Consider the following 71390-nt stretch of genomic DNA (forward strand, 5'->3'; position numbering starts at 1 on the left):
AAAATATGTGATAATTACTCCTAGTGCAGTGCACCATATTGGTTATGGTAAAGGTGCTCGTATGATAATGTTACTGGTGCAGCAGTTTTATGACAGGCTGGTAAGTAACCTTCTGGGAAGTGTTTCTTTCTAATGCTGTTGAGTGTCACCTGAATTGGAGGAAAAATGTATGATGTAAATGAGAAACAAAATCTTTTTCTAGTGTTTCTGTTGTTCCTTGCCCAACCAAATGAAGGGCACATACAGTCAAGTGAGTGTAATTAACTTTTTCCAAACTCATTTGGATAATCTCTCCCTCAGTTACTTTAGCTTGTGTGAAATTCCCAATTAACTATATCCCAACAAAATCACAAAACAGCGCCACGTAAGAAATTTCTTAATGAATTCCTTTGTCTCTCACTGGCACAGATGAGGCATGGGAAAGGCTCATGTATGGCGAGTGTATTAGTTAGGCGAGCCCATGTGATGGTGCCCGTTCACGGCTGACGGAACGTTGGTGTCCTCGGGCATAGTTGCCAAGCTGCCAGTCTGTGCCGTCACACCTTACTGCCTTTAAAGATTGCCCTGCAGAGACGGGGAGGGGATACGGAGGGCCTCACGTTTTTAACAACACACAGTCTGGCAACCCAGGAGGGTTTACGACTCAGGATCTGTGCCAAGAACTGCCCACCAGAGAGAAGGGGGATGAGGGGAGAGAGAGGGGGAGGATAATGCAAGGAAATATGGGTGTAAAGCACACACTCGCAAGGTATGTGTCCATGAACATGTGCATATATGAATGCTTCCTCTATATCCGTGTGTGCCTGTAAGAAGAGGAAGTTGGGTCCAATAACGGGGTGTATATTCAGCAAAACAGTATCTCAAATCAATTTATCAAGCTTTCTCTGTGACATGTTAGGGGACAGAGAAAAGTGAGTTAAGATACAATGTAGCCCTAGCCTCTGTCACACACACACACACACACACACACACACACACACACACACACACACACACACACACACACACAGACTCTTTGCCTTTTCTCAGTAATCCACACAAATGGCAGTGGATGGCAGAATGTAAATGAGCTGGTTATTACACAGCAACGTTCATCAAGCTGAGCTGGAAAGACTTCAATGGCCCTGATGAATATGCATGCAAATTTGTTAATTAAGTTAATTATTCTGCTGAAAATTCATTTGTCTTCCCAAGGACATTTCTACGATGATTTTAACATGTTTCCACCATTAGTCATGCACGGTGCTATTGAAAATCACTTCTGTTCACCTTTTGGAAAGTTGATGCCAAAAAGGTGGATAGAACACCTACAAATGAGGAGGAGGAGGGACGAAGCAGGTAGAGGACAACATATCAGTGGCGTGGAGTATGTGTGGAGGTAGACAGCAGCTGGTGCAGCCTGAGGATAAGGATGGGTAAGCCAAAACGCATGGTCTGTTAGGATATTAGCTCAGTGGGTAGAGCATTGAAGAGTGAGTGCCAGGTCTGGAGGTCCAGTTCTCATCGGGACCATCCAACCTTAAAAATGTTTTCATTCATAGTATTTGGACTAAATCATTCTGTTATGTGATGATATATGATGTGAAGTTAGGTTGTGGACAGAAATGTAACATCCGATGGGAAGGTTTCACTCTTTGCCACACAGTTTATGAGCTAAATGAATGAAGGATAAAATGTCCTGGGAATACATATTTTTCTCTACATTAATGGCTTAATCTGTAATTGTGGACCACATACATTTAAGATATACAGCTATATCACAACATCATGTTATGTCATGTTATTTTTATGTTTTTAACTTTTTATGTTTAAAAAAAAACTAAATCACTATGCTATGTTATCAAGTTAACCACGTACAGCAATTTTTCATTACCTAATTTGGATCCTAAACTGCATAGAGGCGTAACATGTTAATCTTAATCCTTAATTTGAAAACAATGGTGATCATATGAAAACAGTTACATGTGCTGGTCATGAAGCCTGCAATAATGCCTTGGGGCAACATATTCAGGTAGGTCTATTTTTGTTATCAGTGTTTCAAGATTGTTACTGGTGTTATTTTCCACATTTCCACACTTGCTGTTTAAGTTCTTACAAGTTATTGTGGTTGAACCATGAGTGATGTTGTGTCTTGTAGTCAAACTGAATTATATTGCTCATGAATGGTATTTCTTAAATTTTTTGTCTTTTACTGTGAGGTTCAGATTGAGTCTTTTTCAACATAATGTCTCAAACTAAATCAAGATTGGTTCTTTTTGTAAGTGTACCTATTTTATTTTTTTGTATATTTTATCATTTACAGGTAGGTAACTCTTTATTTTGAAAATGAAATGGTTGTAATCACGCAATTTCCAGTACATAGTTTGACACTTCGTAATGTTTTCTCTGTAGCTTTCACATTTGCATATCATGGGAATCCAGCTAATTCCTCTCATTGAATGACATGCATAATTTCTGGCCAAAAAAATTCAGACATATTCCTATTTGATGTTTCTCAAGTAATGTAATGTAACGTTGTGTTATGTTGTTTCAAAGGCCTTGCCCTCATCAACAAACCTTTTCCAATCATTGTCCTTAAAGTAGCAAAAACAGTTACTTGAAAATGAGCAATATTAAAAGACATTTCAAAGTGAAAGATGCTGTAAAAACAAGACAGATGGAAAACATTTAGCAAGAAACATCAGGACACACTGTTTGATAGATCAAATGGCCAGTCTTACAAGAGGCGGCTAAATCTTTGCAGTAGGCCTAGTCTGAATATCCAGATGTTTGATTTGTTAATTAAGTCTCTATGGTAGTTAATCACTGTTTTTCTATCAGACAACAGCAGGTAAGAAGAGGAAGGTGACCCTAAAATATAAAGATATTGTGTGTTACAGATACAGGCTGCATTGATTTGTTCTTTGTGGTGAACATTTGTGTTAGAAACACAGCCAAAAAAGTTGCTGACTCAAAAAGAGAAACATCCGAACACACATGGGAATGTATTCAAAGCAGTGCAGCACTTCAGCTCTTTTGTGGCGACTAATAAATGTTTTGTCAATCTGAGTACATCTCTGTCTTAAATTGTTGAGGCAGTAGATTGTAATCAATAATGTGTCCCAGTAAAAAAAAAAAAATACAATCAACATCATGCCAACACCCATGTCCCCTCTAGTGGAGAAATGTAACACTGCAGTGACAGGTCAAGATGCAGCATGAGAGGTTTTTGTGAGAATGCACTCCAAAACATGAGACCCTGCTCAGTTCATGATTGAACAAAGCAAAGTTGTGTTTGTCCAGGTTCGTGTTAAACAGTGAATTTAATCCTTTTTCAAAACATGTTGTAATTAATCAGGATGAAGTGCATTAGCGTTAATGCCATATGTGCCAGTGTATGTAGTACGAGGATTAAGTCATCTATATTTGTTCACTAAAACAGTTGTTTGTGATGATAATGCTGACGCACTTAATCGATTTGTACGCATTTCCCTGACAGTCAAGATTAACAGGCACTAAGAGTTTATTAGCAACATCCGCAAAATACACACACATTTAGACGTTCACAAGGCATTCATTAAATTCACATATGGTTGGAGTAATTATCGTTATAGATAACTGGAATTGAAAAGGGAAGATATCAATGTGAAAAAGGAGGGTGAGTTGTCCTGGAGTGAAGAGAGGAGCAGGGAGTGAATGTTAGGGCCAGGGAGGGCTAGTAGCAGAGACAAGAAAACAACAACAGCTGTTAAGCTTGTGGCTAAAAACAGGATGGCACAACAACATCATTTGCTAAGAAAATGATCCGGGAAAAGAGATTGTACTGACTCGAAGAAACGAAATGGGATGCTTTTGATTGTCTTTCTATTGAAGCTCCGTGGGGTGTTTTCTTCTGTATTTTTCTATTTTTTTTCCTCTGTGGTTTTGATGTTGTCAATTATTAATAAACTTCCTACATATTGTTTTATTTGCACATTGAAAAACAAAAATCTTAAAAACTGTGTCAGTCCTTCTCCAACAACGCACTCCAAAACAACGCAAGATGGAATCCCAACGAGGCTTCCTTCTAAGAAATTCTGACAACTACAAAAGGTGTTTGCAAACAATAATAAATTGTTGTAAAATGAGGCACCAGCTTGTGTAATAGCTGTTTCCTATAATACATCAAGGTGCATAGGTTTGAATCTTCTCTATTCAGATGCTACGGCTATAGTGTCCAATTTATTGCTGCGAGACACAAACACATAATATCCGGTAGAAAACCCTCTCCCAGTTCCTGCCAAAGAATGTGGGAGCACACTCATGACTGCTCTGCCCTTGACTTGTATCCATTCATCCAAGCGTGCTGGATGGTTTAGTTAATTAAGCTTAATCTACCCCCGGAGACAGATATGAGTGCTGTTACAGTGGCCCACTGAGCTGTCCCTATACACTCTTCTCTGGACCCCCTGGTGGAGCCATCAGGGCCATTCTACTCAACCATGTTAAGGGTACACGGACAGGGCTCTAGAGAAACACATTAGAGTTAAAAGATATGGACAACAGAAGAGGAAAAAAAACGGTTTGTGAAATATTTTAATTACAGAAATAATGATAATAATAATACAGCCACCAAAAGCATGGAAAATGGACTGTTGGGTTAAACACACTTGACGGGCTATGGTTTTTATCACAAATATGCATCAGTCCGTTATATTTTATTGATCCTGCTGCTAAGAGCTAATTTGGTTATTGTGTGTCACATAGACAAGGTCACTCCAGAGGGAAATTCTTCCCGAACGCATTGTCCAAACTGATGTGTTAAAAAAAAGGGTGAATACATTTACTAGGATTGGATTGGTTGTATTAGCAGTTGTTATAGTTGCAATAGGTACATTAGCTGGTTAATTGTTAAATGTGAAGACATAGACTTAATAGATTTCAACAGAAATATAACAAATGATGTGCATTAACACTGTTTGACACTTTTAAGAAAAAACTATGTGCTGAAAATATTTATTTCCCCTTTTAAGATCTACTCTTTATTTCTTTGCCAAAAAAAGCACACACATTTAGGGTAAACTTTGTTAATGCAATGCGGCCAGACGGTTTCACTCTCACTGGGACTTGGAGAAAAGTACTTTCACACCCAAACTAGATTTCAGCTTAATTTTACATTCAAGTGTATTACAGTAATAGCAAAGCAAAGTTCATTCATAAAGGCTGAAAAAGCGGAGCATTTAAACCATTCCCAAACATTATTATTATAATTATTATTTTACTAACTGACACAGTAATTGTCAAAACATCATAAAAAAATACATCACATAAAAGCATTAACACATTTACACATTTCAAAAGACTACCTGGAATGTAGTTCTAACATAACAGCAGAGTTTTGTGCTGTTAAAGCTACATTCTGAAAAACAGAAGTGTTTTGACCAGTTTCTCTTTCCCTGTTCTTCCTCAATGCTTTCCTGCAGCATAAAAGATTCAAAAGATGCCTTCGCAACTTTTGCGAGAGCATATAGAGCAGAGGGTTCATACAGCAGTGACAATAAGCAAGTATACGACAAATTTCATACGCAATGGTAAAGCGTTCCTCCTCGTCAGGGCTTTCAGGTTCGTACAAAGACCAGATGAAAAGCAAAATATTGTAAGGTCCCCAGCAGATGAAGAAGGCTGCAACAATACGTAACACCACCACTAAAGTCATATGCCTTTTTCTGTTTGTTGCCTGCAAAACTGTCTTGAGGATGGCAGAATAGCAGAAAACAATAATGGCAAATGGGAGGAAAAAGAGCAGTGACACTTGGAGATAATATCCCAGCTTTACATCAGAGATATCTGAAGATTCCTCACATGTTGAAAAATGCAAGTGGCTTTTCACCTGTACTTTGTAGGCATCACTCACAGATGCAGCAATGCTGATGGCCCAGGCAGCTGCACAGGCAACCATTGCACACCTCTGCCTCTTGACAGGCTTGATTGGCCAGTTGTACAGCACCACTATTATGAAACGATCCACAGTCAAGGCAGTCAGTAGAATGATGCTACTGTAAAAACCTACAAAGTATAACAGAGTCAGACATTTGCAGGCAAAGTCACCAAAGATCCAGTGGTGCAGGTGATAGACAGCCCAGAATGGAAGTGTGACAGTGAAGATCAAATCAGAGCAGGCCATGTTCAGGACAAATACATTTGTGATATTTTTCAGGTTTTCACAGACAACGAGAACATATAACAGGGAACAGTTTCCCATAACACTGAAGATGAAGATCAAAATAAAGAAGGCACCAGTAATGGTGTTAAAGGTGAATGTCTCATCAATAAGATATCCCACATCACCGCTGTTGTTTACACCTGCGTCGCTCCCTGTGGAGTTGTTTGCCATTGTAGGTTTTCTAGAAAACAAAACTAAAATTACCAAAATGTAACTAAGACTGAGCAGATGTGTAGGTATTTGTGTTTTAACAAAAGTGATTATTTGCAAAATATTTAAATATAGAGAACAACAAAATACTGAGCAGGGTACCCTTAAATATGAAGAGCAATTACAGTAAATATAAAGCAACTTACCGGGAACAACAGCTGCCACGTCTTGTGGTGCATTGCACTGTAGACATTAAGTTGTTTCACACTCACAATTCCTCATTCACATTAGTCAAAGATGCTGTAATAGTAGCCTACTGCACTTACAGTTTGAGCACTTCCTTTTCATGAAATGGGGAAATGGGTGACATAGGTACAGCAGTGAGGGTCATTCAAAACAAAGACACTCCAGAACTTAATATTTTAATGTCATTTAATTGTAAATCAAGAAAAAAATAATAATGATAATAATATAATGTCAAAATAAACACTTTAACAAATTCAAGAGTTGTGGCGGTAGGTCTGGTAATAGAAGACTACCACAGGATTGACTGATTCATTCTTTATTTGCATTATTTGAACAGGTGTAATTAATAAAGTGGCCGCTGGATTTATGTCAGCTATTAAGAACTAATTGTAGCTTGAAAATTATGCAGGGTATTATAGGAATATTCCAAGCAGCCATGCAGCTCTGCACTTAAAAGCACAGCAGAGTTTTCAACTGATGCTAAATACAGTATGCTAATATGCTCACGTTGACAATGCTAACATGCTAATGTTTTGCAATGCTTACCAACTTAGATTAGCGTGTTCAGATTTAGCCTACCTTGTGTTTAGCGCCAATTAGCAAGTTACAACACAGCCCAGTAAAAGTAGCTTATGCATATTTAGATTGTGTTACTACAAGACTACCAGTAGGGTTAACCCAAATTAGAATAATGTGTGAACACTATTTGGAATATTTTGGAGATTATTTTTGTCCCTCCTGTGAATTTAGCATAAACTCTGGTACAACCCATTTGTTTCTCACTCAGTTGGATGGTAGGGTTTGTTGGGAATTTTGTTCATTTAAAGCAGCTTAAAGCAGAAATATTTAATATACAATTACAATTTTTTATTTATTTACATCCATATCTAGGGATATGGAATGGAACACACACAGCATAGTCTGCTGTTCCCGTCGTTATTTGCTTGAAATGGCAATAGGATTTTGAATTAGGTTTTCTTTATTCTGGTACAAAACATGGAGGTTCTGATTTCACTTCTGCTCAGTATATCAACTACACTGAGAACTCTTCACCACTTGTTAGCGATGTGATTGTGAGTCGGCTTTGCCTATTGCGGATGCTGCTATTGCTGTGGTCCCAGCCCTTTAGCATTTTCTTCAAGTGGTTTTTGAATTTAACCCCCACAAACACATAAAATACAGGGTTGAGGCCGCAGTGGGAAAAGGCAAAAAGTTGACTAACGTATAAGGCATAAAGTTGTCGTTTTAACGTTTCACACATTTCAGACATAGTCGTTGAGTCAGCACGTGATTGATTCCAGAAGTACAATGACTTTTGAAAAATCATTACATTGTAAGGTGTCCAGCCCACAAAGAAAACAACCATGAGAGTAAAAATGAGTTTTAAAGTTTTGTTCTTTCTTCTTTGGGCAGTTGGACGCAGCAACCTGCGTATGATCTGAGAATAGCAAAATATGAAAACCACGGAACTCAATAGGAAGAGAATATTTTGCTGGTAGATAATCCATAAGCTCCAGTAAGAATTTGCATTTACACACTGATTCTGCTCAACTTTGGTGAAGATGAAGGCTGGACTGGCGACCAATATACTCACTGCCCAAATGATCACACATGCTACGACACTGTAGGTGCCTGTGGTGGACACAATGTTAGATAGAGGATTCATGACAGCCACATAACGGTGAGCAGTCATCAGGATAAGGAGGATACCGCTGCTGTAGAACCCAATGTAGAAGACAAAGTTGACTATTTTGCATGCATGTTCCCCTAAAGTCCATCCATACATGTAATAATAGGCCCAGAAGGGCAGACCTGTGGTGAAGAAGAGGTCCGATACAGCCAGGTTTAGGATGAAAGCATTGGTGAGGGATTTGAGATTCTCATACTTGGCCAGAATCACAATGACCAGGATGTTGCCCAATAGACTGAAGATGATCACAATGGAGAAGAAACCTGGAATGAAGATCGCTGCAAACTGGTTGACGGCTGTTGGGTCGCAGAATTCATCCTCATAATTATCACTGTGGTTTCCTGTGATTGTGTCGAACATTGAGCCAGTTGTTGCCATGTTCCTTCAGCGACAAAAGAAAGTCTACATTTAAAAAAAAAATTGTTAGAGGGGTAAATCCAGTTACACTGAATTATTGATACATAGTGAATGTGATAAATAAATTGTAAATATAATTTTTCACATGGTATATTTCTGTCAAAACTTCATTAGGAAACATACATACACAATTTTTATATAATTCTCTTGATACAAAACTATATTTTGTCATGTGGTTATCTTAAGTCATAAATCTTAGAGGGTCACTTAACCCAAATTACAAAAGCATATTTTCTCTCTTACTTCCTGGTATTTAGCCATGTAGATAGTTTGGGTTTTATTTGCTTAGACTTCAAGATATCCATCTCAAAGATATTTTCCTCCAAAACAGTGCAATAGAAGTACCACTTTCAAAACAAAAACTGTACATATTTACAGGCACTGGAAACTTGTTTTGCATGGCTGTATACCATATTAACATTCATGATTAAATAAACAGTTCAAGTTACAGTTTATAAAATAAAATTTGTATTTCATTAAGATTGTTAAGAATGGTGTGTGGAAGCATTGTCCATGTTGGAAAAACCTGTTGCAAGTAATCCCCAGAGTTCACTGGGACAAGTTTAGGATCTATTTTCTTTGCAATGAGTAACAAGGTTGTAAGGTGCCTCTAAAGCTAGTCCAAAAAACTGTCTGCATGGATCCCACTAAAGAAAGTAATCATGTTAATTCCATCTGCTTTAAAGTAAAATAAGAAGATACATTATTGCTTCAATTTCTAATTAAACTGAATGAATAAATTAGACAAAATACAAATATTTCAGTAGAAAAAGGTTGTTTTTCTCTTAACAACACCCAAAACATTGTAACACTTTGACTACAGTATTACTTAGCCTAACAAATAATAAATGGGAAGTGTGGAAACATACTGTACCTACACAAAGGATGTGCACACACCAGAGTCCTTCATGTGAATATCACTGGAACTGGGAATTGTTCTTTAAGTATTGACCACAAAGGTGAACGGATGTCAAACATAATTTTCAGAGCACATGACATAGTGGGCAACTGGGTTTCAATCACACATGACAAGACATGTTCCCTTTACTCATTAACACTTGTTTTTGGTGGCCATTACACTTCAGAAGTGCAGAGTAGTATACCGTACGTGTTTTGATTTATTTTTTGTCTAAAATCTCAGATTGTTGCATGCAACTGCTGCACTAATGACAGTTTTTTTAGAGCACTGATTTAGGCTTCCTGGATAATCTTAAATATTTAGTATATTTAGTAAATATTTTTTTTGGTTGTTGTTTTTGATGTTGTTTGGTTTGTTTTTTTCTAATTTTTTATGAATAATATGTTTTTGTTTTTATTTCAACATTCAACTGGTTCTGTTTTAAGGGTTTATTTAATTGAAGTATCATAAAATATATATTGTTGATAAATACATACACAATTAAATGACAATTAAGATATAATACTCATATATTTAGACAATACTAAGACTAAGACAAACGCTGAATAAAACGTTAGTTCAACGCTCCTTAAATTGATTTGCATTATGACATTTCACAACATAACATAACATTTTGATGCCATTTGTCAATTTGTCAAAAAAGTCCTGTAGGCCTACTCATCTTAGTTTGGGATTTAAAAAAAATGATCGCATATTCTTCACAACATAATTTTTCTATTCTTATGTTATATTTAATATAATATTAGGTTTAGCACGACAGACAGCTTTCTGTTTATTTACCATTTGTCTCTCAACCAAACTAGGACAGATTTCGGAAGCAAGAGGCTCTTTAAATGTCTTTATCTGTTTATCTGTCAGGCCTGTCAATCATCCATAGTGCCCGCCTCCAACGGGTAGCATGTTTCTGCTGTGTCGCCTACAAACTAGACATTGGGCCATTTTCGCATCAAGTACGTTCATTATTTTACCAGTTATTTGATATTGAAGTGCTTGGCTTCATTTACAACCAAACTGCGGCGGTTTGTAACAGAAACTTACAATTAAATACAACCAGGAAATGAAGAGCTAAGTGCAGGTCCATGTAGCTAGTATCGCTTGCCAGCTTAGAGAAATGTATGTTAATGTCTGTCATGGTTTGTTGTATTTTAAAGCCGATTCAAAGTGATTAAAGTCAACTTTGCTGGTTTTTATGGTCGACGGTGGATAACAGTATATAAATCTTGTGTCAGTGGGGTCTGATAAGGACACGCTACAAACAGTGATGAGCTGTCGTCGTCATGTAAATGTTGTACCTCCTCTGAATGTGGGAACATTTGTTGCTAACTTTACCAAGCTAACGTTAGTGTTTTGCATCTTAACATATTCATGGACCCCTCTGGAATATGTAAATGGTGAAATTTGTTAAAGACTTTTTGAGTTGGGAAGAATTCACCACTGTATTTATGAACAAGACTTCACAGCGTGGTTAGCTTTGGCATATTTTCATGCTTTGTTTTTATTTTTAATTTATTTTTTAATTTTAATCCTACATGCAGAATTTCTTGACTACACTGCCCTTTCCCCACAATGGCCTCCTCATCAGTTGGAGATAATCAACTGCAGAGGATAATCAGAGATCTGCATGGTAATTGTACAGTTTACACTTACAGTGAATAGTGTTCTGTCATTTAGCAGGTGTTTTGTACTATTTAAGGTAGGGCATGTGTCTCCAAACAAAAGATATCAGGCAAAAATTATAAGATTTTGCACACAATTTATTGCTCCCAGAGAAGTTGCGTGATTAGATCAGTTAGGAAATGTTTTGTGCATGAATATCCTATAACTGATAGATATTTTGCAAACGTTGTGTAAGCAACAAACAGTGTGCATATTCTTAAAATGTTTTTGCCCTTTTGTGTGAACACAAGAACATCACTTGGTATTTGTGTATGTGCTAACAAAGCTGTTACTGTCTTTTAGATGCTGTGTCAGAGTTGAGTAAAGAACACAATGAGTGTGGTGAACCCGTAACTGATGACAGCTCCTACCTTCACAAGTTCTTCTATAAACTAGAATACCTGCTGCAGGTAGGGTCTCATTTACCAGAAAAGTGTTGGAGTTTATCAGGATGATATAGTTTGTTTGAAAGTTTACCAACGCTGCCCATCTGACTTGCTAGACCAGTGGCTTCCAGCTTGGGGATTGGTACATCCAGAGGGCTAACAAGATACATCTATAAAGGGGTTATGAGATGAGTCAAAAGTTAGAAAATAATAGAAGAAACATTTTTTAGTTTTATGTATTTTCTGTCTTCTCTTAAATGTTTTTCTTCTTCTTGTGAAACACTTGTGAGTCTAACTTGTCTGGCCTCAACAAGAAATAAAACAACTTGAGAAGGAACATCACGTTTTGGTTGAATTGTCTACATCTCAAACATGTGCAATCTGCAGATACCAGGGATTGTGAAAACATTGCCTTGCTGCAACGGGTCACATGTATAAAAGATTAAGAAGCATTGATTTAGACCAGTAATTCCCAACCTTTTTTTGGTTGTAACCCTTAAAACGAAGCTCTAAAGAGTTGTGAGCAATTCCAGCAGAGTGATTTTTTTTATCTAAAGTGGTTGTATATTTGTTAGAGACCATGGAAGCGTAAGCTATGAGTACACAATAAACACTTTTCACAAGAAAAAGTAAAAAAAAAAAAAAAACTACATACAGTAAATGTTTGTAGCAGAACTACTGTTCCCCTGCTTGTCTTATAAATTATCTAGTGACCCATTAAATTCATCTGTTTGGAAGGGTCTTGACCCCCAGGTTGGTGACCACAACTTTAGAGAGTCTAAGGTGGAAGAGAGAGGAAGTTCATAGAAATGATATTGATTACTATTTACATGCACATAATATTCCGGTGTTTGGCCTTATTCTGAAAAAGACAATATTCAGACTAAGCTGTTTACATGGCTAAAGAAAGTGAATAGTCCACTAATATTCCCATTTACATGTAGCTGTGAAAAACACAATAGTTCTTTCATTCCTTCAACTACCTTCTTGAAAAGGTCGAAGTAGTGGTGTGTGCGCAGATCGAAAATCCTGTTGATATCCATGTCCTTGATAATTTTTGAAACTAGCTGTGTTTTTCCTTATCGGGTCTGTAGCCTTGCAAACTGTTGGCTGGTTGGTTTGCGTATAGCAACCATAGCAACGCACAGAGCTGACCATAAGCCTACTGTAAAAACCCGGATTGAAACGCGAACGGTATTTCCAAAGAATTCTTAATCAGAAAATGCCATATATCAGAAATTCCATCCGGAATATGCTGTTTACATGAATTTGGAAAAATGTCTCTTTCAGAATAATAGTGGAATATTGCTGTGCACATAAACATACTCAATGTAGTCTGGCTTTGCGGATGAACAGTGCTTGGATAAAGCCTGACATGTCAAGAATTCTGCTCCCATTCCGCTAATTATATTGCAAGGGCGCTATCGCTGCATCTGGAGTTTTGCAACAGATTATTGTTATTGGTTTAAAGAAATGCAAGAGCTTTTTTTCCACCCCTAAGCCAGAATGATAAGCGATGTAGCCAGATAATACTCCAGCATTGACACAGCGCTGTGGAGATAGGTCTTGCTATGCAAAACTATATACAGTGTGAATCCCACAGCAGTTTAAAACAGACCAGTTGCACAATCCAACACAGCTGAGGCCATATAAGGTAATTATGCAATAATAAGGGGATGCATGTTTCTTAGTTTGACCAGAAAGAGAAGACAACCTTTCTTGGTCAGAGGAAGGACTACTGGGATTTCTTCTGCGACTGCCTGATTAAAATCAAGGGAGCTAACGATGGCATCCGTTTTGTTAAGTCCATCCCTGAGGTAATCCTACTCTGAAACACACACACATGCTGTTACCCTCTGTGTCTCTGCCCTGCCATGTCGCACAACGCATGCAGACACACACATACAAAGTGACTGTATAACCATGTAACTAATCTTCTAGTGAGTCAGATACAGTGCTGCTAATTTACTTGCTGTCTTGAACCTTGTTCCTCACCTTTTTATCCAAGGAATTCAGTGGTGAGCTTTATACTGAAACTCAACTGGAGTTGAATTAGTCCTAGTTTGTACTATGTTTAATTTGTTGTTTGTACCTTCTGTGTGTCTGATACTGTATGAAAGCTATTGTTACTTAAAAGGTTTTGTCTTTTTTTGTTGAAAATATTTATTGACTATGAATTAATTATTTAAATAGTTCCAATTCTGCCAATTTCATATTTGTTTAATTGACTACCGGTATCAGCTGTACTCTCTAAAAAGTAAGTAACTGACAATCTGATGTAAAACATCAAAATGTGATGTGTCAAGACTGTAATAACCAGGCTTCACTGTCCTTTTTGTTATCACGGATTTTCTGGATAAGATTGGTCCATTACCTTTTTGAAAGTGTCATACTGACACACCTTATTATTGTATGCTAAATTTGCATGAGAACATACTTCCAAAATACTATTTTGGAATGCAATTCAATTAATTGAATAATTGTTTTCCTCAAGTGCAGTGCAATTGTTCCATTCCAAAAAAAAAAGTATAAGTAATTTGTATTCTACCATGAGAGAAGTAATTACTGACGGATTACTGAGTTCTGATTTATGAGTGTAGTTAAACCGCACATCTAATTGTATGCTAATTGACGTTCATGTCTTACTAAAACATATCTGTGGTTTGAAGTTTCCTCAGGGATTTACAGCAGTCAGTATTTAGTTTCTTTTAAAGTCACATCCAAGCTTCCTTGTAAAAAACTTTGGCTACTCTTAAAATATTACTTTGACTAGAAGAGAAAATAATGGGCAGACTAATAAATAATGAAAATAATCATTAGTTGCAACCTTTTTTCAAATGAGTATTTTTAATGTCACATTCAAGTAGAGATTATTCAGAAGGTAGGGGCGCCATTATTTGTTTAAATATTTGACCTGGGTGACACTAACTAGACTACAAACTTACTGACTACTGAGGTCAATCCACATTTCAGCAAAATGTGTGTGAACGTACACTAAAGTGTGTATTTTTGTGTCTTCAGTTGAAGACATCACTGGGGAAAGGAAGGGCCTTCATCCGCTACTCGCTCGTTCACCAGCGTCTTGCTGACACACTGCAGCAATGTCTTACAAACCAGAAGGTCACAAGGTCAGTGGACAAACACTGGAACACACACATTGGAACACACACACTGGCACACACACACACACACATAAACACATTAACAAAGTATAAAATGTTGTCCCTTTTGTTCCCTTTAAGTTGCCAAACAGTTCAGGTTTTACACCATTAAGGTGTGATGATGTCCAGTCTTAGGAAGTGTGATTCTCGCTTCCTGATTTATTGTCTTATTTCTGTTTTCACAGAAATACATAACAGCAACGCAGTTTAACCAGACACCACAGGTCACGTCTCAATTCCTCAGCAGTTTATCAAATGACATTTAAATTTAGTTTTTGCTTCATTTAAACTTTATTTAGCCAGGACTGTGTTTCATGATTTACATTTCTAGATCAAGATCTAATAATGTTTGTGATTGGCTGTCTAACGTTACATGTAGTAGAGGTATGCAGGAAAACTATATCTTATGCTCATTTAGTAGGAGCTGAAAAATAAATAAAAAGATTTGTGCCTTAATGTTGTAATTTTATTTTAGATGGATGTTATAAAATTGGTATTGAAAAAAAGTATCATTCAGGAACCAGTATTGGTATCGGTACCGGTATCGAAAGTTTGTGAACGAGACCCAGCCCTACTCGCCAATATCTCATTTAAAGTTATCTGCAGGGAGTGATGAGGTCGGAGTCTGCCCGGCAAACACTATATTCTGCAATAAACATGTCAAATGTGAGTTGTCTGACTGGACTATTTTGACATTACTTGACATTTGTTTACATATTATATGTTATATGTATCCGTGTAATAATTTGCCCACAATTAAGCTTACTGATTATACACGGTCTAGCCATATACTATCTTATCTTATATGAACTTTTATGAACAGCACAGTATAAACACATCACTAAACCACCAACAGGACAAACACTGTTTTGTGTCAAATAAAAATGTTTTAATCCTCCAGGATTGTGTTTTATGTTTGTTTTTTTTTGTTTTTTTTTATTATTCTCATGCAGTGACTGGTATTATGCTCGTAGTCCTTTTCTCAAGTCTCATCTCACTGCTGACATAATCAACCATCTTTATGAGCTCAACCAGATCCAATTTGATGTGGCTGCCAGAGGTTACGACCTTGATGCAGACTGGCCAAAATTTGCAAGGTAAATTCCCACAATTAATGTTTATACTTTTAGTGCTTTAACTTTTGAATTGACAGTTTTGTTTTGTTATAAAAAAAAACAACTTGTTTCTAAATGTCATAAGTAAACAATAAAATCTTCTAATTTTTGGCTTCTTGGTTGGAAATTATTTTTTTATTGATCAGAGACAGACTTCAAGTAATTTAAAAAACAAAAACAAAAAAAACAACACCAAGTTGAGTGCAGCTAATGTAGAATTGTGGTGAAGTGACTTTGGGTATTTCACAACTTGAAGTAACACTTAATTATTTGATCACTGCACATTCACAGCTCTTTTTTTTCTATTAGTGTGTAAATGTGTGTGTGTGAGAGTCAGTGGGTGCCGACAATGTGTGAGCGTTGATCGCTGTTCCTCATGTCAGCACCTTTGCCAAAACTTTTCACATCCTTGTCATCAATTTGCAGTTACTCTAAAGGCAGCGGACACAATTTTTTAGAAGAAGAACTTGTGCATCATATTATTGTGATTATTGGTTAAATCTTAATATAAAATGCAGTACAGCAACATCTGAAAACAACACAAGCGGGGCTCACTAGCTCGGTTGCCCTGGGTAAAGGCTCCTCTAACCTTTTAAATAATATGGGACCCATTAAATAAAGTGTTACTATAGAGCCACCTAAATAGTTGTCCGTCAACTTAAATTTATCTTTTGTGTCAAGTTGTTGTTGCTTTTTTTTATCAGTTTGATGTGAATTGTCATACTATTAAACAAGCATAAATTACCTTAATATTTGGCATCTTATTATGTCAAAGGAGAACATTAGGCACTGCCACACCAGCATCTCTGTGGAGGCCTCCCAGTCGCTGCTCCAGCATCAACAGCCTAATTAGCAGCTACTCACACTCACAGGTACTCAAATACGTCTATATATTATCTAGATGGACAATCCTGCACAAATATTTTAGTAAATGTGACTGTTTTAAAAAAATTTGAATTTTAAAGTTCTGTTGTTCCATTCATTAACCAGGCACAGGAGTTTCTTCCAATCCCAGACTTAAGTCAAAGTCTCCTTGGTGAACTGGGAGAACCCTCTTCTTGCAGCATAGCAGAGAACCTCCGCATTGAGCTTGACCAGTCGGAGCTCAGGCAGCAAGAGCTTCTGATCCAGGTTCAGAAGTTTGGGAAAGAAGCTACGGAGCTGAAAGGTGTGGTTAAAGACCTTCAAGGCCAGCTGTTAGCAGTTCAGAAGTCCTCTAGCCAATCTGTATCTACTGCAGTCCAAAGTATCCAAGAAACAGAAAATCAGGAGAGAGCAAATGACCTTCAAACCTGTAGGGAAGCAATACACCGTGAACTTCACAACAGACTCACAGCCGCTGAGAACAAAAATATGGAGCTTCTTTCTAAGTTGGATGAGACTCTCAAAGAACAGGGACAACAAACTGCTAGCTATTGCAACTCGGCCTGGAAAATCCAGGAGCTCCTGGATAAACAAAAGACCACTGAGGAGAAACATTTGGAGTTGAAAAGAGAGGCTGAAGACAGGGCCAGGCACTCTGAGCATTTGTCCCATGAACTCAAACTCAGGGAAGAAGAGTTGAGAAACGGTGAGGAAAAGCTGGCTGAAGTAACTGCCCGAGCTCATGACGAACGTGAGGAGGCACTCAAACGGTTGGAGGAGCTCCAAAGTGCAGTCAGGCAAATTCAGGGGGCGCTGAGTTTGAAAGAGAAGGAGACAGGGAACTTGAGAGCCCATCTTCAGGATTTACAATCATCACTGGAGTGTAGAGAGCGGCAGGCGGAGGACCTGAGGAAAAGACTGCATGAGGAAAGGGAGGAGGTAGAACAGAGATGGAGCATGAGTAGTAGCCAGAATGAGGAGCTAGAGACCCAGCTCTTGGATCAAAAAAGAGCTCTAAAAATCAGAGAGAAAGAGCTTGCAGTTAGTTCAGAGAGAATCAAGCATTTAGAGGAGCAGTTGGAGAAACTAAATGTTGAAAAAGAAAATCTGAGCTCGAGACTTGCTGAAAATGAAGTTGTTTTTTCTGAGAACATTGATGACTACAAAACCAGATGCAGCAATCTCATAGAAACAAACGCTAAACTACTCCAATCAGTTACAAAGAGTGAGGGGAGCATTACAGAGTTGACTGAGAGCAGGGCAGCTGTGTTAGAGCAGCTAGCTTCTTTGAGGGCTTCTGAAAAACACTTAAAAGGCCAAGTTGAGGTTGCAAAGATGTGTGTGGAAGATCGAGAGAAGATGCTCTTAGATGAAAACCTTCATTTGGAGGAGACAGTCCAAAAGACGCTTATTCAGATGGAAATTTCTAATGCTCAATTAAAGAAGCTCGAACATGAGAACTGGGAGCTTTTTGAGGTTCAGTCCTCGTTAAAGAAACATTTAGCCACAACTCAACAAGAACTGGACTTATTCGCTGCCAAAGCTGAAACATTGGACCAGAACCTCATTGTGTCCCAAAGAAGCCACGCAGAGGTACTTGAAAAACTCCAAGAAACTGAGGCTAAACTGAAAGAGCAGACTGTTGAACGTGGGCATCTGCAAGCTAGAGCTAAGGAGCTGGAGAGCGGGAGAGGGGAGCTGCACAATGAAAAAGGAGCTTCAGAGAGCAATGAAAAAATGCAGAAGCTTTATGATGAGCCACAGGCATTCTCAGTGGAAACCAAAGAGGCCCCGTTAAGACAAGTTATTGCTGATGCTCAACTGGAGCCCAATCTAAGGGAAGTGCAGCGGCTCCAGGAAGAGGTGGTGGAGCTCAGGGCTCAGCTTCTAGCAGGAACTGAGGAGAGGATGAAGGTTCAGGCAATGCAGGAGGTGACAGAGTCCTCTAAGGAGGACCTCCGTGTCTTAGCAGAACAACTGAAAGCCCAGGTAGAGGAGCTAAACCGCCGGCATGTGGATGAGATTCTTCGATCGCGGGAGCGAGAGGAGGCTCTTATTCGAGAGCGTGACGGAGAGGCTCAGGCTCGGGCAGGTTTGGCTGCGGAGGTTATTGCCTCCAGAGAGGAACTCAACAAACTGAAGCTGGGTTATGAAGCCTTGTGTCTGGACAACAGTGAATCCAGGGAGGCTCTTCATAGAGCCAATACAGAAACAGCTGAACTCGGTGTGCATGTGTGTATGCTAACTGCTGAGAATGAAGAGGCTCGTCTGCGCTGGGAGGGCTTGTCAACAAGGCTGCAAGAGTTGGACAAGGAAGCAGCTCAGGAGGCAGAGAGGCTGAATACTTGCATGGAGCAACTGAGTCGGGAGAATCATCGGCTCCTTGGTCAGCTTCATGATGACGACGGTTTATTGGCCACCAAAGAGGAGCTGCAGGTTAAGCTGTTCAAGGTCCAACAGGAGGCTGAAGCTGTGCAGGAGACATGCCAGGAGGAGATCCAGGCACTCCGCTCACAGCTTAGCAGCCAAGCCCTAAGCTACGACAGCCAGCTCCAGGTCAGCCACAAACAGCTCAGTTAAAGAAATGTAGCGTGCTCCAATGTATTTACATGCACTAAAGTAACCTGATAACGTTTGGATGTCTTCTGTAAATTCTTAACTGTGTACTCGAGAAACCAGTTTTTTCATAACCAAGCTAAGGGATCAAAGAAACCAGGTTTCTCCAGGAGAATGTTGATTTTTCTGCCATGGAAACGGGTAACCTGGTTTCTAATTGGCCTTTTAGATGCACATGGCGTCTCGATTAAAGAAGAGATCATTACGTGTAGCAGTGCATTTTCATGTTTAAAATAATTCAAAGTCAGACTGAAACTGAAAGTAACGAAGCTGCCTCTTAGAAGTTTGAATAAGCACTTTACAATGTTGAACATTTGTCTATAAAACTCAGGCACATTTCTGCTGTGAGGAAAAGCTTCTGTGTTTACATGGATTTACAATTACGCAATTACAATTGGTTATTACAGTGTAACTAGCCTTTCTTCTCTGCATAAAATGATTTCACAGAGTGCTGTGGTTACTAATGTGCACGTAAACATACTGCTTGATTGTTTTATGTTGGGTAACGTCAGCGGAGCTACTGTAATTCCTACATTTTAACCATATTTGCAAAGTCATTAATTGATGAATTTTTGGTTTGTATTATCATTCAGACTGTGAATCAAGAGTTAAAGGAAGTGAAATTACAGCTGATGGCTGAGCAGGAGAAAGTCGTCAACCTGGAGAACAAATTAAAAAAGCTAGAGGTGAGAGGATATTCTTATTCCAGATCTTCTTTAAAGTTTGTTTTTTCATCATAAGCATGTTAATCTGCCCCTCCATGTAATCACTAAAGCAGTCCAGCAATGTTTTAAATTTTGGCAGTGGAGGTGGTTTTACGCAAGGAAATAAAGATGTTAAACTAACTGTTACACACTGCAATAGGATAACAAAAAGCATATTTGTGCAGCTCTGTATATTTGTGTGTCTAGGATTGATTAATAAAAAATTAAAAAGATTCCAGTTTTACATTTCTGCAATTGAAGTAATCATGAAGCTATGGTCACAAGCATAATTTCAGAAATAATGTCTTGCTTTTGCTTTACTGATTCAGGCTGAGAATCAAAGATATTGCCAACAGATTGAGGAGAAAAAAATCCAGATGGCGGATTTTGAAAATCTCATCCAGCAGAAAGAAGATGAGATAATCCATCTGAAAGGGAATCTATCAAGGTGAGATACTGTATTCATAATCACACATTCTGGATTGAATTAGGTCTCTGTGGAAAATGTTTTTTAATCCTGTGTGTTTAGATCAGAATGTTTATTTTTTATTTAGCACACCATATCTAGGAATTTGATTAGAATTTGACTTGTTCTAGCCTCAAAAGCCTAAAAAGTACAACTGCATGAGTCCCAATGGTTTGGTTTGTTTGGGATATATCCTGAATCAGCCTGTCTATGTATGTATCGGTGTATGTATGTATGCAGGTCTAAGGATGCTCTAGCAGTGGCTCAGCAGACCTGTCAGGAAATGAGTGAAAATCTACGGAGAGTCACTCAGGACAAACAAAGCTTTGATCTTCGGACGGCTGCTGAACTCGATGATCTTTACCGCACAAAAATCAATTTGGAAGAAAGGCTTGTAGAACTCATCAGGTATTAACATACAGATTTACTCTGATCCACCATTACTAACATGCTTGCAATGTACCCTAGTGCATAGACAAATGTGCTTGTTGGTGCTCTCTGCAGGGAGAAAGATGCAATGTGGCAGAAGACAGATGCCCTAGAGTTTGAGCAGAAACTGCGGGATGAGGAGATGGAGAGGGACGTCAACTACTGTCTGGGCTGTCACAGTCAGTTCAGCTGGTGGCTCCGCAAGTACAGCTGCAGGTCAGATGGTCCTCTGTATATTAAACAAATATACTATATCTAATATATTACCAGGTCGACCAATAAAGCTAATGTCAATTGAACTACTTTTAAACTAGTAGTATGACAGTTTTTCTCGATTACTGCAGTAATGTAGTTCTAAAAACATTAGCAATGACCACATCAATTTATACCACTTGTACAGTATATGTAACATTTATACACAAAACCTGCTTAAAACTTTTCACTCATATGCCAAAAGTAAATAAATTCATCATCTGCGAACCAAAATGAAAATTCACTTTGTGATTGTTTTGGACAAAATAGTCAAATGTCACAGGAACTCATGCCCAATGACATTTCATTTCCATATTTCACTTCACATAGACTTACTAGCTGTAACCAAAGAGTGAAGTCAAATAACAGCCATATCAGTGGTATTCATTAAACTACAATACTAATACAAATGTCCATATCCAGAAAATGTGGTGCATTTGTAAATGTCAGTCTCACTCCATGTAGTGTCAATGTATTTGAGTAAAGAAGGTTCTGGAATAGCATACATTATGCTCTCCAGAGTTTGATTGAAAGCATACTAAGACCACCTCTACAAGGAGGATTTGCTACGCTTGTTTGGTCCGCTTTTGGTGCGCATCTGAGTGTGATTGCTGCGTTCACACCTGCCCAAACCAACCTCACTAAGGGGGAAGACAAACTCTTCTTCACTTTGATGCAATTCAACCAAACTAAATGAGACAGGTGTGAAAGCCCACTTAGATATGATGACTGTTCAAAGATCGAAGCCGAAAACTAAAGGTGAATTGTGTTGGAGTCAAAACTTAACAAGGGGATCAGTGTTCAGTTTCTATGCTCCTCATATCTGGAAAAAACTCCCAGAAAATTGCAGGTCCGCTGCAACCCTCAGTTCTTTTAAATCAGGGCTGAAGACTTTTGTTTTGATGTTGCCTATCTTTAAATAGTTGTAAATTTCTTTAATGTTTAATTTCTTATACTTCACTGTAACTTTTATTCTTGTGTTTTATCTTTTTTTTAATTGTTTTTATGTAAAGCACTTTGAATTGCCCTTTTTGTTGAAATGTGCTATAAAAAATAAAGCTGCCTTGCCTTTGCTTTTTCTGTGACTTCTCAACTTTGGAGTAAGTTTCTGCATCTCAGAAATCTCACAAATGTAAAAAAAAAAATGCAATGCAGTCTATGTTGTATATATTGTTTTATCTCTTTACAAAAATCTTTGTAGGAATTGATTTAAAACTTGCTCTCATAGCTAAAACAAATCTTTGCTCACTTACCTATTAATTCCTCTCTACAGTAAACTTCTACTTTACTAAAAGACAAGCAATTTTAACCCTATCTTACTTATAATATGTCTATTCTCAGACTGTGTGGGCGTCCCTTCTGCTACTACTGCTGCAGTAACACAGTGAGCACCCAGCAGGGTGGCCCCAGAGAGCGCTGCTGCAGGGACTGTTACAACCAGCACAGTGCAGTAGTTGAGCGCCACCCAGAGGAGGAAGTGACTAACAGCACACCGGGGACACCTTTCAGTCGTTTGCTGCAGGCAGGAAGATCTGTGACAAGTGTTGCAGGTAACAAAACACTAGAGCTGGGCAATATATTAATATCATTTGGATTTCTTGATTTGAGTCTTAGGTTTTGGATATCGTAATATGGCATAAATATTGTCTTTTCCTGGTTTTAAAGGCTGCATTACAGTAAAGTTATGTCCTTTTCTGAACTTATCAGACTGTTCTATTATTTGCCTTTACATTTTAGTTATTATATATATATATTTAATAAAATATTTTGTCACAGCATCAACAGTCAACACTACAATATCGTTACGGTATTGATATCAAGGTATTTGGTCAAAAATATTGTGATATTTGATTTTCTCCTTATCGCCAAGTCCCCTACAAAACACACACACACACACACACACACACACACACACACACACACACACACACACACACACACACACACACACTTAAGTAGTGTGACAAATGCTGAGGGAAATGCACACTTGTTTTGGGGGGGTAGCAACATCATACACCGTGCAGTAAGACTAGAGTATGAAATGCAATTATTAACATAGAGATGATGTTTATTTTCTAGGAGCAGTTGAAGGTGACAAGTTGGAGGACGGTGTTTTCGACATCATTACAGAGGAAGAAGTGAGTGGGGTCTATGACAGTGACTCCCTCTCTTTTGCAACCGCTTGCTCTCCTGGACACGTACAGCAGGGGGCAGCACAACTGTAAGTATCTCACATACGTTCACTCACAGGGAATTGAGACTGGCACAGAGTTATGGAAGAAATTTTTCTAAAAAATGATTACAGTCGATGATGTGATGAATCCAATCTCTTAACTTCATGGAGCATGGAGAGAAGACCTGGAACTGATGTTCTCTACTTATTTTCAGAGTGTCTTAAATGTCATCATATGAACAAAAGAACAACAATTGCTGACATCATGACACAATTGATTCAGTCACTTATTTACCATTTCCAATACTGAGTCCTTCCTGAGAACAATGGTCTTTTTCACCTGTCCTCAAAACAGTGGCCCTTTAATTTTTAATCTAAGTTGACTCTCATTGGACAACCTAACAATTTACACATCATCATAGGCTTTACCAAAATCAATACATATTTTCTTTTTACAACATGTCCCTTCTACATGCCATAACATTCAGAAAGCTGGAAATGTGAATAGAAATTCAAAAGCATGATCTTAAAAAATGTACGAACATTAAATGAACACTCTATATCCATCACATGCCACTTCTGGGATTGCTCTGTTGCCGTCGGGAATTCTGCTGGATTTCACTCTTTTCGGCCGGATGTCCGGTACTTTCCGCTTTCTTTACGTTGGAACTCTTATCAATTTATGAGGACTATGGTTAACTGCTCTTCAGATCTCTGCAGGGTAAATCTGTCTGTGATTATTTTAAAGAAATGGCAATAAACCAGAGCATATTTTCCTCCCATCTTGTAATGCTGTGTGGACTAGCCAGACCCTCCTCCGCAGCCCTGTGGAGGGTCTTGCAAGCGAGATTAATTTAACTCATAATTCAGTTACATTCTCTTTTCAGCTTTAACAGTTTTTTACATACATAACCTAAAAAATTAATCATTGACATAACACATGCCCATATTTGCACTTTGGCATTTCCTGTATAGCCGTACTATGTGTATACCTTTTTCAATGCCGTCTGTATGTCTATTGTTGAATGTGTATTGTGTGAGCTCCATCAAAGACTACTGTATTGTATTCTCGATTAACCTTTTGTTATTCTGTACAACATTGAGTTACCAGTGGATGTAATTAGATATTTTGGCACTTATTGGAAGTGAAAATAATTCTCCACAAATTATGTATAAATATAAAATATCTGTCACTCTATCCAGAAACAGCAGTGCCAGTGCAGGAGACCTAACACCAGAAGATACTGAGGACCTCAGTGCTGCAGTACAGGATGCAGAGATCTGCCTACTAAAGTCTGGGGACCTCACGTGAGTTTCACATGGAGTGAAAGTTAAACTGGAAAAATCGTCAGTGCAGCAGAGTTTTGTTTATGCGTGGATGTGGTCACAAGGTTAGACTTTATACTTTCAGAGGAACTTGATGATGTTTTTTCAAGTAAAAAAAAATCCCAGAATGGGAAATGAAACATGAAACTAATTCATGTGTGGCATGGACAGCTTTTTAAAACCTTACTTGGTATGTGTTGTGGGACTTTTGGTTCTCTTTTATTTTAATTTGGAGCAGGTTCGTTTACGTAGTGAGTGTGGAGAAAGCTTGGAGAAGCTTTAAGGCTTTTTTTGTTGCCTATCTCTTTAAAGTGCCGTTGAGCAAAGTGTTAAATCCTATCACCAAAACTAAAAGACATTGTGAACTTTTAGTCTACAAGTCTTGTCTTTGGGAGTACTATTGCAAAGACTGTCTACTGCATCAATTTCGATCAATTTTTTCTACAAGCACATCATAATAATATAAAAGAATTATATGACAATATTGTGAACTTCCTTGTATACTGTTTTTATTCCCCGTGCTGTAGACTCTCCGTCCACTTCACAGTGAATGACATGTCAGGGTTTGGGGACAGCTCCCGAGAGCTTTTCATCAAGTCCAGCTGTTACAGCACCATCCCCATCACCATGAGTGTTCCTGGTCCTACTGTCTCCTGGACGTTCACCTCGGAACCCAAGAGCATCTACTTCAGTGTGGTCTACAGGGAGAGTACAGAGACTCCACTAGAGCAGGCCAAGGTGAGACACCAGTATAAAGAGAACATGCACTCACAATATGTCTTCTTTTGCAAAGTGTGGATACACTTCACCAAAGTCAATAGGTTTGCACAATAAATCATTTTTTATCGTCGTTGCTATATCAACTGTCACAATAAACACATCGTGAATGCTGTGGCATATCGCGAAAGACACTCAGGGCCAGATGCAAGTACATTTGGGAATGTAGCGTTATCAGCGCCATGACCAACCCGCAGAAAGCGTACGCTGTGATACGTTGTATTTATGTTACTGTCTTTTTTTTTGTTGTTCCTTTTTATTTACAATTATTATACCCATATTTTCCTTTTTATCGTGTAGCCCGAAGAGTTAACCAAACAACTGCAAAATGCAGTATTTCCATGAGGATTTAAGCGCCTTGTTTAAATATTTATCTACCATCCATCATGTGGAAACTTGTATCATGTTTGATAATTTGAGGATAATGAGTGCTTTGCTCTCAGCCTGCCCCCTGTGGTATACTTTTTTGTGACCCATCAGATTCTGTGACCTGTAGCAGTGCAACAACAAGGCCCTGTTCAGATGTATTTAGTTGATATTTACTGAATGATATTTGCTGTTGGTTGCATTTCTGCAACTGTAACACAGCCCCCCCCCCCCCCCCCCCCCCCCCCCCCCCCCCACCAGTGAGGAGCAAATGCCATTCTCCCTCACAGCAAAAGGAAAAAATGAGTCAGGACAGGGTTCATAATGTCACGGAGCAATGACTAAATATGTGGTGAAAGCCCAGTAGACTCTTTGGGGTTAAAGTATGATACTGAGTACAATTAAAACAGTACAGTCCACACCAAACAAACTACCTAAAAAAGATTTGATAAGCGGATTCTCAACTGGATTCAGATTCTATAAAATGCTATTGATTCCCATCCCTGCATTCTCTTATCATTTTGTCACCCTTTTAAGGGTGTTTGTACCTACTATATGCAAAAAATAAATTTCCCTGCTGTAGTTATAAATGTCAAACATGATTTCAATCCTTTGCTCTCCACAGGTCTTGATCCCACTGACTCGCTGTAACTCTCACAAAGAGACAATCCAGGGGGAACTGAAAGTCAGAAACGCTGGAGAATACACACTAATCTTTGACAATTCTTTCTCCAGGTCAGTCACTATGTGCTATAATTCAATAGTTCTTTGTTTCATGTGAGGGCTTTGTGTGTTTGCCAAAATTGTTAAAATGTTTGCATAGACTGCAAAACTAGACAGGAAGAAGCAAACATTGAGTGCACATGTTTCTGTTTTTCCTGTTAATTAGGTTCATCTCAAAGAAAGTGTTGTATCATCTGAGTCTAGACAAGCCTGTGGTCTACGATGGAACTGATCTCCTCTGACCTTGGCGGCAAGAATGAGAAATAGGTGTGAAGCAGACTTTTGAAGCATTAAGGGTATTTAAGGTTATGATTTAAAGGCAACTGGTTTTGACACTACTGGTTTAACAACCTCAATGAAAGGTTACAGAATTTAAAAAAAATTCTCTCAATTTCAGCTCTTAATTTCATGAGGTGTTACAGCTGGAACACACCCCACGTTTAACCCTGGATTTCTACCAACTGTGGAACGGCTGCGCGTCGGCTCCGTGCTCTTCCATCCTTTAATACCAGCCAGGTCCGGATTTGTTGCGGAAAGTCTGCGGCCATGACTGACAGCTTTGTTTCTGTGCTCGACCTCCTGTGATTGTTTGTGTCCGATAAATTGGGTGCCGAAATAAAAATAGCTGCGCTACGCTGCTTAATGCGATGCTTGCATATACGCATGCTCCTGTTGATGATGTGTTCCTGCTGAAACACATCATTTAAGTATGGATCATGAGAGGCTGAAAACAATGAAGTAAAACAATGTTACACTATTGAATGTGAGCGTGCACTACGTTTATTAAAATACTGACGTGGTTTAAATGTAGCATTAAGGGTATCAAACTTCACTCCGAAATGACTAGAGGATTGTTCCATGTTTGATTGTGAAGAACTGTGCACATACCGGTTTCTCAGCACCTACAGATGTAGCTCATGTAGGCAACTTTTTTTACTGCAGCCTATTGTATTCATTTTCTTTAGCATGAGGTCCGATTGATTGATCAATCACGGTTTGTTATTTGCCTTGTCTCAAAGCAAGTACTACTGTTATCTTTTGAACATGGGATTAATGTGTTGTCTGCACAGAGACAAAATTCACAATATTCATCATGATTTAATAGATTTACTAGAGATTAAGTGATAAATGTTTAAGAGGACCAGACAGAAATGTCGGTTTTTGATCTAGGAAATAAAATATATGACATAAAACAACAACCATATTTCCAAGAATCATATCCTGAGTGTTGATTAGTAACATTACCCAGAATGGCCTAATACACCCAGAGATATTAAAGAGAGGGCTACCACTCTATAAATGGTTTAGCTAGAGCTCTGAAAAAATACCACATTTGCACAGGAACAATGGAAATATTACACAAATGGGATATGACGAGACATACGTTGAAAAAGACTACTGTTAAAAAAATATAATTAATGTAACTCTAACCTTTGGTTTTACTTGCTTAAATGTACAATTAGCACATTAGCTATAATTTTAATGTTACTAACTCTTTAAATGGGCAAGTTGATCTCATGCTGTTTTTGGTGGAGAAATAATTTGTGTCAAATGCACATACTGTAATCTGTTTCAAAGTTTATGCTCATTTCACAGTCAGTATGGTATCTTCAAAATCATTGCCTTTTCAACTGTCATAAATTACAAGAAATGGATTAGTTGTGTTTCAATCATGATGAAGCAGAACAGAAAGAAGTATGATTTCTGGGGAAACATGCTTTAAATCAGAGTTTCTGATGATTGCAGTTAAAATGCATGCACACATTAAGAATGTACTAAGGGGGGTAATAAGAAGGAGCACCTTTCGGAATGTAAGTTTTTGAATATTTAGTTTTTACTTAAACTTGAATCGTCACTCATGTTTTGTCAAATAGTGATGATTTGCATGACATTTTGTGAAGATAGGGGTTTTGACATTTTCACGCTACATACATAAAGCCTTTAGATGATTTTGATGTTCTTCAATACAGTTGCTTACTGTTGCTGTGTGATGTTCTCAATAAGTTGTGCAGTGTGTCAAAAAATATATAAATCTCAGTACAGCCTTCAAATAACACAAGTCCAAAAATCCCTTTTATACTTGTCTTATATGGACTTTAATTTACAGGCTGTAATGTTGAAATTGACTTTTTGTGTCTTCACTCCATGCACACCATTTCAGTATACTGACTTGAATATACTGAAACATTGCTTTGCTATTCAACAAAGACTATTTTAAAACCTTTTGTAAATTATAACATGACACAAGGAAGAAGATGAAAAAATGAAACGTTTTATACATGTTCAAGTAAGAAGAGTGGTATATTCAAAATATGTTGGAAACATATTTGTCTATTTAATTGTTCTTGAATGGGAGTTTCTATTTAAAAGCATTGCAGAAGGACTGCTGTAAAATGCACTTTTGAAAGGGCTTTTTGTTGGTCTGTATCCCTTGACCCTTTGTGCCAGTTGATGTTTTTTTTCATTTTTCATTTGTATCTAGAGAGTGTGTGATTGTAGACGTTTACTGCTGGATTGGTCAAAGGGAAGCTTTCACTCTTTGTCTTAAATGATTGTTGACAAATCTTCAATTGAAATAGCATTTACATATATTACAGCAGATTACAGCATTTTAAGATTTATAATAGAATGGATTTAAGGTTGTTAAGAAATAAATGGAAGGATTGTGTGATTACTCAGAGTAAGTGCTGATTCATTTACTGTATCTGCTATATATGAAAGTGTGATCCTTTGTGTCCTCACAAATTTTAAGTTGTCTATGGTCAAATATCAGCCTCTGCTGTACATTTTGTTTGGGGCTTAATAATCCATTGTGTTGCATTTTTAACAGCATAAAAATCATTGTGATCATGTTACAGTAGCATGCTCATGGTAGTTAGCAGTCAACTGAAGGCAATGTTGTGACAATTGGCTAAGTTTATGTCATATCAGATCAGGTTCAGTCTGGTTTTAGAACGAGCTGCGATATATATTTAGTTTTTTTTCCCCTGTGTGCCATTTTCTTAGCTTCCTCTTGGATGTGTGCCTGCAATCTGGAACCTTGTCACTACGTTGTTGTAGAAGTTGTTGCCCAGAAACTTCCCAAACACGGCATCATTAGGAAATGCAGGGAGAGGGCAGGGTCTCTGTAGATATGACACCAGCACACACTTTTAGTGAGTCATAAATTGTTTTGTTTTTTAGAAAAATCCTACTCTTTGTGCCTTTTATTAAGCTGTTGACATGGGGATCTTTCCCATCTACATGCGCACAAAAACATCTATATAACGTGTATGAGAACAGCTTTACAGAGCTGCTAGCCTACTTATTCTATGAAGCTAAAACTAATGGGGCCCAATTTTAAGGATCTGGCACAGGCATAGGTACATGGTACATGTGTGTTTAGGGCCTGTCTAAATCCACTTTGAGAGCGGAAAAAAGGGTCTGTGTGTCGGGTGCATTGTTCAAAAGGGTTGTACTTAGTTTCTTCTTGAATCATAGGTGTGTTTTGAGTGTAGCATGTAATAAACCAATCAGAGTCGTCTTCCATTCTCTTTAAAAGCCAGGCTAGTTTGTACCTCAGCGCATTGCTATTATTTTTCTTTCTGCTACTTTTCCAGTGTGAACACACTATGCACGCTTAGATTTGGTATGTCGTATTTGGGACAGAGCCAATGTCTTATTTTAATGATCGCATTGCGAGTGTGTGTGCATGCTTGCTTCCTTCCACCCTCCTCGCCTGTTTGGGTTTTTCCGAACAATCACTAGTGTATCGTGTGTGTGCACAAGATATTGTTCTTGCAAAGTACCGTCTGAGAGATAGTGTTTATGTCGAAAAGGCCATTCTGTTTCTCAAGGTTAATGATCTCATTGTAAATCATGTCACATCCACCTCTCCCTCCTCCTTTACATCTCCTGCTTTTCTCTCCTCTTGCGTTCTGCCTTCATTAACTCTCGTGTGTGTGTGTGTGTGTGTGTGTGTGTGTGTGTGTGTGTGTGTGTGTGTGTGTGTGTGTGTGTGTGTGTGTGTGTGTGTGTGTGTGTGTGTGTGTGTGTGTGTGTGTGTGTGTGTGTGTGTGTGTGTGTGAATGCTAATGCAGCAAAAGACACATGCACACAAACATGCAATTATTTCACAGAAAGGGACATTCACATACAATTATGCAGGAGTAAATGCATTCTTGCACATGCATGTATAAAATGCACTTTTCTTACACAGCCCCCTGTCTCAAGCAATATAATTTCCCATAACACATAATTTCACCCACTCACACACTAATATTATAATATGATGAAAAACATGCCTTAACCTCTCTGCTACTCAGTTCTGGATATTGTGTATCTGACAGTTACACAGAAATGTACGGTACTATAACTTCCTTTTTCCAATAACAAGAAAAGACACACTTTTATCGGCGCCTTGCACCTTGTCAATGTCTCCCGCTGTTCAAACAAAGGATGTAAGAGACTTTTGCGAGGCACTGTATCCACGTCATATTGTCATAAGGGGCTCAGCCCACCCAAAGGTCTGATCCTAGAATCGCCCTTCTGTGTTTCCTGAAATGTGTTGTAAACCATTTGTCTAAAGTGCTCTCGTGTGACGTAATGTGCTCTTCACAGTTTGACCCCTCGAGCAGATAAAAACGACAGTGGTTAAAGATGAAATAGTTTCACCCGCTAAAAGACATAAAATGAAGAAAAGTAGGTTCCTTTTTTAGACTCCAATAAACCCAAGCTAACAAATATAAAATTGTCCATAGACTCTGACATATTTACAGTCAAACAAACATAAGCACATACCCAGGGCCTACATGTCAAATGATTTTATGTTTGTATTTATCATATAACCTCTAATTTGTATTAATAAGATGCGTTCATGTGCTTTTTCTGTTTTTTTCTGTTTTAGTGCTGCTGCACATATCGTATCATAAACTGCAAAAGTTTTGTTACCTTTGCATTTACGTAAATAGTTGTCACAAATCCTTAAACAACGTGCTATTTTGTGTTCTCTCTTAAAGTCTGTTGAAAAATGAAAGCTGGTGTTGTTGCAAAATATCAGATTAATTTGTTTTCAAACCCTTAACCATGGTTGGCATGAAAGGGAAGAGTATTAAAAAATTATTTGTTCTTTTTTGTGCACTGAAAGTTTAAATTTGGTGTTTACTTATTGAAAATTGAGTACAGTACAGTACTTAATTCACTTATGTTGGATTGTTTTACCCAGAGGAAGACCGGTCTGTGGTCGATGGCTTGTTTTAGCCAATAACCAATAAAGGCATTTTTAAAATGTTTGATCTTGATAGAAGCACTGCAACTTGACTTAATTGGAAATTTACTCCCCATTTATGAGTTTTTTTTACTCTTTTAATTACATGGTCCCAGGTTTCCTGTATGATATTTTGATTGTAAAAGAATAGTTTAGGAGGAAACAAAGTCTTCAAAAGGGGCCACTTTAAGGCACTTGTCATGTCAGTTTGTGTTCTGCTTTATTGGTGCATATTTCTAAATTTAAGTTTTGGGGTCCAGTTGCATTAGAAATGTTGATTAGTTGTTGATTTAGGAAGAAAAATATAAACCTCTTAGCAAAGAAAAAGTCCCCCTCCATTTAGTGTAAGCAGAAGAAAACCAAACAAAGTCCTGGGATTTAATGCAGATCTGAATGACTTACATATAACCTAGTACTGTAGTCTTAAGTATCTCCAAATCACAGCAGATCAATGTCAAGCACTGCGTTTTCCAAAGTAACATTCCCAGTTTGAGAGCTCTCATCGTATTTAAGCTTTCCCCTCAGACACTGTAACATAATCTGTACCTGCGTGACACTGTATTATCATAACTGAATAAAGATGGGTCAGAGTGAGTTGGCAGCCTCTCTGTGTGCAGAGGGGACAGCAGCACTGATATGAACTTCCCACTGTGTCACTGCAGTGTATGCATGAATGTGTGTGGGTATACCCGCACAGGCATCCTGGGCTGTGTGTGTGTCAGTGTACCTCCATCTGTCTTGCTGTGTGTGTGTGTGTCCTCATGCTTTGCAGCCCCCCTGTAGTGGTAATGGCAGGTCGTGTTGACCCCTCTTTGACGGTTTGCTCCTGTCAAACATAGTTTCACCCTGACGATTTCAGCTGCTGCTGCACCGGGACACTCCATCACAACAAGCTGCAGGCCTGTCAGAGACTTTCCCCACACAGCAGCAGTTCTAGTTTCCTCTACTTGACTCCCCTTCCTTTATTCATTATTTTATCAATGCTTTTCTCTCTCTTTTTCTTCAGAATGCTGTCTCCTTTTTGCCTCATGCTTGTTCATGGTACTGGACATAAGTACATGTATATAAACAAGCATGAAAGCTTTTTTTATTTTCTCTTCTTTTAAAGTCTTTCATTCAACCAACCTAAAGCTCTGATCATGAGAGACAGGAGCGGAAGAGCTTGGATAACTGGTTATATTTGGCCACAGAAATAAGATGTAAACCTAACATTTACATTGATCTTTGAGTCAATGTGGCAGACTTGTTAACAAAAAATTGCTTACTTACACATCTGGTAGTTACAGAGTCATGTTTTTGGCCCTCTGATTGATGTACAAGTAAGTCCAATATAAACTCTCTCAACTCTATTTTTGACCTCAACCAACTCCTGAGGAAAACATTGTCTCTTTAGCTACTAAATGCTCCACTTTGTCCACCAGCTACTTGCTGGTCTGTTTGGGGAGGAGCAGGTTGTGTACACTGGCTTTTTAGAGCTTTTTCACTGAAAACAGTTGCCTGCTGCGGCCTAAAACAACTCTATGAAGGTGAGAGTAAACCACCTAGTTACTTTCCACCTCTGATGCAATATGTGAGTCAGTAATGGTGACCTCATCTCTCTGCATTTCTCCTGCAGTGGTCACAATCATGATACTTCTTATTACTGCAGTATTTTCAGAGCAGTGTGACCAACTACTACTACGTCTAAGTTTGTATTTCTTTGCTGCATGTATCAGAAGATGTTTGTATCCTCCCTGCCTCTCAGCCAGCCATGACGGAGTTGTTACAGAAGAGTTACAGAAGGCTGGGGATATAGATCCAGCAGGGTGATCAATAACTAAAGCAGATTCATGATATACAGAAGAGAAGGATCTTTGTATATATGTGTCTTTGATACTGTACTTGTATCAGTGACGTATGTGCAGGTGAGCCATATTGATTCCCCTTTTCTAATCAAGCATTGATCCTCCCACAAATCCCCACCATCTTAAATCACATATAGATGGAAAGCACGGGGGGATACATATTTCTTCATTACACCTTTTCTTCTCTCTAAATGTAGAAAGTGAAATGGTAGCTTGATGGCCACTGTTTCCATGGTAACTCTGTAAGAGCACCCTCCGCACACAACATCTCAAAAGATCAGAGATGTTATTTTTAAAGTAACATAAGATGAGATGAATTCATGAATTCTCATACAAATTGAAAGCTGACATGTAGTGAGTGAACACATTTGTGCATGTAGTACAGGTCAGATCTTTTGGGATGCAGTGCAGTGCGGAGGCCACAACATCTGTGTCTTTGTGTGGGATCATTGTCACTGCACAACAGGCAGAAGAGATGCTGGAAATATGTTGGCATTCACCATCTGCAATGCTGTTATTCTAACTTTAACTTACCACCTAAATGTGAGTATTTTAACTGCTTGGGCAAACTTGTCTTAGCTTACAAACTCTGTTTAACAGACACTACATGAAGAAAATCCTCCTGTTTTTATCACTCTTTCTTTGCAGCATGTCATGACATTGGCATAATATATCATACACAGAAGATGACTTTACACCTGGCGGCCTCAAGTGGCGCAAAGTGATAACTGTATTTTCTTTAAGTTTGAATGTGTTAGAGCTGGATTTGTTTCTGTTTATGGGCTGTCAAGTAGAAAATGGGGAAGGTGGGAGAATATTTGGGCCTTAATGCATCAGGTCCACCCATGCTTGCTTTGTTTGTGTGAATAAAAATAAATGTTATGTATTTCACGAGATTTCTAGAAAAAATCTGAAGTTGTGATAAGGGTGAATTTAACTAACTTAATACCTAAATGTTTACTCATAGTGGATATTTTAAACAATGTGAATAACCTGGAACAAATATGCTTGTAAGAAATATTTAAACACTAATTTAATACCGGGAACTAGCCGGTAACACAGCCGAGAAACGTAGTTTCTCCTCCTTCTTATGTGGGGTCAGAAACGGTTGAAACGTATGCCTACATGCATTGTGTGCAAGTCAAGGTGAGGACTTCACCAGTGCATCTCTTTTATCATTATTTATTGAATGTGAAGCAAAATAAACACATTGTCCCTCACATCTTCAGGAGTTGTCACAAGGTGTGGTTAGCAAAATTATTACAACAAATACACTCAAGAAGAATATGTGTGTGATGGTCATGGATGTAAAAGTCAACTTATAAAGTGTATGCATGTTGTACTGCTGTTTTTGAACAATGGAGAACAACAATAAACATAGTTACATTTTTTATCTTTGAAACGGCAGTTTTCCTACAAGGTCCACTCAGTAGCTGGTGCTTTCAATTGTATCACACGTTAATCAGTTTTGATGGCATTGTAGAAATTTAGATTTTCATTCTCAGAACATATAAGGGACTTTACGTCCATGCTGGCTTCAGAGGTTCAGACTGAAAGTTAAAAAGTATTTGTTGGGGTGGTATTTTATGCATTTATTTATGGTTGATTATAGATTGATGTTTGTTTGTCTGCTATTAGTTTGTTCCTAAAGTCTTGGCAGAAGTTTTATGTTCATCAACTCAGTGTTTTATTGAAGATTTTGACACAAATACGCTACAAAATGTGCCACTTAGTCAGGTTTTTAGGCTCTTAATCCCTCCTGATATTTTTTCAATTTCTCCTATACATGCCAAATTTTATGTTAATTATTGGTCCCTCACATGTTGGAATTTCTTGATGTCTTGTTCCACATACACTGAGGCATAGCAGCACTTGGCTGAGACAATTGAATAGACCAAGTGTCAACCTTAAGCTCTGGGTCAGCCACTGAGCAGCGCCCACGAAAACTTATCCCAGTAAAAGTCCCTCTCTGTGTCCCTGGCAGATTTTCTCCCCCTCCTCTTGGTGATTGGCTTCAGATTGGTGTACACAGCAATTCCAATGTGCCCCTGCAGGCTCCTCAGTGGACACACTTGCCAGTATGTGTTTCCATGGAGATGCAGTTTGTTCACGCGCCCCTGCAGCCTGTGTCATTGACTTCAATTAGTGCAGAAGGCCATCTTGCCTAAGCACATACTTACACAGAGAGCAAGGCTAAAAGGGGTGGAGAAAATTGTCTGAGGAGATCTGAGAGTGTGGGATACATTGGAGAGGACTTCAGGGCTACAGAGAGGCTGTACGGTGTAATGGCATTCATTTAAATACTGTGAGATTGTCAAAACACAACGAGTGACATTTAAATTTAAACTAAGTACCCTACAAGAAATCAATTAAACCAACTGCAAAGTTAACAATAAAAGCAGTCGAGTCACGTTTCATAAACTGTAGATACGACAGCTGATAATCTGTCAAACCCCTCATTCAGAATTTCAAGTCTCTGCTGACAAATGAAGGAACATGGCCTTCTTTTGGGACAAAATTATACAAATTAAACCATTTTTAATTGTGCCCTGGGAGGCACATTTAGTTCAGCTGGTACAGCTGCTCGCATCCTCCATTTGTCACTTGGTTCCATGCCATTTTAATTGTAATTTGCGTGTTTGATTGCCTGATCTCAAGATGTTTTTCCTGCACGTCCTCTGTCCTCTGCTTTCATTAAAAGTGCTTAACATGAGTAGTTCAGGGATAAGCAAAAATTGTTTTTTACTGTTGATTAGCCTAAGTGATCACCTATATGTTGTCTAAATTCCTTTCTCACTCTTTCTTTAAACTGAAGTTTGTCTATCCTAAAAGTGGACAGATTTGTTTACCCCCTATTTTCCCTCCACTGCTCTCCCCTTGTTTGCGTGGGTTTCCTCCGGGTACTCCGGTTTCTTCCCACCTAAAAAACATGCAGGCAAGGTAACTAGGACTACAGTTGATGATTAGCCGACTGGCTAACAATGACACATTTACAGAATTGTTGATTAATGTGCATTGTTCTAATCAAATAAATAAATCTACAAGCCAGCTGCTGCAGCTAAATGAAATCGTAAGGGATCACCAAAGTCAGTGTGTTTCATCCTCTGGAGACTATGACTGCCTCTATTAAATGTCATGGCAATCCATCCAATAGAAATATTTCAGGTTGGACCAAAATGGACTGACCGACCAACTGGCCAACATTGCTGCCCCTAGAAACCCAATACTAGCCTAAATGTTGTTTTGCAGCTTTAGGACAACTCTGTCATTATTGTAGCTTTTCTAAACAACCTGTGGGTCTGTTCCAGGCTTCATTTCCGAGTATTTTCATGTAGAATGGAATGGTGAAAACACACTTGCATAGTGTCTTTAAAGTGATTCAACCTTGACTCTCCTAACTCATTACAAGCACACTCCCAGGCTGCATCTGTAATTACCACGAACAGGTGCATCACTCAGCCTTATTGCCATGGAGTTAGAGATTTAATTTAGAGATGATGCCCAGGATATTAACCCCGCTAATTACAACAGCGTGCTCCACGTTGAACTATGGGGAGGAAACGTTGTGGACCTCAGGGCGAGGAAAAGCACACAATTACTTTATTTTTATTCTTAGGGGAGTATAGGTGGGGAAGACGTTGTGTTTACACAAAGATGGCTTACAAAAATTATGTGCAAATTCTGTAATTGCCAGAGAGGATGCATGCATGTGAACAGAAGGTTTTGGAGTTTAGGCAGGAACATTAGGAACATTTAAACCCTTATGTCAAATGATTTGTCACCACTTTGGTCCAGACTGAAATATCTTGACTTATGATTGGACTATTGGATAGATTGCTTAGAAATTTGGTTCAGATTCATGATGTCCAATGGATGTATCCTAATACAGTTGATCCCCTGACTTTTCCTCCATGAGCATCAAATTTATGGTTTTGAGGGAAAATGTATTGACAGCTTTGGGATGGATCGCCATAAAATAGCCACATTTAGGTCCCCTTCAGGTAAGATGCAGGTTAAGGGTCAAATTAAGACTACTGAGAAGTCAGCAAAGGCTATGTCCTTTGCTGAAGACAGCTACTAATCTGGCCAATGACAAGCCGCTGCTTGTAACTGAGAGGCAGGTGGTCAAAAGTTGGAAGCCTGAACAGAAGTAAAATGATTTATTTATTTAGATGAAAATTCAAACTTATAAAATTGTCAATAATTTATAAAATCACACTTGTTGTTGTAGAGGTCTTTCCAAGGAAAGTAGTAAGTTGTTTGTAACAGTTGTTTGTTAAGAATAAAAAAAAGAAGAACTGGGTGATGACGAGCATGAAAAGCAGTGTGACACATACAGGAGTATTATTTCTTTGGACTTGAACGGAAGGAGGTAAAAACACTATTTATTTGAGAGAAAAAAATCATCAACAAAAAAATCAAGAAAAAAGCTATCACAAAAGCCACACAATGAACACTAAGCACCCAAATTACTGGGTCCTTTGAAAATTCCTTTGAAGTATTTTTATGTTTCACACACATCCTTTGACTCTATCTCTCTTTCAGAACACTTCATTTCATGTGCATCTGCGTCACACTATTTTTTCTTTCATTGGAAAACAGAGTAGGGTGAAACTGTAGCTACCCTGTCATCTTTTATTCATCCATTCGTCCTCTCCTCCTCACTCCTCGCCTCCGCACCAGGGAGCTTAGCATCTGACAACATTCACTGAAAACCACGAGCTGGATAGACTAGAGGAGAGGAAAAGATAGGAAAGAAGAAGTGTGTGTGTGTGTGTGTGTGTGTGTGTGTGTGTGTGTGTGTGTGTGTGTGTGTGTGTGTGTGTGTGTGTGTGTGTGTGTGCGTACGTGCGTGTGCACGTGAGTGTGCATGCGTGCGCGTGCGTGCGTGTATGAGGGACAGGAGGGCAGCAGGGGCCCATTGTGCTGACAGCAGCCCGGCCCCTCAGAGCACAGCAGATGGTTAAGACAGGACTGGCTGGGTCTCTAGATCAAAACCTCAACTCACCAAAGTAACAATCTTTGAATAAAATGTACTTTATATTTCATTTTTGTAATAAATACATTTCTGTGCAAAGAGGAAAATTATAAAGAAGTTCTATTTTCTTCACGGCTCTCCACTACTCTGTGTTATTGAACACCTGGCCTGCTGAAATAATGAAGGCCAGTTGTCTCAGATATTTCTGGCTTTTTTCTGTCCCTCACACTCACACCCGCGTGCACAAACACACATAGAGCTTCAAGTTGCCATGGCAATCTGAGGGTAAGGAGTTATGATTGAATGGCTGAGGTAGAAACGCGCTGTGATTGCCACAGTGTGCTGCATAGACATTGATTTGGCCTTTAATGTCACAGACCTGCTGCAGTTATTATAATTTCTCCTGAGCTGAGCTAAAGTAATTTCAGGCAAATACAAATATGCAATGCATATTCATGGCACGTGTACATTTAAATAGCTGTGAACTTGTTTTTGGGTGACAAAAATGTCTTGCTCAGCACTGGATGCACTATGCTTTCCACGTTAGCTAGCTAGTGCTAACACTTGCTTTTAACACAGCACTTAGCTTAGCAGTAACTGCACCCTCTAGTCCAACTATGGCCATTTCGGCCTCCAAAAATTCAAGTTGGCAACAGCCAAAAAGCCAAACTCAAAGCTTCCAAACGGTATAGTCCACAAACCAAAGGGTGTCGTCCTGTTGTGTCATGGTGGCTACGTCCCCTGCTTTTATACATTCTGTGGTTGTAAATACTCTTTAGAGCTTGAGTCTGTATCTATCAGCCTCAACTGATAACTGTCGTTAATTGTTTTTAATTGCTCCAATATTTTAACTTAAAGTTTATCTTCTTTGTTTCCTTGTTCTGTTTTTTTTTTTTTAGGTTGGCTAGTGTTTTGTCACCCTGGGAATTGTTTTAACTAATCAGTGTAGAGAAAATGTGACTTCTGGTAAGTGTAAACAGTTCAAGAACCATCAAAGGAAAAAACATGCACTTATTCTTAAACCTCCAAGTATCCTATTCAAAGTGACAACAAAAACATCATTTGTGTGCAGCATGAATTTCTCGTGCCTTATTAGTGTATCACCATAGAAGCCTCATGGATGTGTTGTTTTGTGCGGTTTTGAGGTAGATAATTTGTCATAATTGTTTAAATCTACTTAAAGATGGAAATCAAGGTTTCCTTTACCTTTAAGCATACTCAGAAAATGATATTCAAAGACCAGTTTTGTTTGATAGACAAAGGAAATAGAGGAGTTGCTCACACCTGCTATATATTAAAATAATGTATGGATGGTGGTGAGAAGCTATAGAAAAATTGAGGAAAACAAAACGTAAGTATTAATTTAGAAAAATGTTTAATTTGGTATTAATGCCGTTTCTAAGTCACACTGTACATCAAAGCACATATAGTTTAATTTTCTGTTTGCTAACATTTTTAAAGTGTGTGGATTTTTAATGAAATGGTATACTGTTACAATTAAAATGTAGTATGTACTGTATACAAATTGTATGTAGTACAAAATCAAAACATAACTAAATTGTCTACAGTACAATTCAAAAGCTTCAATCAGTTAGTATTCAATAGTAACATGTTGAGCAAAAAAAAAAGTGAAAAAATAACTGACTAGAAGTTGAAGAAAACAAGTGTTGGAAATATTTAAAAATAAAAAAATTTAAACATTTTAACTCACTGTTCTTTATCTGTCTTACTTCATGTTGAAGGAGAAACCCGTCGACATGTACTCCGTTACTGTATTGTTTGTGATGCTACAGTATATCTCTAACTGCATTGAGCAATGCCAGCATTCGAACAAGTCCTCATCAAAGTGCTGTATAGCTATTCATTCTAGCACCTTTTTGAGCACTCCTCAAATGACGGCCCTGGGTATTCAGTCCCCTCCACCCCCCCACCCCCCGTCCCCACCAGTCCCACACCCCTGCTTGGATGAACTCGCTGCAAGGAGATATTATGACCTAATGAAATGTTCCCATGTGCCCAGTCTGTTACTAAAATAGAAGCCCCACATCGTGAGCACAGCATGGGTTCATTAGGTCCAAGTTTAAGAATTAATGAAGTACATGTATGCTGTGAAAATACCTGTAAAGTAAACTGGGAACTTGCATTGAATGGTTTGTCCTACAACTAAACTGCTGTCTTCAACCTTTATCAGAAGACATGTTAAGCTAGCTGTAGAGCTGTGCACTTACACTTGCAAACAAAAATACACTATTGAGTTGCATTATTTGAAATTTAGGATCTAGTGTATTTCGAGCTTAAACACTATAAGGACTAAAAGTCAGGATACCTTAGCCTCTGCTGCTTCAATGTTTTTGTTTTAATAAAAATCTGTCTCTTCTCAGTTGAAACTTTCTGATTTTTTTTAATTGCAGGAGTACCCTTATTAAGACTATGGGTACTAGAAGCAGGCACAAGAAAGCTTTTGGGCTACTCTCAAGGTGGGTAAGGTTATGGAAGTCAAGTCTTACTGCTTTTTAACAGTTTAGTTAAGCAGCTGTGTTCCATTTATGGAGTAGGTGATCTGTTCAGCCCTTACTGCATGCCTTTTGTTTTGAGCAGTTCAGTGAGAAGTTGTCACAAACATAGGAAATAAAAACAATTTCTGATTTCTTTAAGCTCGCTAGTGACGTCATCACTTATTGTGAATAATACTGGGTATTTTGTTTGAAGTAAATCGGCTAGGTAACCATTTAGTTTTTTTCTCTTGATATCTATCTCTAGAGTGAAACACCACAGAAGTAATCTATGGCTTTTTTTGTCGGTCTGGTGGGCTGCTGACTTGACATCAGTACTTTAATTCCCTGCTTTCTGCAGAACACACTAGCAGTAATAAGCTGTGCAACCTCAAGCTGTTTTACCTTACCTACACCTTAACAGTCATTTCATACCATCACACACAGTATCTTACTCATGTGGGGAAAAAATATGACATCTATTTTACCTCTGAAAACTCTGAGGCATCAGAGATTTATTGCCATTGATTAGAATAAAACTGCAATGTTTTTGTCATGTTTGTCATTTTTGTACATATCCCGTTTGTTTTCCTATACATTTGAAGGGGGTGGAATTTCTGTTTTAGTTTGTTTCATGTTAATGTGAATTTTCCTAACACCTAATTTCCTCTGGAAGTTGGATATGTAAATGCAAGACAACAACTTATGCTTTGTGCTTACAGAGTATTTTTTGTCAGACCTAACAAAGAAGATATTCTGTGACATCTCAATTCATCACACAACCAAAAAATACTGTATACATAATGCACTCCAGACTCGTTTGGTCTCCATGACAACGGGGATGTTTTGCTCCTTAATTTAACTGATGTGTGGGAGCCAGATTGTGTGCTATTTAAAACTGCTGTTATTCTCAAAGATTTGTGAATTTATGACAGACATGCCAGTGTTATGGATGCAATGCTAGATACATTATTTAAAATGATATCTCAATTTATACTTGTAGGTAGCACTTTACAATACAGTTAACACAACTGTGAGAAGTTACTGAGGAACGACTTGATAGTCAATGAGTCACTAATGACTTGCTTAATCATTAGGAATGCCGGGTTCAGACTAGTTTGTCTGATCACATTTACCTTGCACGGCAGTTTAATTCATCACATATTGTATCACAAAATCCACCTTGTCAGGCTCCAACCTAATGTGTTTGTGTCTGAACTAACCACTTAATTATGGTCGCCATGCTATTCGTGGCGCGAGGTTTGGTTATTATGGAACCCTCTGCATTTCTAGGCAAGACCCGCCCTTCAATAGTATTTGCGTGCTATGATTAGCCAGGCATCCATGCTCACTTAGGTCCTATCCCCTGACCAGTTGGCTATCCTAACCTTAACTACTCAAGGTCAATGCCTAACCTCAACCAATTGGGTTGCTTTGAAGGGCGGGCCTTGCCTAGAACTGCAGTGGGCTCCATAATTACGTGCAAGGGACTGACTGAGAGCAAAAATGTAAACAAACAATAGCGTCCAGAGCGGTGTGCAGCCTTTGAAACTGACCATATTGTATTTGGGAAAATTTATCTGCAAGAGACCTACTGCCACAAGAGCGGTTGTCTGCCAATTGAAAGGTTGGGGGTTCAATCCCTGGCCCTGCAGTCACATGTCGAAGTGTCCTTGGGCAAGACACTGAACCCCAAGTTGCTATTTTACTCAAAACTACAAATGTTAGCATCATGGTAACATTAAAAGAAACAATGACAGTGAGTCATAGGATGCATCCATTTTGGGATCACCTATTGGCAGCATTCAGTTTTAATTCTGTGATGAAGCCTCAGAATATTCATCAGATCTCAGTCAACAGAAAAAGGCCAAATTGTCATTGTAGCGTATTGAGGGCTCCAGCTGCTTGAACAAAGCCCTGAGGTCATGCAGCTGGCTTCCACTCACCTTATAATTAGTTGTCTAAAGCAAAATGACAGTGATTACTACAAGTATGTTGGACATGGCAACTCATCGAGCAACTCTATAGTGATCACTGTGGCAGATCTTTGTTCATACTTACCGCTGTTTGACTTAAGTCTGAAGATATTGTGACTAAACGTTTAGAATTGCCAGTGGTAATTAAGTTAATCTTGGCAAAAATATATATTAAAAAAAAGATAAATTACAACACCTTGCAGCAGCGAATGTCAGGTAAATGTGCATTTACTGTAGAAAAATTATGTAGTGACTTGAGATGGGAATTTCCCGTAATTGTCCCTCCCTTAACTTGAATGTGTGCAGGAAATGCCAAACAAGCCATTAAGTTTAGACACAACCTATGAAAAGCAATTTGGAAGGCTTTATAATGCTGTTGCCTGCCCTCATTAGCAAGGCAATAACTAAGAAATAAGTCATAGTGGTGAAAACAAAGACATCAATGCCACACTGAGCCATGCTGAATATAAAATTAGAGCTATGTAAAGGGTTTGATATGCAGTTTTAATGTCTGCTGAATATTGCTCTGATTCTTGATGTTACAACCATTTGCACATCGATGTCCAGCATTTACATTTGTCTCTTTTTGTTTGCTGAAAATAGGATTTATTGTATTTTTTTCTCTTTAACACTTTCAAGTGTTCTTCAATCAAAAACATACACATAAACCACAAAAGAGAAAAAAATGTAAATAAAACAAAAAAGTGTTTCTCATTTGCTGAACTTGTGTGTGTTGTCAGTATTTTATGGACTATCAGTGAAAGAATAAACCATAACCCCAGTGATCTCTTTGATGGTCCACAAAATTTTACAATGACAACAGTGTAGCGAAGCAGAACCTAGAGCCAATTAGTCCCTCATGTTGTAGTTTATGCATTTGGGCTTGGAAAAGCTACAGATCTATGTTTTTAATCAACTTCTTTTAATCAAAGATGCATGTGGTGAAATTTAAAAGCTGATGGTGAATGGTTTCAAAATGAATGTTATTGTTATGGTTTTGGTTTTTATCCTGTTTCTTTGTTCTCCATCCATCGTTCCATCTTCATCTGCTTATTTGGTATCGGGTCGCGGGGGCAGCAGCTCTAGCAGGGGACCCCAAACTTCCCTTTCCAGAGCCACATTAACCAGCTCCGATTGGGGGATCCTGAGGCGTTTCCAGGCCAGGTTGGAGATATAATCTCTCTACCTAGTCCTGGGTCTTCCCAGAGGCCTCCTCCCAGCTGGATGTGCCTGGAACACCTCCCTAGGGAGGCGCCCAGGAGGCATCCTCACCAGATGTCCGAACCACCTCAACTGGCTCCTTTTGACGCAAAGGAGCAGCGGCTCTACTCTGAGCTCCTCACGGATGACTGTGCTCCTCTCTCTATCTCTAAGGGAGACGCCAGCCACCCTCCTAAGGATACCCATTTCGTCCGCTTGGCCGTAAGGACACATTCCCTATCTGAAGAAGGAACTTAATTGGTTCCTGCTGAGAATCATGGCCTTAGATTTATATGTACTGATCCTTATCCCAGCCGCTTCACACTCGGCTGCAAACCGATCCAGTTAGGGCTGAAGGTCAAAGACCGATGATGCCTTCAGGACCACATCATCCACAAAAAGTAGCGATGAGATCCTGAGCCCACCGAACTCACCTGGAACGAGTCTGACTCACTGCCAAGAACCCGGACACAGCTCTCGCTTTGGTCATACAGAGATTGGATGGCCCTGAGAAGGGACCCCCTCACCCCATACTCCCGCAGCACCTCCCACAGTATATCCCGTGGGACCCGGTCATTTGCCTTCTCCAGATCCACAAAACACAAGTAGACTGGTTGGGCATACTCCCAGGCCCCCTCCAAGATCCTTGCAAGAGGGAAAATCTGATCCGTTGTTCCACGACTAGGACAAAATCCACATTGTTCCTCTTCAACCCCGAGGTTTGACTATCGGCCAAAACCTCCTTTTCAGCACCTTGGAGTAGACTTTACCCGGGAGGCTGAGAAGTGTGATACCCCTGTAATTGGCACACACCCTCTGGTCTGGGAACCACCATCCCGGTCTGCCACTTCTTAGGCACTGTCCCAGACTTCCACGCAATGTTGAAGAGGTGTGTCAACCAAGACATCCCCTCCACACCCAGAGCTTTCAGCCTTTCTGGACAGATGTTCCCCTTGAGTGCCTGTAAGTTCTGTTTCCTGTTTTATTTTGAAGTCTGGGTCTCTGTCTCGTCTTGTCTTTACTTTACTTCCTGTGTTTTTCCGCTCCTGTGATTACCTGATGTTTTCCACCTGTTTCCCAGCCCTCTTATCACCTGCCTCTCGTTATCTCGTTACCCAGTTCATTTAGTGTCTGTGCTCCCCTTCTCACTTGTCAGATTGTTTTGTGAGTTTGGTTTGTTTGTTCCAGTCAGCTTTGGTTTTTCCTGTGAGTTATTCCCTGTCTCTGTGATTCCGTTTTTGTGTTCCTGTTTTTGGTTTTCCCGTTTTCTTGGCCTGTTAAGAATATTTAGATTTTTTGACTTTGTTTTTTGCGTTTTTTGATCCCTTTTGGATTTTTGTGAGGAAATCCTCGTGAACTCTCTTCTGCCTAATCTCTACTTTTGGGTCCTCATTTCCTTGGAGCGTAACAGTTACAGAGCCATGTAAGGTACTGACCTTCTTTCACGCACTTTAAAAGCCCAATTAGGTTAACTTAAGTTTTAACAGTGTAGTCTATTGTGACCCTTGCATGTGGTCACAATTTAAGGGGTCATGACATTGTTAGCTGAACAGGAACAAAAAGGTTTCTGCTACCCCAAATTATGTTTTGTTTGGACTTCTCTAATCCTCTGCTTTTTTTGTTAATCCCTGGATAAATTTGAGCATTTTCACATTTAAAAAAAATGTTCAAACAAAACATTAAAAATGGTCCCAAATGTAACATCAAACATTGTACTTCACAGTATGCCTACCTGTAAATTAGATCTTTTTACAGTTAAACAGCTTTTAATGTAAATATCATTGTCAATATGTATACAAGCACTGCATTTACTGCCAAATCCAACTAGTTTATGTTTATATAACAACCTGTTAATAAGAATCCCATATGTATTCTGTCACCATTCAACCTCTGCACCATTGTCTTGTCTACAAAAGGCATTGTGTTATGTAAATAGATACATTTTTGACACATTTGTGTACATAGTAGTGAAATGTTCATGGTTACTTCACTAGTACTGTGCACAAGGGCTCAATAAGGGACTATTTGTATATCTTTGCCTAATAGTTACACAAACTATAACTGACAAATGTTGGTTCTCCTTTATCTGGTTTTATGCACCACTGCTAAGATTGCCAACATTGTAAATGCTTGAACATGGTAACTTACAATAAATACAGTAAACACTCTTTGCATACGCATTAGAATCTTCCCTTGAGTCTTATGAAATGTGATTTGTCATTCTTCTCTCCCACACTGGTGAAAGGACCTTGTGACGACATGTGTCATCCATTACAGAACATGTTGTTGAGCTGCTTTTCTCTCTTCTCTGACAACCTGCAATTATATCAGCATGGTCTGAGAAGTCACACTGCCAGCTGCACATTAAAGGGAATCAAAAGCTTTTGAACAGACTTGTAGGGAACAATAGAGGAGGTTCATGCCCTATAATGTCATATGGATACTGAGGGCTTCAGAAGAAAACCTTAAGCCATTTAAACATCAAGTCTCTCTGTATTACATGTTAAACTCACTACTGTATAAAATTCTCAAATTACTGTAAATAACTTGCAGTTGGAGTCATCTGGTTAGCATGACAGTCACCAGTGTATTTGCAAACAGGAAGAAGTATACTGTACTTTTCTTTTTTTTGTTGCCTGGTTTTGTTTCAAAGAAAGTGACTAAATTAGATCATATTCCAAGCAACAAATCTTACATGGTAGTAATATTCAGTCGGTTGGTGCTTGTGCATCATAAAATCAAGGACACATTTCCCACAAACCATGCTGCATTCCCTCAACTAACATTTCTCCACATGCATTTGTTTTTAAGAGCAAGAAAATGGGTGAGAACTCGTAAATGACACTTGAGAATTTTCCATCCGCATTTTTGCTCATCTCACCATCTGCCATTGTGAGAAAACATTAGCTCCTTCTGTGCTGGAAGATCAGCAGCCGTCCTCTGCTTTTTCCTCATTTGTTTGTGCCATAAAGCAATCCAGCAGACCTCCTGTGAAATTTTAACTGGTTATAGCACACAAAATGTAGATGAAAGGCCGGTTGATTCTGCCAATTGTCTTGGCGGTCAACTCTTTGTTTATGGTAATTATGTTAATTAATCTAAATTAATGTTGGTAGGGATTTGTTAATGTTAAAATGTTAAACACAGTATCTTAAATATTTAAAAACACAGATGTTGCTGAACGTGGAATGTCTTGTAAAACAAGTCCACATCAAATACAAGCAGTGATGGAGGGTAGTTAGAACAAACTTGACCAAAGTTGACGAGATCACTGCCTTGCCATGCAAAGATCTTCACTCACGGTTGCAAGAAGTCCAATTGCTATCTTAGGCCAATATCATCATTTATCATCACAACTGGGGGAAACTAATGTGAGAAATGTATCTCAGCCAAAAAAGCCTATGTACTGTATTCTGCAGAGACTAATGCCAGTATGGGAATTCGTTTTACCTGCCACATACTTTACACATTGTAGCAAGCGCAATTTCTATCTCAAAGATGTATATTCAAAATCCTGTATTGTCTGCATTTTTAAACCTCCTCGCCATCAGTCCCTTGCCTTTAATGCCTTTGACAGGGCATTGCTATATTTATTTGCATGCAATTGTTGATCAGCAAAATAGCATGAAACAGGTTGGTTTCATGTGCATCTTATCACATGCATGTTCACACTCGTACAAAAACGATAACCCACTCGTTTGAGCAGTGGTCAAAAACACCACAGGCTACCTTTTTGAAATAAAAAGCCTTTGCAGGTTTTCATTAGGATTCAAAACAGGAGAAAATACCACCAATATTTAAAGGATGAACTGAAGTAATGATTCGTTAATTTTGAATGGGTAAAAAAACCCATCTGCCTTCTGGATTTTAAAGCCCGTTGCAACAACATTTTTATGTACACACAAATATTGCATGTTAATTTTATAACCATTAACTTTTTGTCTGTTTTTCTGCTGCTTTTTTTTTCTAGCATTCATGGTTTGTGGGAAAAATGTTCAGACTGACACTAAACATCATCATGCACCTGAGGTTTCAGTCCTCCAATCAGGACACTCTCCCTGTTGATGAGTAAATAAAAAAGGTCATAAAATTAAACAAAAGCAAAAACTGGTTGGGATTCAACCAGGGATTCGAATTTTTTTGTCTTTTCTTTTCTTCTGCAGACAAAGTCCTCTGACACCCTCCTTGGACTTTTCTCATTTACGTAGCCGATTGATTAATTCCCTACAAGTGGCGCACTCAGTGGGAGACCGATATGTGGGAGGAGAATGAAGAGAGGATGGGGGTAAGCATGAGGTCTTGCCTGGTTCCCTACAGCGTCCTCCTTGAGATGAGGTGGGCAGGTGGGCTTAGCACTCAACCACTTGATACTTCCCATCCCACATTCTGTCGAAGACAAGTTGCCATGGCAATCCAACAGTATGGTTGGTGTGTAATGGCAAGAAAGAGACTGACAGAGAGGAAGAGATATGTCATGTGGAGAGCCTCATTAAGTAAACGGGAAATGGAGCATAACACCTTCAAGAGACTGATTGTGTCAAAACAACAACAAGAAACACACTGTTCTCATCTGTTTGTGGGCAACTTCAATTTTAGGGTTTTCCAAATAGATTAATATAATATAAAAATACTAATATGTTTATTGGATATGACACTTTTTACAGACAAAGTCACAAAGTGCTTCACATGATAAATATTTCTAAACATGCAGTACAATCCAACAGAAAGTAAACAAGGGGAATATAATAATTGAACAACCAATGAAAATAATTTCAATGATTAAAACCTACAACCAAAAGTTTACAAAGTTTGGCCTTAATTTCACAGATCCCATTTAGGTGACTTGATTCTTTTATTTCATTGATTTTCCTTTATTATCTTGGCAAAAGCATGATTTTAACAATTTTATTTCCAAAGACATATTATTCTTTATCCTTTTATTATAAAGATTTACATCTTTTCTAGCAAGGACATATGTCTTGGCATAAGGCATCCATTGATGACCCTGGGTTTTGTCTGGGTTGTGTTTTGTCATCTGTTTTACTTCCTGCATTGGGTGTTTTCCCGCATTTTATGATTGTCTGCCCCGCCCTGATGTGTTTCACCTGTTGCTCGTTATTACCTTTCCTTGTGTATATTAGTTTTCTCTTGATTCAGTGTTGGATTGTCTGTGTCTGTTCCTGGCTCTCAGTGTAACTTCTAGTGTTAAGTGTTTCTGGTGACCTTGTTTTTTTGTATTCAGCCTTAGGCTTATGAAAACTCATATTCTGCTCTGTCAACCTACCTGGCTGGTATTCTGCTTTTGGGTCCTCCTTTTGAACTCTTAAACCGTGACATCCACAAAGGTAAAAGGGGAAGTACTGCCAAGGTTACAGTGTGTATACAAATACAAGAAAAATACATCATTAACAAATCTCCTCTACCCAACAACCCACTATTCTAAGCCATCTTAATTAATTTCAACATGTGAAATAAAATATAGTTATCTATATTTTTCTGTTCTCGGGGTCGAAGGGGCAGTCTGTTCTGCTCAGACACAGTTGTAATTATCGGAGCAGTATAGGACTGTTGCTGCCTCGTCTAAATCTCAGTTGCAAAGCAAAAACACTTAAAGCCACTGAATGATGAAGCTGAATGTTTTCCATGGAAACGAGCATCATTTCGTTGTCTTACCTGCTATTATGCTATACAAAAATAGACCACAGAATGCTGTCTGCAATTGCAGAGATTTTTTGAATTTCTCTCAATGGGAGCATTTCCATGGATGTCCTTGAGGCCAGTAATAGTGTTAAAATGTTCCGGGAACAGCAGGAGATATGCGTCACTACCCTTCATCCAATCAGGCGTTTTCTTGGATGTTTCCCCCTACGCGACATTTAATACATTTTGATAGGGTGAGTGTCTTCTAGTCAGTTATTGTGGTCCGTTCTATTTTTTTGTTTTGTTCTCTGAGAATGTCCACATCATGACAGGGTTTAATACTTTTTAAGCCTCATTGATTTATGGCCAACCCATCAGAAGGCCCCAGCTATCCTGCATATAGCTGCCACTGGAAATTGTGCCTGGCTCCAGGGGCGGGTTTAGAAACTGAATAGGGGGACCAGACTGTGACACAGTTTTAAAGATGGAGGGTACATTTGGAAAATGAATAAAATGTGTTAAAGACTTAAATTTAAAGCCCTGGTTCTTGTAATAACAAATAGCGGGACATTATCAGCTGTGCTGTTATTTATTCAGTGTAGTAAATGTGACAAAATTAATAACTTTAAACATTCTAATGGGAAGTATTATCAATAAATAGCTGTAGTTCTAAGTCCAAAAGGTCTACAGCCATGGACAGATCATGAAACAATGGGCCGCCCAACTCTCCTACACTGTTTGTGGTTGTTTAGTATATATTTGTGTTCATTTTGCATTGTTGTGGTTGTTTGGCATCTGTTTGTAATGAAATCTTACATAGACTCTGGTCTCGTATACCAATTATATTGAACTTTAATTAAAGAAGCTTTTACTATTCAGACTGTTGTTTATTTGCAAACTAAGTGTTGTAATGGACTTTTGCTTTGAGCTCATTGGTGCCCTGGGGCGATTGTATAGTCGCTGTCAGTGGTGCTGAAAGTAAACAGGATTGCCAGAGGCCAAACCGGGCACTTTAAATCACTTTCATAGGAAGATTAGACTAAAATGCCACATTGCATCTTGTCTTACCAGCATTTTTGGATTACTTTGAAACACATGCAGGAATTCAGATGTTGATGTGTAATGAATGTGAGTCACTTGCATCGTGGGGCCGACTCACAGTGGCCGCACAAATTGCACTCAGCAGGGAACCGGACATTGTTCCTTCTGGCGCGTCTGAGAAGCGCAGGAACAAATGCCAGTGTTATGAATAGTTCCTTTTCTAGAACAAAGTCACACGCATGTCATGCGAAAGCATCTACGAGGCTTTTTTCCCCTTTCAGTTCAACAACCCGGTGTTCAGACTCGTTTTAAAAACATCTCTTCTCCTCCAGCTGCATTTGTAGACTAAACTGTTGTCTCACTTTGTTGTCTCTGTGTCAGACGAGGTGCAAATCCCGAAGAAATTTACTTCCTCCACCTCTTCTTCCATCTCCTCCTCCACATCGTCGTGGTGCAGCAGCAGCCAACGCGGTGAGTGCGTCCTGCAGCAGCAGCAGCCGCAACAACAGCAGCAGCTGGAGCAGGAGCAGCATCGCACATGTCGTTTTCTGGACGACCTGATAACCGTCTTAAACCGAGTCAAACAAGGTATTCCCCGGGGATCCGTGAATACCGATGGCTTCATGTATAGATATTGTCTCTGAAAATTACGCATCGGTAAGTTCCTTTGAGTTGTTTTCCAAGCCGAGTGCTGCGCGCTCTTACTCACATCGTTCGCTGCGGCTGATCTATTGAGAAGGCTTTCACTGAACCCTAGGCTATATGTTAAAAAGAAAAAGAAATATATCCTATATATCTTTTGAAATGACAGAATGCAAGCTGGTGATTAATTCCGAGTGAGAGTGTTGATTTTCTTGCTTGTCCATGTAGGCTACAATGCGAAGGTCACCCACACGCATTGATGAATTAAACGTTTACCAATGCAGTAATAAAGGATAAAAAGGCTGGGCAAAATTAGCCAATTTATTCTGCACCGTCAAGGGGAAAATCATTTGTCACTGATTGATTGTAATTAAGACTGTTGCATTTTTTCTCTCAGAAACCGTTTGACATGTTGCAAGGTGTAGCCTAATTATATGATTATTTAGCAGTAGCCTCGAGATAAAGTGATATTCCTGTAATGCAACCTACAGCATATATGGCTTGTATGATAATTGCACAGGAACATTAACTGGACATATTCACAAAGCTGCCAAGAACTAATCACGTTCATGGTGTGCGTGATTGCACACTGAGAAACATGCAATCCCCTTTTACAGGCAATAACAGAGTTGCATTTGGGTTCATTAGAGGCATTATCTTGTCTTATTGTTGTTTTCAACTGAAAATTAATTATTAACACACCAAGGTTCAGAAGAATTCAACACACATGAGGCGGTAGCTGATGTGTTGAGACAGATCTTACAAAAACATTCCTTTTCAACAGAGATAATTCATGAAGGAGAGCTTTTTTTCTCTCTTTTTTCCTCTGTTGGCATCTGTAGACACACACACATCTTGTGCATACACACAATGCACAACCAAGTGCTCCCTGTGCCGATTTTAGTGATGTGATTGCCTAATCTTCCATTCAAGTTTAAGAGTCTGTTTTGGGGTGCTTCTTGTTGGTGTGTGGTCAGGTTCAGTGTCATGCCGTCCACATGTTATAACCATGTGTCTCGCATTAAGTATACTGGATAAAACAAACAATACAATCAGTCATTCTGTAGAAACACACATTTAGTGCTTAATTTCCTTTATTTTCATAGGATATTTCTCTAAATCCCCCTCACTTTAAAGCTTCACAGATTCTTACACATGTACCGTGTGCTGAGCAAAGCAAAGGCTCTCTTGCTTTCTATCCCACAGGATAGTTTTGATGTTTAGCCCATTCTCTTTTTTCCTGTACCAGTGCTTCCTCTATACAGAAGCCATATAGATTAGTTCTAAATACCAAGGACTGTTTGCTTGTTTTTACTTCAATTGGAGGCTTCAGCAACATGGCTGCTGTGACATTTTGGGTTAAAGAGATGGAGAGAAATTGAGCTAATCGTCTGACAGGTTCCTCTTTGTCTTTCTGTCTGTTTTCCTAATGTCTGTTTCTGTGTGATTTTCTGTTTAAACATGCATTCCGACAGGCGGATTTTGTTCCTACTTGACACATACTCTGTATCTCAGGGTTTTTCCTCTGAGCATGGTCTGTCCTCTTACTTGATAAAGCATCCAAGAGATGCTTTAGAGGTAATTGGATTCAGTACTGGGGAGGGGACACACAGAGGAATGGCTGTGCATGAATTAGCTTAGCTAGCTTGTGTGTGTATTTTGTGTGTGTGTGTGTGTGTGTGTGTGTTGGCCAGTGTGCTTTGTGTTTTACAGTGAATCATCGTGTTTTCAGGAAGCTGTGTGGATGAGTAAGACATGAAAAGAGGGGTGTTGGGGGAGGGGTTAAAAGTCTGACCAGAGGCATATTAAGTTTATTATCTTAAAGGAAATTTATGCAATCCTTCCCAATTTCTTGTCTTTGGAAATCAACTTGTCCTTTTTTTGTTCCACATTCGGCTTTAATTTAGTGCGAGTGATGACATATTTTTGTGGTCATACATAACCTCAGTGAAAAACAACAAATTACCTTACTCCTTTGTGATTTGAGAGAGGGGGTTTTATGAGTGTAGGACTCTGTTGGGATGAGATATAAGGTGATGCATATACCCACTGAAGAGGTGTGTTTGTTTATGTGTGAGCTGAAGACAATGCAGTGAAAAAAATGTGGCTGTGACCGACAGTTATGTCCATTCAAGTCAATAATCAGAAGATTGACTATCTTCTGACTACTTCCTTAATTAATCGATTAGTTGTTTGGTCTCTAAAACATCAGAAAATATTTTTAAAATGTTCATTATTTTCAATCTTATCAAATTGCCTATTTTGCATGACCAACACCCCCAAACCTAAATATTTTAATTTTACTCTCACATAAGACAAGGAAACGCAGCAAATCATAATAAAATAGGTTCTCAAACTGATTGGGGCTTCTATATCACCAGTTTTACCGGTTGAAGATTTAAAGTATAAAAAAGTACACTTTTTTTACATTATGGCATAAATTAGCATAATATAAAAAGATGCCATGTGCTTGCATACATATTTTTATTCTTAAAGTAAATATTCAAGCTAATTAAAAATGTGGACACCTACTCTTACACGGTGTGTTTGTGTAATCATTTGTAAAATGTGTTTGTGGAAAGCTATTATTTTTTATAACATGCCTCCACTCTATGAATGAATGCCTCAGGTAGCATTTCAGTGCCGTTTTTGGAACATTTTTCATTTCAGCTTCCTCGTAATAGTATTACAAATTAACCACACAGTAGTTTTTTTCAGCCTGCAGTAAAGCAGCAATCTACTCTTTTACAAATAACTAGTTTAGTGTGATCCTAAGAAGCCAATTAACTCTATGTCAAATGTTTAATATCACAAAGTATAAAGTTACAGGTTAATGTATCATCTTGTCCTACAGACTAATTTTGATTGAGAGCTATAGAGCTGCAAAAAAAAAACATTTTGGGGGTCCTTGGTTCCGGAAGTAAAATTCTCATTCCTTTTTTCTCAAAGACAATGTTAATGTGACTCAAAGTTCAACTTCAACTGGTTGCATCAGCATGAACTCTCTTTTTGCAAGCACCAGTACAAAAGATTAAAAGCTGTGTCAGAAAAAATCTGTTTAATTGAGAAAAAGTTGAAGATACACTATTGTGTACACAAAAACGTCTCTAGAATATTGCTACAACTCCTAAGGTGCCTTTCGACAAGAAACATCCAATCACAAAGCTTTTACCATGGTCTGGGTGAATACTCAATTCTGATTGGCTGCATGGCGTCCATTATTAGTAGTCCCAGTGAAACTGTCTGTTTACCATCACCATCACCATCACCGCTACCGTGAATGAAAAAAAAATCATTATTGTATTTACAATGCTGAGTGTTGTCCTTGATTACCTCGTCCCATGAACACCACAGGATGATGCTAACACACAAGCTGCAAGAAGTAATTTACACTGGTCCTCCATAAGCGGAGTTTGACATTCCAGCCAAAAACAACAACCCTGTTGTAGCAGCCGAGACCTGTCCTACCACTTGGGGAACACAGCACGAACACATGTGGACAAAACATCCATGCTAAATAAGCATATGTTTATTTTTAAAGGAGATTTTAAATTACATTCTAACAATTTGTGTAACAATTCACCCTTATGAAATTCAATCATGGCACAGCTGTCTTGGAACAATAGACAGACGGTGGAGGAATGCCCCAGCACTTAGATTCATTTAAAATGTAGCCTAACAGTGAACAATCAGTGTTTGACCTACAGTCCGTTGGGATGCCTCTTTTAACGCAGAAACTAAGCGCAATCCCTCCATAAAACATTAAGAAAAAAGATTGATATTTTGCCGTAATCCAATGAAACAAAAAAAGGAATCCACGGGGATCAGCAGACCTAAAAAACAGGTCATGGTGTATCTCTACGCCCGTTGTATTCACCAGCCAGCTCAAAACAGGTGAGCGAGGCCTCTCCACTCTGCCATTTAAACATAGTTCAAATCAACACAAAATTTGCAATCAATTAGTACGCTCACAGCAAATGTAGAAACATGACATTTAGGAAACCTTTCTTGCAACGTTGGCATGGCACGATGTCTAGTGCAACAGTAACTTTAATTTTTGGCGTCTTGCATATGCGTCGGCACTGGTCTCAGGTGAGAGCTACTTGTCGCTTGTCACACAACCCGGAGCCCTGAAAAAATATAGTTTTTACTAAGTATAAAATATAGATGTATTAGATGCATTACCTACACAAATGTAGTTGTTTTCTGTTATTTAAAATATTTATAAATTATATGGTCATGTAATTATTCCACTAATTGTTGAAACAATACAATTACCCGTTTCAGCCACCACACATGTACCAGGAAACAAAGTTGTTTAAAAAACTTGAGATTTTGATTGTAAAACTCATAGAAAATTTAAATTAAAGGTCTTAAAAAACATTAATTGCCAATGGACCATGGTTTAAGCGTGTTAGTGCCCTTCTAGGTCGCAATTATCAGGAATTAATAGACTGTGTTGGACAGTTCTCCATGTTGTCCATTCATTCCTGATAATTGAGACCTTGTCTGGCATAACCCTCAGACAATTAATTAATTCAGACATTAAAATGCAGTGATGTGCACTGCTAGCAGAGCGCGGAAGCTAAAGAAAACAGATTTTACAACCTGCAGTTTAAATTAATTCAGTTCAATTTTGAAGCGACTATGCCACTGTCTTTTGTTCACCAACTGCACCAAATTTTTTTGGAATTCCCTACCACTAACTGCTTGTTCTCTTAACATCCTTGGTCTAGCTGCTTCTTCTCCATGGCAACTGCAGCCAAGGCTCATGGGTATTAAAGTATTTTGAGCCCTCCGCCATGCCATTATTATGGACAAAACACGATTTTTCTGAAACAAAGTTGAAAAAAACCCTAAAGGACTGTGACATTACCTGTGAGAGTCCTGTTTTTATATCTTTTGTAACATGGTTTAAAGAAAAAATGGAAATGAATGGAGAAAAACACTTTGCAACTGGCATCTCAAAAACTGAAACATTTGTTACAGTTAGCTTCAACGATTATTCAATATTCAAGTTTCCAAAACACAACAATAAAGAGTTTCAAAATGTTATACATCATAGTATTAAACTAACACGAATATTTGGATAAGGCTTCTTAGTATGTGATGAGTGATGCAGTGTAACACTGTGCTTGTTACGTTGTTATTGTTTGTTGTCTTACAGAACCTTTTTTCCTCTGTCTTGTATTTCAGAGCCCTTGCAGCTGAGGTGCGGTAGCACTGAGGGGAGCAATCTCAGTGCATCCCTTTGAACACACACACACACACACACGCACACAGCCTTTTGGATACAACACTTCACAAGAGACAATGAGAGGCTACCTGCTGACTGCAATCTTTCTTCTGCCCTTGGTGAGTAGTTTTTGTGAATGTATCCATGTACTGTGCATATGTGTAGGTGTGTGGGGGGGATCAAGAGCACAAAGGAATGTTTAACCAAATCCAGTTATAAGGGAGTGAGTGTGTTCATGTCTCCATCATCAGCCCACTCTTTTTTAGCTTAGAATTTGGTTTATATATATACGTGCATTCTTGCAAGTGTGTGCTAGTGACAGGCACTGGAGGCATGGAAATCACCATTCCAGCACATCAGTATATACCTTACAGGTTCTGGATGAGCTCTGTGCTAAGACGACTGGCCGTGAATCGGAACAGTAACAAATGGCCCCATTGACCCTAGAGCTGCCCATCCATCCGCTGTGACTCACTTTTATTAGCGGTCTCATTAAAATAAAACACTGAATAGAAAGGTTTTGCAACATGTATGCACACTGTGGCAGCACATCAGCCGTTTCCCTAGTGAAAATAAATGTAACATTATGCAACTAATATCCTTAATCTATGAATTAATTTGATGATGATGTCTTTATCATTTTAATAGCAGTTCCAGTCTAAGGATGGTAGGTAGGGAAATTAAAAATGAATTCACAATGCAACCTTGCAGTCCCAAACATCTTTTCTAACCTTTAGTAAACATGTGTGACGGGTTTCTCCAGATGACATCTTTGCACAGTTCACTCTCAAGCTGACCTTCAGTGGCTGATGTGGCATACACGTCTGTTGTGATGTACTTATTGTGTGTCAAATAGGTCTGGATTGTGTGCCAGTGGTCTGCAACGCCCAATTGAAGTTTTATTATCTGTGCTGTGCAGTGCTGTTGGAGCTACAGAGTTATCTGGCCCTTGGAAATTGCCTTGGGCAGGGAAACATGGCGCTGCAGCTTCCAAATGGTCGGTTTATCTGGACAGACATCTGTTCAAGGGAGAGGAGTGACTGGGAAAGGAGAATGAGAAGCACACTTAAATACAGATAAAGGTCTGTCGTATGCAATGTCATGGTTATAACAGTCCTCAGTTGAGTTGGATTGGCCAGCTCTTGGTAAATCCAAGTTTGTTTGCAAAATCTTTCCCAATTTCTACAAGATTCAACCCAGTGATTTACTAAAGGTTGCACCATTAACACTGATTGCTAGACATTTTGGGAGACACATTTATTTGCTTTCTGGTGGAGAATTAGATTAGAAGATTGATAGCACTCTCATATCTCTTTTGCTGTAAATATGAAGCGTGCTTCATGTCAGCGGCAGCTCGAGCAGCGTACTCTTCAGAAATACACCTCCATGTTTGCATGCATGTATATGCAGGTATGTCTGTGCTTTCTGTTTGTAATTATGTTAAGATCAAAACAAAATACATAACTAAAACAGCGCATATAATCTGCTACCCAGGAATATTTACAAATAAATGAATGTTCAACACATTTAACAACTTCATCTTACAGGCCTGTCTGCACTCCTGCCAAACAGATAATAGCCTGCATTCAATTATTTCATCTTTGTGGGAAGCCACACCTACAATATGTATTGGCTCCTAGCAGTTTACCTGCTGCTTAGCAACAATGAAGCTTGCTACGGGTACAAAGAGGCTTTCCTTTCAAGCAATGTCAGTGTCGGTTTCATAAACTAATAACAAATCCCATATTGACAACATGAAAATGGTTGGCATGGTTTCTGCCCAGGTTCCAGTGTTTGAGTGTTGTTCCAGTGTCTGGAAATGGAATCAAAAGTAGATAAAAGATGGCTGTGATGATGTTTCAAATAATTGTGTGTTAAAATTCTGCACACGTGCAGCTTGATAAAGGAAACGAATCCTGAGACATATTCACAGTCGGGTGATGCCCTATCCTATCTAGGCAGCAAGGACAGGAGTGAATTTGTATTGGAGGGCAGAGAGAGAGTGATGAGTCAGCCATGGCTCAGAGGGCAGGGACATATCTACACCTATCGGTTCACTGTGAGAGTGAAGCAGGGGGCTGCATGAAAGCTTAGGGTGCAAAACAGAGATCGGCTTTAAGAGAGCGAGAGGAAGAGTTATAGAGTGGTTGTAAGTCCACTACCTCTGGGTAAAAAGGTTCCCTCACTACACCTAAGTCACGCCACTGTATTTTCAAGTGAAGCAGAATATGGGGCTGGGAAACAAGTTCAAAAGGGATTGGATAAAAATGTGCAGGTATTTACGTTTATCACTCAAAACTGGATGTTAATTAGCAAATCTCTGGAGAACCACAATTTGGAGCTTCAATTTACAACTCCCTCGATCCACCAGCTTGTTAAATCAGGAGTCAAACAAAACGAAAGTTAATATTATTATTCCAATATAATCACAAACACAGACCCATGATCACTCTGCTATCCATCACAAATATGAAAATAATTCCTTGACATTATACCAACATATAGACATCTGTCTATTAATGCAGGGACACATATTTAGTCATATTTCTGTCCACTAGATGAACATAAAACCAAAACAATAAGCTGAGAAACAAAAAAACTTCTTAGTTGAACTGCAGTCTCAGGTAATAGATAAATAACAAGGCTCAAAATAGCACCACACTTCCAAGGTAGCATAATGAAGGTCCCTACATGTAAACCAAAGCATTGAGAACTTTGTAAGTGTACAGACAGTTTTATTAAAAGAAGTTTATAAAGACAGTTCCGTTCACGGATACAGGCAGACGCTATCTTGGGAAACCAATCACAACCAGTCGAACGATGAACGGCGTGCAATCAGTGACCAGCAACATAGCTCAAGCACAGTGAGCATTTGGAAAATGCAGAGAGACGGGCTCTGGAAAGTGCACCGCTAAATTTTGTTTGAAAAAAATTAATGAATAAACTCCCTTTGCATTTGTGACAGTGGTGTCATATTTGTTTCATGTAGACCCTCTTTTATTAGTATATCAGCTCTTTAAAGGTGCCAAAGTGGAGAAATGTAGGTAGTCTTGGAATTCAACACAGATTCAACATTGATGACTCGAACACTGGGGACTTGAGACTCGTCTCGGACTCCAACTCAGGTAATGGTGACTCAGACTCGGACTAGGACTCAGACTCCAACACTGGGAACTTGAGACTCAGCTACAACACTGGTATCAATATAGTTAATATTTATTTTAGCACTATGTGTGTTTTTGTTTATTTTCTCCAGGTGGCCTCAGAGTCCGAGCACTGCCTAATCAAGCATGAACACGAGAAATGCATGGAGATGATCATGCTGCAGAACCCCAGCGATGACATTGAATCGAGTAAGTGAGGATGTGTTTGTGAGAATGCGTATGTGTGTGTGTGTGTGTGTGTGTGTGTGTGTCTGTTCTCGCTTCCTTCTTTGTGCAAAACTTGGCCTGAAGTGTGGTCTTCATGGCTCTGCTACTGTGATTAAATTCATTACATCTTGGGTTGCTCAGAAAACACAGAGCTGCTGATGAAAGTCATTAATCTCCTAAAAATCTAACTTTCCGGGAACAAATAAAAAGAACAAGCTTCGTGTTTATACTTAAAAGCCTGGAATTTTTCTGTTTGTCCAATGCGTTTTAGAAAAGGTCATAAAGGGACATGTAAGGATGAAAGATGAGTGCAGTTTATTATCAAGTTCATATCACAAATACATCACCTTGACAGGCGGCTATACTGGACAGGCAGCCATCTGGTGATACACAGTTCACAAACCAAATGTCTGCCTGTAATGTCACGCTGAGCTAATTTCACATTTCTCACATCTCTTTTTCCATAAACACAGGAAACTTGGTCTGTGATTCCTGGAAGCAATTATTTTCTTGGCTATGGATTCTGGTTTTCATTAGCAACTGCTGCAGGCCTCCTGCTGCTCCAAAGTTGCCCAACAGACTGCATCTCCCAGACTGCATTGTGACTCACTGACAGCCACAGGGCTCCTTGAAAAAAACATGCAACATAAAAGATTTAGAGTGTAAGATAACAAGTTAGAAGAGGAGAAGAGCTGTTCAGCTTGTTTTACATCTGTAGATCTTGCAGTCTGCCTGTGCACCGCATACTAGTTGTACTCTTTTAATGTGTTTTTATCTGCGTTTGGTTTCAATTTTTCATGAGGAATGTTAGAGCACATGTTTCATTTATAAAAAGTAAAATAAAAACTTTTTCAGTTCACACTAAAGTCAGGCACTCTGTTGATATGTATTTCTTTATTCCTCTGCAATGCCCGCAGTTTGTTGTTGTATTAATGTGTTGCCATTTTCAGAGCGTATAGTAACAGGGTTTTAGTAACACATGTTGGCCTGCCTCCACCCTTCTGCTGATGCTGATTTTGTCCTGTCTTTTAAAAGTAACCCTTCTGTGGTTCTGCTGACAGCAAATTGTCGGAGAGGAAATAAAAAGGCCTGGTTTGCGGAAATTGGACTTGGCGCTTGAGAAAAAGTAAAAAAGGGGAAAAAGAAAAATAAGAACAGGGAAACTATAAGTGACATAAAAGAAAAAGAGATACTGTGGGTGGTGCTCTGTTTAGCCATGTCAGATGATCTTTTTCTCTTTTTCTGATTTGTCAAGATCCCCTTCAAAAAAGAATATTTCATGATTTATTTGTTATTATATTTTTAATTGAGGTACTCTGGCCCCAGATTAGCCGGCAGGCCTTGTGCAATTGCTACATAATGATTCGCTGTCTGGTGCTGTAATCAACATCCAACTGAATTTAGCACAGTGTAAAATTTAAAATGAATAGTTCTCTACTTACATTTTGCAGCTTGTTTGGACCACATCTACATGCAAAACTTTCTAGGAGCTTCATTACATGTTTTTTTTATTATTTCAGACCAGTGATGAAAATGATAAATGAATGAATGACTGGATGAGGATAAATTAGCTCTGATCAGTAGTCTGCTACTGTTAAACCTTGTGACTCAGAATACAAAAACATGTCTCGTTCAGTCGTCCAATAAGATCAGCTATAATGAGAAAAAGAAAATCTGTATGCCTCTGTTTGTGTATACTATGCATGTTCAGTATGTGTGTGGATGCCATGCTGTGTCTTTGCAGCCCAGTGAAGATTCCGCGTACGGTTGGATCTCGTGTGAGATAGCCAGTGATGCATACAGAGTGCTTTATGTGGCCAGTTACCTCTGTAGCTCAGTGCAGCTCATTTGGCTCAGATTTGCCCTTTAAAAGGTAATTGGCTTTGTGTCCGGCTCACCAGACAGAACCAAAACAGATTAGAGAGCCAAGCTCTCTGTGGAAGATCTACACACACACACACACACACACACACACACACACACACACACACACACACACACACACACACACACACACACACACACACAGCAGTAAGAAATAAAGAAAGAAAAAAAGAAAGAAAGACAGAGAAACCAAAGCAGTGAGAAGCAGTTCTAAAAATACAGGATGCAATATCCATAACTGAGCTGAGCAAGAGTCAGGTCATGTCCGAGGCAGATGACTAGAAGATAGGTGGAGACTATCACATTCAGTTTCGATAGTATCACATGACAAATAATGTGTCTGCATATGTCCATTAGCTACAACTAGCTACACCTAATGCAGTCCAACACAACAGCCCTGCAACAAATCCTACTTTCATGAAGGTCATAATGATTTTTTTTTACCAATTTATACATGCAATTCAACAGCCCCACACACTGTAGCTTCCAAAATGACCATGAAGTTGAATCAACTTTAAACACAAAAACTGAACACTGTAACCTTCCTGGTTCCTTGGAGGACTGTTGTATTATGCTGCATTACCTGTAGCTAGTTGTAATACATGTTTTTTTTCAGCTAAAGTAAACTAAAATCTTTGCAAATACTATACTACTTAACCATGCACAGCTAATTCATGTTGTTTCTGCATTACATATCTTACATTGCTCTGCCATTTAACCTCACCCTGATTATTAACATCATTTCCTAATTGTTGTGCCGCCTTTAAAGTGCTGGAGGCGGTAGGCAATTTGCGAGGGGATGCTATCCCTCTTGTTAGCGAAATGACCAAAATGCATGCCCCTTGTTAACGTGCCATCTTCCCCTTTTTATCTCCTAGTAGCAGAGAGAGAGAGTGCAGGGGCAGAGAGGTTGTTTAGTTAGATATGTTAGTCTATTCTTCCTTACTCATTGATCCATTAATTTGCTGAGGTTTGTGCAGGTTAGACTCTATGGCAATGAAAATGGCTCTACTTTAAAATATTAGATGCCTGAGTGATAAATCCACAGTGCTGTCCGCGGTGCTGAAATTGGGATTGGATTTCGGTCCCCTCTGTTAAAATGACCGGAGGTGATATTCTATTGGAAGCTGTGGTGAAATTGAATTAGTAATAATGAGATTAAACTTTTAGCTAAAAAACACAGTACACAAGTAATAGTTGCTGTATATAACCGGGACATTTGCCTTGAACTTTCTTTTTCCTGACATGAAAACGGTCTGTTTTGGTGAATGTGTTAGTATATCAACCACGTTAGATAAGTGAAGAGTCTTTGTTGATCCGACCCCATGGTGACGTCATCTTTTTGGTTGGGTAGTGATGCACTGGGTAGTACAGGAACATTCCCCTGATAAAGTCCTGTTGGTGGTGTTGGTGAAGAGATGAAGAGAGTTGACTGAAGATCTGGATGGATGAGATGTGGATCAGGGCTTTTGATGAGCTCAGTGAAAAAAACCTGGGTACTTGGTGCAATCCTACTGGGTTTACAGTATGATTCTTGTTGTTTGGCCTATTGATACTGTATTGGGTTAGATCAGGTCCTCAATCAGGAACAGTGACAACTAGTATGTGCCCTCAGACAAACTGTGTCAGCAGTAGTAAAAAAAGTTAAATTCAAGCTTTGTATATTATTTTGCATTGTTTAAAGCCTTATATCGGACCAGGTAGTTGGTTCAACTTAAGTGAGGCTGTAATATATCCCCCCTCACTTTTAATAGTGCCAGGTTGATTTGTATCATAAAACCTTAGTGAGCATTGTCCCCTTACTGTTCAGCTGTCAAAATCCAGAGGTGAGAGGATCTGAGTTGATAAAAAGGTTGATACACTCATCTGAGTTAACTTCAATTAATACTGTGCACTCAGAAATACGAGCTTTTTTTGCATAGTATTTTGTTTTTCAGGCTATACTAGAGACTGCCTTATCTCATTTCCTCAACAGCGGTAATAGGATTTGAGGGCTGTCATCATGCTCTCAACAATTTTGTCCCTGTGGGCATCTTAAAAATGCTCTATCTTTGGAAATTAAACATTGTTATCTCCCAATTCAATTACCTTAAATTCCAAATTAATTCAGTTGAATTCTATTCAATTAGCGTCAGTATCATTTCATCACTTTTATAACAACACAAATGCTGAAAGAGTGTTACACTGACTTCAGTCTGTTTGTGTTTCTCTTGTCTCCTCAGTGTGTCCGTGGATGTGGGACAACCTGACCTGCTGGCAGGCGGCCAATGTTGGTGAAGTTGTGGTGTTCAACTGCAAGGAGCTCTTCCGTGACTTCATGGACCCTGTGGATGGTGAGAAGAACCAACAAATCAGCTGCATCTCTCATTTGATCTGATCCAATTTGTATTTTAAATTACTAATTCCATTCAGTTTAATTCAGCCTGAGGTATATTTTTAATTTTCACAGAGTTGGGGAAGGTCAGTCGTAACTGCACCGAGGACGGTTGGTCTGAACCCTTCCCTCACTATGCGGATGTGTGCTTCTTCTATGACAACACCACTAAACCTGTACGAACTCCTTAACCATGTCTAAATTTTGATATTACATTCATCACACACACACACACACACACGCACACGTGACTAACCCTCTGCCTCCAACATTAGGACATTTACTATGCCTCAGTCAAGGCCCTGTACACAGTTGGCTACAGCACATCGCTGGTGTCTCTGACTACAGCCATGGTCATTCTCTGCAGGTTCAGGTGAGCGTCACAAAGTCAGGATTCTCAACATTGATACATGGCTTGTTCTCCAAATTTTCTTTCATGTCCGTAAAAACTCAATTAAAATGTAGCCCAAGTGGGAATAAGAAAGAAAAACAATGGGAGTGACAAAGTCCACAAAAATGGGCTTTTTGTTTTCACATTTACAGTTTCTTTTTACATCTGTATTATTTAATTTATTTGTCGGAGCTTTTAAGAATGAAAACAAGATACGATTTGATGTATTTTGTCTTTCTTCTCCCAAGGAAGCTCCACTGCACCAGGAACTTCATTCACATGAACCTGTTTGTGTCCTTCATCCTGAGAGCCATCTCAGTCTTCATCAAGGATGGGGTGCTGTACGCTCAGGAAGACAGCGACCACTGCTTCGAACACACAGTTAGTCGTCTTTTTCATATACTGTGCAGTCACTCCGAAGCCCTAATGCACACACACTATCTGTGGCTTATAAATTTCTTCTTCATGCTTTCCATCAACAAGACCATGACTGCTGCTTGTATGGTTATTAATGAAAAGAAATATTTTCAATACACAAGGTTAATTATTTAATTAATTTAAATTTGAAGCAGATAATTGCAAAATGAGTCCTTTATTGTTCTAAATGGTCCCTGCTGCAGGTTTGAAGTCTGTATAAGATGTTTGCAGAGTTTTGGCAGTTCTTACATTATTAATTATATATTGGTTAATCGGTTCCAGAGGGCATTGTTAACGGATTTCATTGAAGTGCAGCCACTCATTTTATAACAGAAAGCATGCGTAAGAAGTGTGATCAAGTGTGTTCGGTTTGAGATATAAAGAGAAGTACATAGCCAGAGGACTTGAAAAACATCCACTCCTGTCTTTCCTGTTTGATATGCACCTTTGATGAACCTAAATCACATGCAGATGTTTACAAAAAGCAAATGCGCTATTAGACGACTAATACTCCCTGATTACAAATGCAGAACAAGCTCTTAGCCTTTGTCTGGTAACAACACATTGCTCAGTGTTGTTAAGCAGGCATGATAAATAAACCTAATTAGGTACGCTAATGGCTTCAGCAAGGCCAGTGGAAATCTTCTACCAGAGGCTCATTAACATATCAATGGTTACTTTGCCCTTCTTTTTAACCCCGCTGCTTTAACCTAAGTTGCTTTGGCAATCACAGGTTACCATTGTGGCACCGTGGTACAGTGCTGTAATTGGTTGACCCCTAATAGAATATGGACTCTTTCATTAACATGATGTCATTGAGTCCACCTGACATGTAGGTGGGTCTCTACTGTTGGCTGTGAAAACATTTTTATCCACATATAGAGGCTAAATGCTACATTTTGAAAGTAATTGCAGTGTGTTGAAACCCCTTCACTGCAGTGAAAACGATTTCTGTTTACACTGTGATTTACAGGAATTGAGGACATATGTCACACTGACATTTATTGTCTTGAGCTTTTAAAAGACTGATAATTACACTTGGCTTTTACATTTTGAACAAAATGATTTTACTGAGGATAAAACAACCAAGAAAGCCTATGTCCCACCTACACCAATAACATTTCCCTCTGCCTTTGCTCTACTAACAGACCTCCCTTGTGTTTCCCCGTGCAGGTGGCGTGTAAAGCAGTGATGATTTTCTTTCATTACTGTGTGATGTCCAACTATTTCTGGCTGTTTATTGAAGGTCTTTATCTCTTCACTCTCCTGGTGGAGACTTTCTTTCCTGAAAGACGCTACTTCTACTGGTACACTATCATAGGATGGGGTGAGTAGTTATGGTGGAAAGTAGCAACTTCTCCTTCTGTTCTTAATGTGAATTAAATCATTTATTCCTCAAATTGAAATTTCAAAATGTGACTTAAGTTCTGACTCTGGGGACAGAGAGCAGACTTGTCCCAGATGCCCTGAGAGGTCTGGGTGGTACTGTAACCACATTTAACATTCTTCCTCTCCTGTTTCTGAAAACAGCTTGGAGTAGTATTCTTTGGTGTGATTAATGAATACCCGACTATGTAAACAGGGTCACCACCACAAAAATATGATATATATAATTGTTGAATGTGTATATATATAATACAGTATGTGTACCGGATAAGTACTGTGATTATTATGACAAATGTACTGCCTTTTTGTCCAATGTATATCATTACTTTTATTACAGGAACTCCCACCATCTGTGTTACTGTCTGGGCTGTTCTGAGGCTCCACTTTCACGACACTGGGTATAACTCCTCTTCAAATTTTAGATTTACTATTTGATAGGGAAAAAATGCACGTTCACTGTTAGCCATGTTGTTCATATTATATAAGGCACTTGAGAACCTAATCTGAAAAGAGGCAGAAGCTTTTGAGATGCTAAGACACAGAAGTCAAACTTTTGTATTAAGATAACACATTTCCTCTTCATCTTGGCAACTATACAATTTAAGATGGGGATTTGCAATTTCAGGAATTTAGATGGACATATAAGGGAAATAAACTCCCTTCACCACAGATAATTTATTTATGCTGACAATGTTTATAAAATCATTGAACAAATTTAATTAAATTGTTAACTGATGTGTTGCATTGGATTAAGTAAGTAAGTTCAAAATTTTTTGGCATGTAAGTTAAACCTTTTAATAGCCGTTTAACAAGCTTGTGTTCAGGTCATCTTTATCTTTTATCAGTTCTTGTGGAAAATACATACTAGTCATTGAAAGCAAACAAAAGGCATTCTGAATTATTGGACTGATTTTTCTAAGAAGGTTTAATTATTATTTTAGGCTTGCTTCCATTTGAAGTAATTTACTCCCTTCTAACACTGCCCTCCATCCTTCTTATTCTACAAATAAACATTTGCATGACATATTGTACTTAGTGTTGAGAGAAAAGGTTAATGATTATTGAAATGTGCTGTTCTCCTCCTTTTTCTCCTTTTTCAGATGCTGGGATACAAATGATAACACTGCCCTCTGGTGGGTGATCAAAGGACCTGTTGTGGCCTCCATCATGGTAAAACAAATGCTGATCTGTTTATTCCAGTTTTCTTATTTCTTATTTTCTTCACATATCCATTGCTTAACTGGCTGAATTGTAACGTAATTTCGGTTTTGTGTTGTTTTTTTATAGATCAACTTTGTCCTCTTCATTGGAATAATCATCATACTGGTGCAGAAGCTTCAGTCCCCTGACATCGGAGGAAACGAATCAAGCATTTATCTGTAAGTTACAACAAGCAAATTCCCTAACTCCAATATTATGTAAAATCTAAAGTGTGTGTGTGTGTGTGTGTGAGAGAGAGAGAGAGATGTGTCCCTAAAGATGTTGTCTTTGTTTTATTGTTGTGGTGTCTTTGTGCTGTGTAGCAGCTGTGCTCAGAAATGCTTCAGTGAGCCCACACAGGCTGTTCAGCATTCGTGCAGGATGTCAGAGTTATCCACCATCACACTGTAAGTGTGTGCGTGTGGTGTGTCTTGTGTCGACTGCATGTGTGTGTATGTGTGTATCTTTCATCAGTTTTTTGTTTTAATGATCTGGACTCCCAAATGCATACTCTCTCACACACACATTTGTATACTGTACTTAGGAGGACCCTCACTGACATAATGCGTGGTCTATAGTCCCTGTAATCATCACAGCTACCACTTAACCTGAACCTAAACCTTACTCTAATCTGAACCCCGAAACCACGTCTTAACCCACAAACAGGCCTTTAAAGGTCTAGTCCAAAGTGAAGCAGCCAAATTATCCTTACAAAAACTCAAACTGGTCCTCACAAAGATACACACACAATATTACATGTTCACACATAATTTGATTAATCTTGAAAACGTACAAATCTGTATGGTTTTAGATTTGGTTCAGGGTATACTTGGCTGGGAGTCACTGGATTTCACTGTAAAAACCACCGTGTTGCACATTTGTGCCTTCCATCATTTCATTGTGTCATTTGTTGTGTACTTCTTTGTATTTCCATTCGTTGTGTGTATGTCAGACACTACGTTTTACTGCAACATGCAGACACAAACAAGATACGGATGCAAATAATACTCTATATGTAGTAGGCAATTTCTATTTTTAAAAGGAATTGTTTATTGACCCAATAAACAATTGGTTTTATACCCCTACCCAAAATCCAAGACAAAACTGCCTAGAGGAGACTTGGAGACAAAGTCGCAATTAGAAACCTTTTTGCTGCTTCAGCACCATGGACAGCACCATTGTTGAATCAGTTCACAGCACATTTGGGCCACTGATATTTCAAAGCCATGGTTGGGGCCATAGATTCCAACTTGCACAGATCTCAGTCAGATCAATGAGGAAGACCTAAAAAGAATCTCTCTGTGTGGTTAACAAGGAGCATGGGTTTTGATCATTTTGCTAACAAGTCGCCTACTGTCTAAATGACTACAAGGATAGATTGTACGTGTCAACAGTTATGTTTCTTGTCTCAGTCTCAATTTTGGGATCAGTTCACTAAACATAACTTTATCTTTAATCTTTAAAGATAATGCTGGTCATATTCTGTATTTATTGTCAACAAATCATATAAAATCAATCACTCTATACTTTCTGACTTCCACACAACATCCCCATGTCCATTAGTTCTTTAAAAATGGGTAACAAATGTATATTTTAAATTTAAAAAGAAAAGGAAGAAAACGCTATGTAATTTTCTAAATAAAAAGCTGGGGACTGCAAACAAACAGGAGTAAATGGTGCATCTGGTGGGAACTATTTTCAGTAGCTGACAATTGCCCCCATTGCAACAGTTTATCTTGTTAATGTGTTTTTAATAGTTTTTGTGCAACAATGGTGCTTTATTGCAGTAGAAGTAGAGTAAGATTTCAGGCTTTGGCTACTCAGGCAATCCTCATTAGTAGGATCGAATCATTATTAGTTTTGGTCTTTTCATGGGATTTCTTGACAATAGTAAGAAAAAAAATACTGTGCCTTATATTTAAATGTTCACAAAACATAATCATATAATTGTAACTGCTGCATTTTAATACATTGATGCCTTTACTGAACGTGATGATTAACAGGATTCATTTATTTGTTTAATTTGTGGCTTGACTAAAAAAGTAAAAAGTTTACTATTAAATTCCCCCATTCCCCCACTTCAAGTCCCAACTAAAAACACATCTGTTTAAAACTGCCTGTTCCACCTAAATGTCTGTTGCTCTGCCTATTCCGTTGTTTTTCCGTATAGTATTTGTTTTGTTTTGCTGTATAGTATATGTTTTGTTTTGCTGTGTAGTATTTGTTTTGCTGTTGTATAGTATATGTTTTGCTGTATAGTATTTGTTTTGCTGTTTTATAGTATTTGTTTTGTTTTGGTGTATATTTGTCTTGCTATTGTATATTATTTGTTTTGCTGTATAGTATTTGTTTTGATGTTGTATACTATTTGTTTTGCTGTATACTATTTTTTTGCTGTTGCATAGTAATTGTTTTGTTTTGCTGTATAATATTTGTCTTGCTGTTGTATAGAATTTGTTTTGCTGTATAGTATTTTTTTGCTGTTTTATTATGCATAGTATTTGTTTCGCTGTTTTTTAACATATGATTTCCCTGTGCGGCGTCCTTGAGTGCCAAGAAAGGCGCCTTTAAATAAATAAAATGTATTACTATACAGTAGTCAGAAAATGTGTCATAATTGCAGTAGTAGCTCTGTTCTTGTATCACGTCCAGCTGACCAGTACAAGTGAGACATGGCTTTGATTTGTGTTTGACTTACTTTTTAAATTTTATTTAACTGTTTTTGTGTAGGCGTCTGGCGCGGTCCACCCTCCTGCTCATCCCCCTGTTTGGTATTCACTACACTGTGTTCGCCTTCTCACCTGAAGATGTCAGCAAGAAAGAGAGACTGGTCTTTGAGCTAGGACTGGGATCCTTCCAGGTATGCTTTTAAATACCAAATGATGAAGGAGAGAACATACTGATGCTTATAAATCATCTGTGTATAAAAAATATAAAGAGGCTCTTCAGGAGAGTGAAGGTGATACTCAAATCCCTCCCCATCCACAGCCATGCAGCAAGCTAAACACACTGCCAATAAAAGTTGAAGGACAACAGTTGGCCTTTGAAGTTTTTCCTAAAAACATTTGGAAAACTACGATGACAACATTAGACAATAAATTCAGTGATAGTCATTACAATACAAAAGAAATCACAAAAAAGTTAAAACATTGTAAAAATGATTTAGTATTGCCACAACTGGATCAACTAAAGTATAGAAGCGCTCTCAAGGGACAATGTGTCTTGTCCCAGGAAGAAAAAAAGAACAAACAAATGAATTAAAGGTCAAACATTCACTAGTTCCAGCTTCTCAAATATGAGGATTTGCTTCTTTTCTGTGTGTTATCTGACAGTAAACTGAATTTATTTTGGTTTTGGTATGATGGTAAGACAAGATAAGCAATTTTAATCACTTTTGGGAAACTGTGATCGGATCTTTTAAATTTGGTCTTACATTTTATTTACAATGTAATTCGA

General features: G+C 38.6%; 4 protein-coding genes across 12 annotated transcripts in view; 2 read left to right on the plus strand and 2 right to left on the minus strand.

Annotated features, from left to right (window-relative positions):
- Positions 1-5309: 5309 nt before the first annotated feature.
- On the minus strand, positions 5310-6582 carry LOC117954829 (chemokine XC receptor 1-like). The gene is made up of 2 exons (XM_034888842.1): positions 6538-6582; positions 5310-6362 (listed from the first exon to the last, which is right to left on the minus strand). Exon 2 carries the CDS (start codon positions 6350-6352, stop codon positions 5321-5323), a length of 1032 nt encoding a protein of 343 aa, XP_034744733.1. The 5' UTR covers positions 6353-6362; positions 6538-6582; the 3' UTR covers positions 5310-5320.
- A 96-nt stretch (positions 6583-6678) lies between these two features.
- On the minus strand, positions 6679-9740 carry LOC117954772 (chemokine XC receptor 1-like). 2 transcript variants are annotated; one of them, XM_034888754.1, is made up of 2 exons: positions 9563-9740; positions 6679-8649 (listed from the first exon to the last, which is right to left on the minus strand). In XM_034888754.1, exons 1-2 carry the CDS (start codon positions 9592-9594, stop codon positions 7611-7613), a joined length of 1071 nt encoding a protein of 356 aa, XP_034744645.1. In that variant the 5' UTR covers positions 9595-9740; the 3' UTR covers positions 6679-7610. The 2 variants fall into 2 exon arrangements, with proteins under 2 accessions (XP_034744645.1, XP_034744646.1); XM_034888755.1 differs by having other exon boundaries at positions 6679-8669; positions 9563-9609.
- A 741-nt stretch (positions 9741-10481) lies between these two features.
- LOC117954198 (FYVE and coiled-coil domain-containing protein 1-like) lies at positions 10482-27695 on the plus strand. Of its 5 annotated transcripts, XR_004658774.1 has the most exons (19): positions 10483-10553; positions 11139-11227; positions 11563-11669; positions 13337-13462; positions 14667-14773; positions 15760-15903; positions 16697-16793; positions 16912-19341; positions 19995-20087; positions 20435-20553; positions 20812-20979; positions 21076-21216; positions 22594-22802; positions 23332-23473; positions 24629-24733; positions 25279-25489; positions 26520-26629; positions 26784-26922; positions 27015-27026. XR_004658774.1 is itself a non-coding variant. In XM_034887782.1 (18 exons), the coding sequence occupies exons 2-18, from the start codon at positions 11170-11172 to the stop codon at positions 26857-26859; spliced, it is 4437 nt and encodes a 1478-aa protein (XP_034743673.1). In that variant the 5' UTR covers positions 10482-10553; positions 11139-11169; the 3' UTR covers positions 26860-27695. The 5 variants fall into 5 exon arrangements, 4 of the variants coding, with proteins under 4 accessions (XP_034743673.1, XP_034743669.1, XP_034743670.1 ...); XM_034887782.1 differs by having other exon boundaries at positions 10482-10553; positions 23338-23473; positions 26784-27695; XM_034887778.1 differs by having other exon boundaries at positions 26784-27695.
- Positions 27696-51178: 23483 nt separating this feature from the next.
- adcyap1r1a (adenylate cyclase activating polypeptide 1a (pituitary) receptor type I) overlaps positions 51179-71390 on the plus strand; it is a 22600-nt gene continuing 2388 nt past the window's right edge. The window contains exons 1-13 of one of the 4 annotated variants that reach the window (XM_034887790.1): positions 51179-51690; positions 56872-57030; positions 60168-60264; positions 64389-64499; positions 64616-64716; positions 64816-64913; positions 65180-65312; positions 66522-66675; positions 67072-67132; positions 67835-67904; positions 68022-68113; positions 68258-68341; positions 70665-70794. In XM_034887790.1, the coding sequence (XP_034743681.1) occupies positions 56989-57030; positions 60168-60264; positions 64389-64499; positions 64616-64716; positions 64816-64913; positions 65180-65312; positions 66522-66675; positions 67072-67132; positions 67835-67904; positions 68022-68113; positions 68258-68341; positions 70665-70794 (1173 nt within the window). In that variant the 5' untranslated portion in view covers positions 51179-51690; positions 56872-56988. The remainder of the gene's footprint in view (positions 51691-56871; positions 57031-60167; positions 60265-64388; positions 64500-64615; positions 64717-64815; positions 64914-65179; positions 65313-66521; positions 66676-67071; positions 67133-67834; positions 67905-68021; positions 68114-68257; positions 68342-70664; positions 70795-71390) is intronic. The other 3 variants (XM_034887791.1, XM_034887792.1, XM_034887794.1) reach the window with 3 other exon arrangements.

Source organism: Etheostoma cragini, chromosome 12 (genome assembly GCF_013103735.1).
Source record: "Etheostoma cragini isolate CJK2018 chromosome 12, CSU_Ecrag_1.0, whole genome shotgun sequence".
NCBI lineage: Eukaryota > Metazoa > Chordata > Actinopteri > Perciformes > Percidae > Etheostoma > Etheostoma cragini.

Excerpts from the sequence above, each read along its gene's own strand:
- LOC117954198 (XM_034887778.1), top strand. The coding sequence starts at position 11,170 with ATGGCCTCCTCATCAGTTGGAGATAATCAACTGCAGAGGATAATCAGA. Across the intron at positions 16,794-16,911 it reads GCAGCTACTCACACTCACAG|GCACAGGAGTTTCTTCCAAT; the intron begins GTACTCAAATAC and ends TTCATTAACCAG. Across the intron at positions 25,490-26,519 it reads CTCCACTAGAGCAGGCCAAG|GTCTTGATCCCACTGACTCG; the intron begins GTGAGACACCAG and ends TGCTCTCCACAG.
- LOC117954772 (XM_034888754.1), bottom strand. The coding sequence starts at position 9,594 with ATGAAGGACTCTGGTGTGTGCACATCCTTTGT. Across the intron at positions 8,650-9,562 it reads GGTGTGTGCACATCCTTTGT|GAACATGGCAACAACTGGCT; the intron begins GTAGGTACAGTA and ends TTGTCGCTGAAG.
- LOC117954829 (XM_034888842.1), bottom strand. The coding sequence starts at position 6,352 with ATGGCAAACAACTCCACAGGGAGCGACGCAGGTGTAAACAACAGCGGT.